The sequence below is a fragment of the Zonotrichia leucophrys genome, chromosome 1 (genome assembly GCF_028769735.1).
Source record: "Zonotrichia leucophrys gambelii isolate GWCS_2022_RI chromosome 1, RI_Zleu_2.0, whole genome shotgun sequence".
NCBI lineage: Eukaryota > Metazoa > Chordata > Aves > Passeriformes > Passerellidae > Zonotrichia > Zonotrichia leucophrys.
The window spans coordinates 45,877,235-45,949,323 of NC_088169.1; the positions used below are offsets into that span (position 1 = coordinate 45,877,235).

Sequence of the window (72,089 nt, forward strand, 5' to 3'; positions counted from 1 at the left end):
ATGAGAGCTAGGAAAGCAGTAAATTTGTTCTTAATCCATTTGTTAACTTGTTCAACTCACCTTTCATATGTGGAGATGGTTTGAATTCTTATCTGGCTGCTTTTGCCTGTGCTGTCTTGAGCATCTTCTCAGACAGCAACTTATTAACAGTTATGATAAACACCCTAGGAAGATTGACAGAAAATGTACACACCACCATTGAGAAAAAAATATTTTCATATGTCTTCTAAAATGTGCTATTCTCTACCTCCATCTACTGGAGAATTCTTAACAACTAAATGACTGAAGATTTTTCTAATTCTTCCTCAATGCATCTGTTATTTTCAAGGAAAGCTAAACACCAGTTCAGTGAAAAAAAAAAGACTTCAGACTATATGCCTCAAAAATAACATTTTAAGCATAATCATTAGCTCAGTCATTTCTGTTTGGATATAACCATTCTTATAAACATCTAAAGCTGTAAAAAATATAGTGACCTAAATTAGCAATATTTTTTTTTCAAAAAAGACAAACAAATGAGAAGCAAAACAAACAATGAAAGAAAACCCCATAGCAGCATCTCTTAGTCAATGGAAAGTCCCTAGATACCTTCAGCAGAACTGGAGAACTTCTCTGCATTCCAAGACTTCCACAAATATGAGTGTCTATCTATATTAATAGCAAATTTAATTCAATAAAAACTACAGCAAAATAAATAGTGCTGAGGACCTTGATATCCACATTGCATGCATTTTCCAGTGCTTTACCCCAACCTAGTCATAGGCTGTGTACTGAGAACCCTTCAGCAGATGAAATGACAGCTTTTTCTGGCAAAGTATAATTGGAAAGATGACCATTGTGTACAGTTTGAGAACCCCATATGGACGGCACTTCAGCACAGAGAGTACAAATGAGCTATTTATTCAAAAATGGACAAACAAGGAGATAAACAACCCTTTTGGTCTGAACCATAACATATAATGCAGCCATGCTGAGAGATGCCACTACACAAGCAAAGCCAAGCCACTCATAACTGATCTTTTGCTTCATGTCATTTTAAATTCAGGTTTTGTTTCCAAAGAGGTCACATGGCAGCATGTTTGCAACCATCTCCCTCAACAAAGCCCAGCCACATCACTTTCAGCATAAAACAGAGCATTCACTGCCACCTTGATTTAGTACTATTGTTGGGAAAATTGAAATTATCTCATAGTATGTATTTTGGGCATAGTGGGTGACCTGTATTACATGTCTTCCTAAATTTCAGACTACAAGCCCACACCCTCTGTTTTCTAAGCAGGGCCTGCTAGATGACCAGGACGCAAGTACTTTGGATGAAGAAGGGGTGATATGCAGATTACCCTAATTGTTCTTATTTCAGTTATGATCATCTCCTGGTGAAATGGAATCCCTTTTGCAGAAAGGAAACCCAGGCTCAGAATTGGAAAGAAATAGGTTGGAAAAAAGAGAAAAGGAAAAAAGAAAGTCTCTATAAAAATGAGTAAAGTTTTTGTTTTTAAGACCCATGAAATAAGTGATTTCTATAATATCAGACATATGAAAGCAAGAAAAAAAAGGAATTTTTCTTTGAAGAAAAAACAATATCAGTAATTTAGCTGAGTTTATTTCATTATATAATATAGAAAACATATTTAATTGCAAAAAACTAAGGAGTAACCACTGAATAATTATTGATACTGCTTATGGTTTTCATTTTTGCTTGCAAAAAATGTTTGAAAGAAATAGAAGTGTATTAAATTATGTAGGAAATACAAGCATATTAGCTACGTCACATTTCAATTACTCAGAGGCTACTTAATTCACAGAACTTTATGGAACTGTCAATGTGTAGAAAAATTATGTGGTAATTAAAGAATTGAGGAAAAATTGTCATGTAGAAGTATCAAAATAATGTGAGCATAACTTTCAAAGTTTGGGGGTTTTTTTCTGTTCAGGTATTTTATTAACTGTAGGTTACTCCATTGCATATCCTAGAGGCCTCAACCTCCAAATTTCCTGACTGAATAGTTAATCTTAACACTGGGAAACACCAACTGACCTAATTTCCAAAATTCAGTTTGCAAAGGAAGGTGAGAAGTTGGTGTGCTCTCAAATTTCTCTTAGACTTTGATTTAGGATATTGCCAGAATGTCCACTTGGGGCTTAGCAGTCACTCAAGCTTGGGAAGTGAAGCTATAAATTATCACTACTTCCATTAGAAAATTTGGTTTTAGTCACTATTGTAATGGTTAGTCACATTATAGAAGCACTTAAGGATGTGGAGCATGTCCTAGTATTTATCACCCTTTTTTCCCGATTCTTTGTAAAAAAGCAAGTTTTCAAAAGACCAGTTTAAGCACAGGAACATCAATCCTCCCAAGGGAGTGTCAGAAATGTCAAATGCACCTGCAACAGGCAGTAACAACCACAATTTACTCCTATCCTTTTGTCTGCAGATGCTGTTTTCTTCTATTAGCAAGTACTGCAAGTCCTTCACAAATCACTGTGGTCATCTATTGACTCATACTGCTCTAAACCTACAGACATTGTCATCAATGTACAAAGGCAGAGCGAAGAAAACATCATCAAACTATAAAAAAGCCAGAACAGAGGCCATCCTGTTCTCCACCTCTCCTTCCAAACCCTCAGCTTTGATTTGAATCTGAAAGCTATTAGAGAGAAAACATTTTTCCTCCTTGACAGGCTAGAAAGTAATTTGCATGATTCCTGACTTTTTGGGTAACAAGACACTTTGAGATGTTTTTGAAGAGCTGATTAATATAATTGGAGATTTCCCTCTTGGTATAAATGGCTGAGAAAGTTCAAACTAGAATTATGTTGCTTCTTGAAGGTAGTGTGTGAGCTTACTTCCCTTCTCTTTCTTCTTTATTGGTTTACTTAAATGGAAATGCTGAGAAGGCAAGACCATAATTCAGCAATTCACAAGTCATAGCATACAAATATAATGTGTTCTGTCTTACCAAGTATATTGAGAAATTAGGAGTTCAATAGGAGGGATCCAATATCATCAACCTATCAAGCATTTACATGAGTCTGAAAATATATTTGCTTTTTATATCAGATGTCGTTTTGTCTTTATTCAAATGTACAAAAATAAACAAACAAAAAAACCCACAACCAACAAATCAACCAACAAAAGCAAAACAAAAAAAAAAAAATCCCCCACACCAACCAACCAACCAACCAACAAAATCAAAGCAAAAGCAGTAATAAAACTTTAATTCATCTGCAGAAAAGGTGAGAGCTAAAAAGCATTTCTTTAATTATGTGATTTAAAGAATTACATGTAAATTAATTAAATTATGTGTAAATATTCCTGCATGATTATTTAGGGATATGAAAGCATTAGAGACCAGAAAGAAATATTTCTCCTTACACAAGAACTGAAAATGTATAATTTAGCTTTCATATAAACGAAAAAGTTCTTCCAGAAGCCTAACTTGTATACTGTAGTAAAGTTATTTAATGATTTGGTTTACCAATTCAGAAGAATAATAATGAGTCTTGTTTTTCTTACTGCCCTTCATTTTGTTTTTATTGTCACCATAATTAACAAGATGTTATTCTGTCAGTATTTAATTAAGCCTCTCAACAGTGCCATTTGGTGAAGCTAATTATTTAGATTTCATACCTTTGCATCTTAGCTCATACCTTACCCTGTACATGAATGCAGATAGTTTGGAGAACAAACAGGACAAACTGCAGATTTGTGTGCAGTCACAGGGCTTTGATCTCATTATGGAGATGTGGTAGGATAGCCCTTCTGACTGGAATGTGCTAGATCTCTGTTGGCAGAAGACATGGTTGCATTGTTGATATGTTATGGGTGGGGGAAAGCCATGAAACACAAAGTACAACAGGTTGATATACATCCAGCTTCAAGTGGGAAACCCAGGTATCTCCCCTGACAGGGAGAGTTTAACAGTGCCTGACATAACACTGTGGATCATATGCATATGAAATGGAGTTTGAGAAATTCACAGAACTGAAGTATTTTAAGAAAACAATATATTAAACCCCCCTTTCTATTATCCTTGTATTGTCTCTTGCATCAAATTCCTGAGAGGGCCTTTTGGTCATCTAGCCAGCTAAAGAACAGGGAAGAAAGGAGTAAGCGATATTTTTTGGAGTGCATACAAAAGTCAATGCTTTACTGCATTCCTGTAATGGTAATAAAAATGTGAAAAATTAAAAATAGCTAAATATTGCATATATAAATCAACAGTAAGTAACTGCAGACAGTTTTCCAGAAGTGTTGCAGTAGTCTTCAGATACACCACTGCTTCACTACTCTGCCTTAATTAGTTGTGTGAGAGAACAGGGTTTCCTAGTGGTATATTTCAAGGAATACTGGACTGGGCTGAGAGGATTTAAACCACCTTCTCTGTCCTAGTGATAGAATAAGGAATGGTGGTTAGATCTTGGAAGGAGAAAACACAGTAGTGACAACATACGCATGTGCTAAACATGTGCCAAGCTGCAAACCTAGGAGCCAAGTGCCAGGATCTGTTAGATCACAGAAATTAAAATACCAAAAAGCAGAGCAGGCCATCAAAACTTCTTACTCTAAAATATTAAGGAGATTCTAAATCTTACATATTAAATGAATAGAGATGCCACATGGGAATGTCTTGATTCCCTCAGGGAAGATCTCATAAAAATGTAGATATGACAGAAGCTGATTTTTGCATTGGAATTAATACAAAATGCTAGGAGAATTATGGTACAAAACCTAATTTGACAACACATTTAAAAGACATCTATCAAAAATATTTTGCCATAATTTTAGTAAGCACCATGAAAAAAAGAAAAAAATACAGTGACTAAAAAATCCATTTTAATATATGGTAGGACATGTAACTTTTAAAAGTAAACTCAGAGGAGACAAAAATAAAGCAAAAATTATTTTTAGCCTTTTATGTCCTTGTTGACTAGTCCTTTGTTCCTAGCTTGATTTCTCCCTGGAAATTTAGTTCCTTTTTCCTCTGTTTGGTTTTAGGTAATTCCGTATTACCTAATTAATGAATACGTTCCTACGTATTCATTTTTTATCCCATTTTGATCATTACTTTCAACAGTATTTTTGTAGACTTCGTAGACTTCGTAGACTTTGCTGCTCACCTGGGAGATTTCTTGTCCGCTGTGTTTTTAGAGTAGTATAATATACATAGTGTCATACAAATAAAACACCACAGGTTGCGAGAAGTGGAGGTGACTGTTGCACAATAGGGTGTCTTTGTCATTTCACCTTCCTCTGCTTCATCATACTGAGAAAGCCAAACAGGCAAAAAGGAGCTGTACATTTTGGACAATGACTATTCAGAAAGTTGGACTTCCCTGATTAAGGAGGACCTACACCTTCAAGTTCTTTCTGCATGGGGAGGGATTACACAACCATGCAGTGTTTATTTAATTTTTGCTAGCAATGACAACAACCATAGGCGGCGAAAAGGGATTTGACAGTCATCTTGTGAGGGCAGCAGTCCTGAAGGCACTGCTTGAGACAGACTAAGACTGCCAAATTTGACACAACCACAACAATAATTCGCCTTAAGACACAGTGCTGGCTAGGATTGACCAGCAGACTTCAAGGGTAGATCAGGAAGGCTTTACCCTACTGAGTCCTGTGACAGGACAGTTTCCCAGTGCTAGGTGCAAGGAACAATGGATGCCTTCCCAGGACTGAGCTGGTTTAGTTGTGCCAATCCTCATGCAGGTGAGCTTCAGTGTGGCACTGAGTCACTTACTGAAAGGGCTGCAGTAAGGGATGGATAATATTAAAAAAATCAGAGCAGAACTCAGCAGCAGGAAGATTGATGAGTTTTTCATAGATGTCCTGGAAATCCAACAGCCTCAACCCTGCTTTGTTAGCAGAGGAGAGCTAAGACTGTGCTTGAATCAGTAAAGCTTAGAGACCACAAGGTTAGGGCAGGCTGAAAGACTGGCTTTTCAGCAACAGGACAAAAGCTTCTCTCCTCTTGCAGATGTGCTCATAAGAAGAAGAACTAAGACCTGGTAATGGATAAGCAGGAACAACTTCCACAAGGAAAGGCATATCAGGAAACCAAGTGTGATATGAGACAAAGACAGGGCAGTCTGCGATGCTGTTTAGGAACTTCTTTCTGCAGGTCAAGTTGACTCACATTTTTATATGTTTTGGTCCATTAGCATATTGGAGCGAATTGTCCTATTATAGCTTTTGGTTATGAATTCCCATCCTTCTTGTTTTCCTCTCTTTGGTCCACCATTGTTTGTACTCTTGGGCCTGAGATTTGGATGGATGGCCCTTGATCCCCAGCTAGAGAAGGAATTTTAATAATTTTGTTTACCTACTCTGTGAAGAGAGCTTACTGTCCCCTCATATGAAGCTCAGAAATACAGACTAAAGCAGTAGAGAATCTGAAAAATATAAAATCTAAAACCTGAGGTATCAATTCCGATGCCTAACAAACCTTTCAGTGATTTTTTTTTTCCTAATCCATAATGTGAAACTCCTTGGGTGCAACTTGAGGCCATTTCCTCGTCTTTTCACTTGAGACATGGCAGAAGAGACTGATCCCACTTCACTACAATCTCCTTTCAGATAATTGTATAGAGCAGTGAGGTTCCACCTGGGCCTTCTCTTCTCCAGACCAAGCAATCCCAGTTACCTCAGTCACTCCCACAAGAGGTTTTCTTTGACCCTTCATCACCATTGTTGCCCATGTCTGGACACAGTCCAGCATCTCAATGTCCTTTTTGAAGTGGGTGGCCCAAAACTGAACACAACACTTGATGTGTCGCCTCACCAGTATATTAACCTTGATACAGTTCAGGATGCCACTGGCCTTCTTCATCACCTGGGAACACACAGGCTCATGCTCAGCTGTGCATCAACCAGCATCCACAAGTCCCTTTCTGCGCTAGGGCGTACGCGGCCCTAAATCCGGCTAGCTCGAGGGGTGAGAAGGCCAACGCCCCTGCGCATAGGAAGCCAGCTCCCTTCGGCGTCTTGGCCTCAGGCTGGGCTGGAGGAAGAGCTCGGAGTTGCGCACACGAGACGAATAAGGAGGTGACCACTTGCTGGGGGTGAACAGTCGGTTTATTGGGTGATCCGGAGGCACCAACAAGGAGGGGCACCAACCAGCAAATGGCCCCGAACAGGGGGAGCGACAAGGTTTTATAGGGAAGGGGAGGAGAGAGGAGGGGAGCCCAGCTATCCAATGGGGAAACTCAAAGGGAGGTACTGAACGTAACTGACATACACTAGAAACCAATGAATACAAAGTAAAGGAGGGGCCCCGGGACCACAGCCAATCACAACCCCCAGAGAGAAGAAGGTTCTCGAAACCTGGGAGGAGTGGGGGATGATTGACTGTGCCCAGGGAGGAGAAAAACATCTACTTATAAGGTGGGATGAGGGAGGAGCGGTCATACAAACTGTAACATTAGCAACTAAAAATAGCACGGTAACTAGGCAACTTAACTGACAAGGAGGCAGTGGCGGGAAAAACTGGGGAGAGAGGAACCATTTACAAAGAACAAAAGAGGGTACATTACATAAAATGGGGGAGTAAACTGAGAAACTTAAAACACACTACAACATCTCCCGTTTCTTAACAAATTAAATAAAGAAAACAGGAATGTCCGTAACTCAAAAAGGAGGTGTCCGCGGCCGGTCCTGCCAATCTTCGCCTTCTTCGAGCTGGAGTTCGCCAGCCCACAGATGTTCTTGGGGCGGCTCGGTTGACCCCTCCTCGTCTGCAGCTCTTTCGGCCTCTGAGGAGAGGTCTTCCAGCTCGAAAGGTTCCTCTTGGGGAATTGTGGCATGATTGGCAGCCATAGTTGTGGCCCTGGCTATTAATTTTTGGACCAAACCGCGGATCAACATGAACAAAACTAAAAGTACAATCAAACTCAAAACAATCTTAGAAACTGATTCTAAAACTGAACTGGCCCACCCGCTGAGGCCCTAACTCTTGAAGATGTCTCCCAGCCAGTCTGATGTTTCTTGCTTGACCTGATGGACGAGGTCTTGTAGTCTTTTTATTGAGTGCCTGGCGTCCTCGGCTCTGGAGGACAGGTTCATGCAGCAGAGGCCCTCAAACTCCTCACAGTGATGGTGATGAAGCAGCAATAGAAAATCTATTGCTGCCCTGTTCTGGAGTGTCGCTTGCCTTGTTATTTCCTCGTCTGTAAGGAGGTCGTATAGTGCGGCTGAAGTAAGATTGGCTTGTTTAGCCACCCAACACTCTAGGCGGCCCAATTCACCTAGAGATTTGGCTACCGATACCCAAGGCAACAAGATGGTAAAGGCAACCGACTTTGAATGGGACCAATGAGTAATTTCATCATCACAGTCCTCAGTGAGATCTTTAAGATCTCTTTTGGATCTAGCCAATTCGGATGTGATGTTGGTCTTTTTCCAATTAATAATTTGGGTGACGTTGGGGGTAAACAGCGTCAGCCGACCAAAGGTGCACGGCCCTCCGACTAGACCAGAGGGGATGCCTGCCCACGCTCGGTCGCCACAAATCAAAAACACCCCTCTTGGAAGGGCATAAGGGGTCCGCTTGGTGGTGGTAGGGCCGACGATCTTCAAAACGGCCCGACACCACCGGTCCGCTTGATATTCTTTCTTTGCTTGCAGGACCACCTCAGTGCCCTTCTCGATGGGGGTAAGTGTATAATCAAACTGAAAACAAATAGTAGAATTGGCAGAACCGAGTAGATGTAATTCTGTGGGCTCGGAGGGCGCAGGATCCAGCCTCGCCACTCCGTCTCTCCAGGCATTACTGGGTTCAAAACCAGGTAGGAAAGTAAGGCTCCGGGCCAAAATAGGGGAAAAGGTAGACTGAAAGGCAGGGGGGAACTCTCCTGGAGAGAAAGGGATCCCCACAAGGCAGGACGACATCGGGTCCTCTGCAGCGCCGGTGTCCAGGCAGATGCTGTCCTGTCCTAGCGATTGAGCCAAGGCACGCCAGACGTTAACTTTTGGCTGGGGAATGACCCACGGCTCCGTAGGTGGCAGAAGGAGTCCGCAGGTCGTCAGCATCAGCAACATCAGACAAGGGTTGGGAGCTAGCGTTGTCAAAGCGGGGGCCATTTGGGGAGATGTAACTGAAATGAAAAGAGAGCGGTAAAAGTATATGGAAATCACAGAAATGGTTCCTCTCCAAACAACCAATTTAAATAAAACATGCGAGGGGTAACGGTTGGAGCTGGGGGGGAATAGGAGGAAAGGTGGTACAAGAGGTCAAGGGGTGGAGGAGAAGCTGGAGGGGAGGGTTCTTCAAAAACAGGGGGAAGCTCAGGAGAATAGGAAGACGGTTGGTGGTGTTGCTTCCTTCGCCGACGCCAACACGCTTGCCGGACCTGCGGTACTGCCTCTGTCTTGGTCCTCTGCTTCGGGACGAAGGGCCTGACCCACTTAGATGGAACCCACTTGGGGCCTGAGGGAGTGGACACGCAAGCGTATCCCCTCCCCCAAGTCACCAAGTCAAAGGGGCCCTCCGTCCGCCAGGTCTCCGGATCCTTTACAAGAACCGGCGGCCTGGCTTTGGGCTGCAGCTGCTGGTGACTGCCGAAATGCCGGACCACTGGAGGATTTTGGCTGTCAAAAGAGCAATTCAGAAAATTGAGGGTGTAAAGAGCTCTTGACAGCCGGACGTGGGGGGTCTCCACCTTCATTGCCGGTTGTTGTCGGGACAGGATCTTTTTGAGGCTCTGGTGGGCCCTTTCCACCATGGCTTGGCCTGTCGGGGAATAGGGGATGCCGGTTTTATGAACTATTCCCCATTGTTGCAGGAAGCTCCGCAGTTCCTTGGAAGTGTACGCAGGGCCGTTGTCTGTTTTTAGGACCCTAGGGATGCCCAAGACAGCGAATGCTTGAAGCAGATGCTTCTGAACATCCGCTGCCTTTTCACCTGTGTGGGCAGAAGCGTAGATAGCTCCGGAGAAGGTATCGACTGAGACATGGACGCAACACAATCGACCGAAAGATGGGATGTGTGTTACGTCCATCTGCCACACCTCACAGCTTGCCAGCCCTCGGGGGTTAACCCCCGAGGCCACGGTAGGCATTTGGTCATGCTGGCATTGGGGACATGTGGCCACAATCGCCTTGGCCTGCTCCTGCGTCAGATTGAATTGACGAACCAGGCCAGGCGCATTTTGATGGAACAGTTGGTGGCTGATCTTAGCCTGACCGAACACATCTGGGAGAGGGGCTTGCGAAACAGCAGCCGCGGCCAAAGAATCGGCACGACGGTTGCCTTCCGCAATGAACCCCGGCAGGTCTGTGTGTGATCTCACATGCATGACATAAAATGGATGCTCGCGGTGGGAGACCAACTCGACGAGCCTGTTCAACAATTCAAATAATCTTTTGTTCGTGACCTCTTGAAGAACTGCTGACTCAGCTCGGGACACTACACCTGCAACATACGCAGAATCTGTGACCAAATTGAAAGGTCCAGGGAATCTCTGGAATGCCCTGACGACTGCGTCCAACTCAGCAACCTGTGGAGAGCCCTCCACAACAGCAACATCGGTCTCCCACTGCTGAGTTTGAGGATCCTTCCAAGTCATCACTGACTTGTGGGATGCTCTAGACGCGTCCGTAAAAACTGTCAAATCATCCAGTGGCTCCCTGCTCTGAACCTTCTTCAATGATAATTTGAACTCCGAATTGAATAATTTGTGGGCCGGCCGATCTACTGCGATGCGCCCAGTGTAGCTGTCAAGTGCAAACTGAAGATATTCATTAGTTTGCAGCAGTTCTTCAAAGGTCTTTAATTTTAATTGGCCCGATTCCAATTCAATTGGAATATGGATGCATGAGAAATCACACCCTGCAAGCTCCCTGATCCTCGATCTTGCCTTGAGGATCAGTTCGGCTACCAACTCCTGTGGCCGTGTCATTCTTTTGGACCGATGGTGGCTCAGGAAGACCCACTCTATGATTAAGAGCTTCTCTCCTGAGCCTTGGTCCTTCGGACTGTCGTCCCACTGATGGATGATGCCATGAAGATGTGGCAATTTTCCCAGCACTATAAATTTGAATGGCAGGCCCGGATGGTAACGATGGGCCTGCCTGGTCGAAATAGCTTTTTGTACCCTCTCCAAGGCCACCTCAGCCTCTGGGGTAAGAGCCCTAGGGGAACTGAGCCCCTCTCCCCCTTTCAACAAATTGAAAAGGGGGGCTAGGTCTTCGGTTGAAATGCCCAGCCAGGGTCTCACCCAATTCAAAGACCCACACAGTTGATGGACATCTGCTAGGGTCTGGACTTTTGTCCTAATAGCCAATTTTTGCGGAACAATGGTCCGCTTTGTAATTTCAAGGCCCAGGTATTTCCAAGGTGGCATCCGCTGAATTTTGTCCTGCTGGAGCTCGAACCCTGCAGCAACCAACGCATTGGTTGTCAGGTCAAGCGCATGGGCAAGCAGACTGTGGTCGGGCGCACACACGAGGATGTCGTCCATATAATGGTGAACAATGACGGCATCCCCGAGGGCTGTACGGATGGGTGACAGCAGCGAAGCGACATACCATTGGCAGATCACAGGGCTGTTCTTCATGCCCTGTGGAAGCACCCGCCAATGATAGCGCTTGGCTGGGGACTCACAGTTCACGGACGGAACTGTGAACGCAAAGCGCGGAGCATCGTCAGGGTGAAGGGGAATTTGGAAGAAGCAATCTTTTATATCGATTACAGCCAAATTCCAATTTTGGGGGAGCATTGCTGGGGAGGGCATCCCTGGTTGAAGAGGACCCATCTCAACTATTAAATCGTTAATTTTGCGGAGGTCGGTCAGGAGTCGCCACTTGTCTTTGTTGGGCTTCTTGATGACAAACACTGGGGAGTTCCAAGGTGACATGGTCTCCTCCAGGTTGCCTTTCAGTAGCTGCTCCTGAACGAGCTCATTGAGCGCCTTTAATTTTTGCTTATTGAGTGGCCACTGCTTGACCTGTACTGGTTCATCAGAAAGCCAATTCAGCTTCCAGGTCCGGCGCTCCTCAGTGGCCACTGCCCGAAAAACCTGGGGAGCCTTCGGAAGGTCAATTTTGGCTCCCCACTGGGCCAGTAGGTCTCTTCCCCAGAGAGGCTCTGTATAATCCAAAACAAACGGGCGTATCGAGGCCAATTGCCCGTCGGGCCCCTTAATTTGTACAATGCTCTTGGATTGGTTTGCCAATTGAAGGCCCCCAACACCAGAGATCGTGCCCGCAGCGCTTTGCAAGCCCCAATGTGACGGCCACTCCCGAGAGGGAATGATCGTCACATCTGCACCTGTGTCCAAAAGACCCCTCACTATCTTCTTGTCCCCGCCCAACGAAAGTTGACAGGTCAGGCGGGGCTTTTCCCTCCCCACTAGTTGTGCCCAGGCCACGGTCGGAGGCGATGTCTTCTCCGACGAAATCGTCCAGGGATCTTCTTCTGGCACTGGGATGGCCTGGGCAATGACCTGTCCCTTGGGGAGGAAAAGTGGGGGTCGGACACAGTACAGCCCTACCGCGAAACGGTCCCGGTCGGTAGTTACTAGACCAGGGACGATGTGGATGTCTCGCGGTGTGTGCTTGGTGTCTCCGACAACGGTCCACCTGCAACGTCCCAGTTTCCTCCAGCGACCCGGATGTTGCAGGTCGACAGACACCAGCTGGATGTTACTGCTAGGGATGTAAAGGTCCCTAGTCAGCTGCAGCCTGTATGGAGAAGCAGAGGACATGGTGTTAATTGCAGGTACAGCACCACAGGTAGATAAGGTCACGTCTGAGAAATACGTCAAATCCGGCAAAGCGTATGTCGGCGGTCCTCTCCTGTCTCCTCCCTCCCCGCAGGTTGTTGAACAGCCCGCCGTACTTTTGTCATCGCGCAGGGAGGGGCTGCGCTCCAAACTTAGTTTTTTGCCTCCTTGTTCTCCTCCCTTTCCCGCTTCCGCCTGTACTCGAGGTAATCAAGGCGCATCGGGCACTGGGGCATCCAATGCCCGAGTTTGCCACAAAGATGGCAGGGGTGGGTGGTTGATGACCTTCTGCCGGACCCAGGTGTTGGGGGTCCGGCAACGGGGGCAGCTTCTGCTTCCATGAAGTCCGGCTCGGGGCATTCAGCAAGAGCCACAGATGTTCTCTTGGGCCGTGATGCCAGGGAGACCTGACGCACCACGACCTCAATCATGGCCTCTATCGTGGGCTGGGGACTTCGAGGGAGAGTTTTTATAGCCTTGCGGCACTCAGCGTTGGCATTGCTGAATGCCATCCGCTGAAGCATCCTCTCCCTGTCATCATCCCCGAGCGCCTGCGCCTCCACATATCGGTAGAGGCGCTCGATAAAGGCCATGTATGGCTCTTGCGCTCCTTGCCGGACCTCATCCTCCTCCCATTGGGAGGTCACCACCTCCAGCTTGAAGAAGGCCCGCTCAGCTGCCCGGGCGGTCTCTACAAGCTGGGAGGGGAATAAGGCCTTCGCCTGAGCTGCCCCCTCTGCCCACTGTCCCTCACCCAAAAGGTGTTCCTGGGTGATTACCAGACCATCCGCATCATGAGACATTGCAGGATTCCCCCAAATATTTGGGAGAACCTCCAATATCTCCCTCCTCCATTCCCCCACCCAGACCTTAAACTCCATGGGCCTAGCAAGGCTGGAGAAGAGGGCCCTCAAGTCAGCCGGCACCAGATCTCCCTGTGCAAGGGCATTGCGGAGCATACCCCGGAAGTACTCTGACCCCCGGGAGTAGTCCTTCTGCGCCTTGCACAGCTCCTTGATCCGGGCCTGTGCTAAAGGCACCCACTGGGCCTGAGGGGTCCCCTCCCCACTCAGGTGGTAGGTAACCGGAGCGGCTTCCAACAAGGGCGCCTGCTCCGGCTTCCGGTCATCCACCCCCCCCCGCCCGGAACACCAAGCGTGGGAACCGGAAGGAGGAGCGTGGGAACCGGAACTGGAGGAGGTTGAGGCGGGGTCTGGCAATGACGCAGGGTGAGGGAGTGGGCGTGACCAACCACCCCTCTCCGCCCCCTGGGTGACGCTCGGAGGCGGAGGGAAGTACAGAGGCGGAGCGGGGGAGGAGCGAATGGGGGCTGAGCCGGGGGAGGAGTTCGGGGAGGAGCTGATTGAGGGGCGGAGGACGGAGGAAGGGGGGGGGGGGAGGGAGGATAGGAGGGAGGGGTAACCGAAAAGGAGGTTGGGTCTGGGGGAAGGAAGGGGTTGGGGCAAGGGAGGAAGGGGTTAACCGAAGAAGAAGGAGCCCTGGCGGGAACGACCACGTGGCCACCGCCATCTTGGGCTCCCAGGGAGCCATTTTGTGGATCATCAAGAAACCGAACAACTTTGGTCTTTTCAACTGGGGATTTGGGAACTGGGGTAGAGGGTGAGGAAAGAAGAGGAACCTGGCCAGGGCTCCTCGAAGGGGGAGGCTGAGCAGGTCGAGGGGGAGCAGGGGAAGGATGGACCCCCTGCCTCTTGTCGGCCTTCAAAATCCCCCTCGAGGGCTCCTGCCTAAGGGAAGAGGGAAAGGATTGAGGGGTAAGGGCAACAGAACGAGGGGAACGGGGGGATAAACCAAAACTTGCGGGCCTTTTCTTAGGTTCCCCTGACGAGCGGAGTGCCGCAAGCACTCTGCCCGCCCAGAATGCCACGGTTGCTAATTTCGTCTCCCGGAATTAACAGCTTCTTCTAATTTGGCCAAAACGGCTGCCCAAAACCGTGGCTGCTTGGCAAGTTCCGGGGAAACTTCGGGGAACTTTGAAAAGACCCACTTAACTAAAAACTTTAACTCTTGCTTGGGGGCCTTCTGACCACCCCCAAGCAGCAAACCTTTAACAACATAATATACCTCCTTTTGGGATTTTCCCAAGCCAGCACCCATGGCTCCTTTCTAGTGCAGGAACTGCTGTCACTAGAAAGGGGGAAAATCCACTGGTGGTACAACCACCCGCCTGAAAAATAACAAAAACTAAAACAACAAGCTACTCGCCACCAGCCCCTGCTCCCCCCACTGTCCCCAAGTCTGGGGTTTCAGCAAAGGGCAAAAGGATTTGGGTGGTGGGTCCGGGCCCCAAGTCTGGGGATACCGACCCCACAGGAAAGATAAAACAAAAAAGGCGCGGGGGTGAGGAAGAGCCTCAGGGGAAGAGGGTGGGGGGTAGGTCCCCAATGCAGGGCATGTACCCCTAGGGGAAGGTTAAAAAGGCAGGGGGGAAGTCGGAAAGGTCCCCAGAGCGGGGCCCGATCTTACCAACTGGTGGCGACAGCAAAGGAAAAATCAGGTGGGGGTCTTCGTCTCCGGGGTCGTCCTCACTGGGTGCGAGGGGTCTCGATCCCGATCCCCAGGGAGCGCTGCCCCTAAAACAGGGCCTGCTACTACCTGGGGTAGTGCGGCGTCCAAAGGAAACGAAATGTCCAATTCCGAAGGGTCCGGTGGTCAGCTGTCCAGGTGGTCAGTTGTCCACTTCAGGCCCCACGTTGGGCGCCACACTGCGCGAGGGCGTACGCGGCCCTAAATCCGGCTAGCTCGAGGGGTGAGAAGGCCAACGCCCCTGCGCATAGGAAGCCAGCTCCCTTCGGCGTCTTGGCCTCAGGCTGGGCTGGAGGAAGAGCTCGGAGTTGCGCACACGAGACGAATAAGGAGGTGACCACTTGCTGGGGGTGAACAGTCGGTTTATTGGGTGATCCGGAGGCACCAACAAGGAGGGGCACCAACCAGCAAATGGCCCCGAACAGGGGGAGCGACAAGGTTTTATAGGGAAGGGGAGGAGAGAGGAGGGGAGCCCAGCTATCCAATGGGGAAACTCAAAGGGAGGTACTGAACGTAACTGACATACACTAGAAACCAATGAATACAAAGTAAAGGAGGGGCCCCGGGACCACAGCCAATCACAACCCCCAGAGAGAAGAAGGTTCTCGAAACCTGGGAGGAGTGGGGGATGATTGACTGTGCCCAGGGAGGAGAAAAACATCTACTTATAAGGTGGGATGAGGGAGGAGCGGTCATACAAACTGTAACATTAGCAACTAAAAATAGCACGGTAACTAGGCAACTTAACTGACAAGGAGGCAGTGGCGGGAAAAACTGGGGAGAGAGGAACCATTTACAAAGAACAAAAGAGGGTACATTACATAAAATGGGGGAGTAAACTGAGAAACTTAAAACACACTACAACACCTTTCTGCTGAGCAACTCTCAAGCCACTCTTTTTCAATGCCACAGCACTGCACGTTGTTGTGACCCAAGTGAAGAACCCATCATTTTGCCTTACTGAACATAATGCAGTAGTCCATCAATCCAGTCTGTCAAGGTCCCTCTGCAAAGCCTTTTGACTCTCAAGCAAATCAACACACCCATCTAACCTGGTGTCATCTGTGAACTGACCAAAGGCACACTGAATCCCCTCATCCAAATCACCATTAAAGATGTTAAATAGGACATGCACCAATACTGAGCCCTGGGAAATACCAATAGTGACAAGCCACTAACTAATTGAGGAGCTAGTATCATGTGCCCGTCTTTTTGGTCTCAGGACTCTTCCAGAGTATGAAATGATAGGACAAGAAGAAACAGCAAAAAATCTTTTCAATGACAGTGATCAAACACTGGAACATACTGCCTAGAGAGGCTGTGAATTCTTCATCCCTGAAGAATTTGAAAAGGTGGAAGGACAAATCCCTTTACAGCAACATTCCGGTTTGAAATATGTCCTCCTTTTACTGATCTAGGACTGATGTCTCTAGGGCTCCCTTTGAACTGGAATTATAATTCTGTGCTCCTCCAAAGAGCAAGGGAAAGTCAGGTGAAACTTGCCAAATGGAGGAGGCTGACACTGTCTACTGAGAGCAACTGGACTTTGAGAGAAGGTTCAAGGAGAGTCAGCAGTCCAGAGCAGACAGAATTAACAGACATGAAGCAGATGAGGCTTCCACCTGCACCTCAGTTGAGATGTTGAGAGAATTAACAAACTGTCAGACAGGTCTCAGTGGTGTGGAGAAAGAAAACTTCCTGGGGCCAAAAGAGGATTTTTAGACTTGGCTGCCAGCCAGGTAGTAACTCTTCCTTGACATCAAGCCTAGAAGCAAATCTCTGCAGGTAGGGAAGGATCTCACTGATGTTAAGCTCATATCTTGGAACTGTTTTCTTATAAAGAAGAAATTATACTGGCTTACCTTTTAAAACACAATTATTATATTTATTAAAATAATTAGTATAGTACAATTTTTGTGTTTGTGCTGATTTTTAAAATTCTTTTTTCTTTTTTTTCCCCCCTTTTCTTATCTTTTACAGTTTGCTGAAAAAAAAAAGAAAAAAAAAATTGGAATTTCAAGCAAATTGCCCTGGATTAGTTTGGGTATGATCTGCCATGCTGCAGTGCTTCAAAAGTGAAAACATCTTAAATGGATTTAGTGAAACTGCAGGGCAACATAATTTAAAAGCTACTTTGTACTGTACTGGTCATGGAAAAATCACCTTATTTGATTGTCTGCAAAATATTTGTTTTTATTTTGAAAGCGTGGAAGCATGAATCTTAAGGAATTGCACAAAAACATGTAAAAATGTTGCCTGAATATAGTAAACTAGGATGAAATAATCGAAAATCAATAATTATTTTATTTCTCAGTTGTGCTGCGGAGTTCTTTTCCTCTGAAGATATGATTGAGAAACGACATAACCACTAGAGGGCAGAGACGGATAACTTTTTAAATACATTAACCATAATTTCTTCTGCGGTTGCTATTTCTGCGACAAGTTAGTAATTTTGGACTGAAAATGAACTCCTGAGCTAGCTACTGACTAGAACGGAATGAAAGACAGATTTAAATTCAAACATTCATTTGAATACCATTAATTAAGGTATGTGAGTCAAAATAATTTAAAGAATTACTAGGGATATAATTTAAGATAATTGCAAAATTACTGATGAGACATGCAATCAGTAATGGAACAAGATGATGGGAAGAAAATATATGAGCATGATAAAGCAATTGTGAAAGGAAAAAGTTATGCTAACTGGGAAATAGAGAAAGCAGTATTTCCATATGTCCTGGGGGTGGGGAAAAAAATTTGATACAGATTTCTATGTTTACTGAAATAAAATAGAATATTGAAAATTTATATATGGCTAATTTATAGCTTGTTAGAAGAGCATATTTATACTAACTAGTTTTATATAGCATATACTTCCAAATAACTTCAATACATACAAATATATAAATAAATTTGTATATGCTTAACATTGTGTTTTGTTGACTTAATCAAATTTTATCACATGCTACAATGGAAAGAACATAACCTTTTAATCACATTTAAATAGGCACCTAATTATCTCATATTATCTTATAGATGTCTTCATATAATATCTATAAAACTAAGGTGACGATGCTAAAATGCATTTTGTAATTGTAAAAGTAAATAGTAACAGCAAAATGTGAATTTTCTGTATTGCCATAATAGCTAAGCAGGTTTTTTCTGGCTGAAATTCAGTTCAATGATGTTTAAAACATTAAAATGTATTTTCTTGACCCATTTCAATATTCAGTGGAGGGTTGTGATTTAATTTAGCTACCTGAACACAAACTGTTAATGTTTTATGAGACAACTTAGCCTGTTGGAATAATTTAGAAGGGTTTTACAGTTGTGATGTTCAAACTATAGAAGAATTGAGGCTTTTGGAAAGCACCTGGAGCCCACAAAGGATATACTGGGTAGACGTGAATTAATGCAATCAACAGGACCAGCTCTGGTGTTACACTCAAAGTCTGGTTTATAGAGGAGGAGGAAGCACGCCTTTCAGATAAGTACAATCAAGAATTTATTGTTAATATAAAAAAGATTTTAAGAGTCTAATCAGTTTTAGTCTGCATCTAATTGTTGTGGAAGAATAAGAAATAATGATGCAGTTAAACTGTTGCAGACACACTTCTTTTATACTCCTCTTCCTGCTCTTATGCTCACCCTTCCCGGGCTCCTTAGAGTCCTAAGGCTGGCTTCATTTAGGTTACATTTGGCAGGGTATTGACATTTTCATCTCTGGAGTTCTTTGTCAAGAAAGGTATGACCTTCATGTTGATGGCTCCTTATTCCTTTCTCTAGGATTCAGTTAGAATTATTCTTGCATGCTTGCAAATGCACATGTAAATCTTTGCTCTTTTCTCACTGGTTTGCACATCTGAATTTCAAGCAATGGTACTATGGACAGTGCCTTTACTTATCTTTGATATTATTGCTTTGTTGTCTTTGTTAGTTTCAAATCAATCTTTTGCCAGCTGGCTGAATGACCTGATGATATCTGCCAGGGAGCATGAATCTGATTCCCAGGAGAAGGAGCATGGAGCCAAGATAACCCTAGTGCAGAGCCTGCCCTTACTGAGGGGGTGCAGCCCCACAGGAGCAAAGCAGAGCGACAAATGCAGGTCTGGTGTCAGCAACAGGTCTCCCTAACAGTTCAAAAATCCTTAGAAAAACAAACAGTGAAAATTCACAGCTGAAGTCCACCCAAGACCCCCATCAGCAAGTCAGAAGTGTCAGGGGACAGAGCTGGTTAGAGGCAATGGATGCCCAGGTCTGTGCTGAAAAAGTGCTTCTGGGTCCATTGTCAGGGTCTTCCAGGTAACACTGGCCCAACCCACTGAAGCTTAGTGGTGGCCTCAAAGCCCTGACACTATAATGAAAACTGCAAATCAATGTAAGAGGATAAATTATGATATCTGCAAGATTTCTAGGGTAAAAATATCCCTTAGAAAAACATACATGTGATTCTAGAATATTTAAAATCAGATAAGATAAATTGATGTATGCTGACTAATTTGAAGGCTTCTATTTATCATTTCCCTGCAAAGCATTTTTTTTCACATACTGAGAGAATAGTTTTCAAGATTGCAAAAAGTAACAAGGTAAGAATGAAAGATGTCATGCAGTCCTTGAGATCATCAGCTTGTAGCCATATTATAGGATGAGTAAATTGTTGTGTTTATTATGATTCTGAATGCTTTTTCCAGAAGTAGAAGCACAGAAATAGAAAATATGTGGTTTGAATTAAGATATTCAGCTACTACATCATGGGCAGAATCATGTTATAGTCAAGATAAAAAAGACAGTTCTTGGGGACTCAACATTCTGAATCCCTAAGGAGAAAAAAGGAGCCATGAGGAAAACGAATGTCTTAGGATAGACATCATCTTATGTATGTTTTAGTCTGAGAATACCCAGCTCATCTAAATACTCAAAAAAAGAACAAGAATTATTTTCTGTTCACCCACATAATAAATTGGATAAGTACAAGTTCATTAATGGAAATAAAATAATCCTGTCTCATATATGATGGCATCTCTTTATGTAAGGTTTTCGCTTTCAAGAACTTTAATTTGTGCACAGATTATTACAACAAATTAAAATATGCAATGTCCTTGATTAGTTTCTAGAAAATATAAGAAAATATATACAACAGTCAGCTAAAAATAGGAAAAGGGATGGAAAATTATTGTTGAATTAACCTGTATTCATATTATTCAGTATGCTAGTATAGCATACGAGTAAAATAGGATACTTAAAATGAAGAAATAACATTTAAACTATAATTAACATACTGTAGTCTACAGATGTATTTACTTGGTATTGTTATTTATGACAGTAAAAGGGAAGTTATCAAAGGCTAATAACTCAATAAAGTTTGAAACCATTTAAAATGGAATGAAATAAAAACAGTTTGAAAAACATTAAATAATGAAAAACATAAGCTTATATTTCACAATGTCTTTCTTACTGGACAGTAGAAATAATGCAATTGAAAAGTTATAACTCTGAACTTTATATTTAAACAGCCAAGTTGTATTTTATAATTTATTCTGTTGCTACATTATAGCATGTCCTTTGCCAGCTTTTCACAACATTTGAATGATTTAAGAGTTCATAGCTATTTAAAAGTAGATAATGATCGTTTATTTTCCAAGGCCAGGTTGGATGGGACATTAAACAACCTGTTCTACTGGAAGGTGTCCCTGCTTACAGCAGGGACATGAAATAGATGATTTTTAATGTCCCTTCCAACCCAAACCATTCTATGAAACTTTCCTATAAACAGTGGTTTATCTTGTTTCATAGATTATAGGTATATTGAAAGAATGAAATACATCAATTGTGGGATATCATGGTTTAGGATGAAACAGTGTTTACAGATATAAATTTCCTACTCTTAAAGAAGGTTGAGCTTTGACATCAAACATCTATGGAAAAGATGGTGACCCCTGAAAACTAATTCATGCCAGGGGTCATCAATTTTCAATTTCCACATTGACATACCTATTACTTTTGGGATCACTAATAATTAAGATATGAACAGGATTGATTCCAGACAACCTTTATGACTTTTTTTCTCTTGGGCTTTGTATGACAGGGTAGACTACTGCTTTTACAGTAGCAATGCACTTCTTCAGATAGCTGTTGGGATTTTGCCAATAGACTCCGTCAGATTTGACACTGATTGTGATGGGAAACATATAGATGCAAAAGAAGCTGTTCCAAAGAACTTGCAGGTATATAGAGGGAAGAAAAAGCTGCTATTCCTCAGCAAGGTATAAACCAAATAGGTTATCTAAATACATTAATTCATTACTTATTGCTATTCCCAGTATTTCAAGTGCTATTTTCATCAATTTTTCATATTATTTTTAAACTTTAATAAATTTATGATTTTTTCTTAGATGATACTTTTCCCTTAACCATTTGAAGTTTAGATTAATCAGTAGAGGGAATAAATAATAGTTTTCTAAGTGATTAAATTATAACAGTGTTAACTACATATGAGCTGTGAACAGTCTGAAGTATGGATAAGTATGTACATACTTTTAAATGTACCTAAAATAAAATACCTTAGATTCATGTGGCTAAAACTAGAAAACTAGTAAAACCGGAAGATGTTTTTTTAGTGGATTACAATTCTCAACAGGAGGAAATAATTTGCTTCCCCAGTAAGTTAAAATACTATTTAATTAGTAAAAATGATCTCAATATGTTGAAATAAATACAAAAAGACTCCTACATGTTTCAGATGGTCCACTTATAGCATTTCCTTTGAGATGTACTACCAGGAGAGGGTGGTGTTGGGCTATAAATCTGAGGCAATCCTGCCTGCCTTCACTGAAAGTTCAGTTCTCATTTGAGTTTAGATACATTATTTTTCACAAGAAACTTTCAATTTTGACAAATAGTTTGAAGAAGACCAGGACATTTTAATGCTTTCAAATGTAATCTATATACTCTCTAATACTTTCAGAATGAACAGAGAATGAAAATATTTCTTGGGTGAATTTCCACCCTTCCAACCCCAAAGACAAACATTTGAAATGAGTCATAATAATATGATTGTATATTATCAGTGTGTATGTATATAAGAAAAGGAAATGTAATGAGCACCAGGATTTAAAAGTTGTCTGAGTTCTCCTTAAATTTTTTTCTTTTCCTGTTGAATAAATTTCTTTTCACTTAAATTCTTACTCGGTTACAAAGGAATTATGGATTACAAATGACAAGTGTGATTTTCTGTCACAGCGTGAAAAGCATGATGCAAAATTAATCATAACAAATTTCTCATATAAACTGTAAAGTATGAAAGCAGTATTATTGCTGTAGTTCCTATCAGCTGCCCATTCTTAGCTTGACAAAACAGTCTGTTTCATGGAATTGTGTTAACAACCAGGAGAGACCCTTGCTCTGTGCCACCACTTGACTCTCAAGTCAATCATACTGCAACTCAGCTCCAGCAGCTCCGTGCTGAGGATCTGCCATCGTGCCATCAGACTTCTGCAGCTTGATCAGTGTCCTTTCTGCTGATGAACAGATTGTTGCATAATTTACATTTGTATCTTACTGATCTGTTCTTTGAAACTGCTCCTCCATATCTTATCTCTATGATGCAGGGTAATAAAGACAAAAGGATGAAGAAAGCCAGTTTTACATACTAAGAAAATCTCTTAATATTCAGAACACTGGGTAGCAATGTTTTGCTGGGTTTTTTTCTTCCTTTGTAGGTCAAGTGTCAGAGAATAAAAAATGAAAAAGACATTCAAATTGCAGGCTAGTACTGGGAAAGGAGTGAGCATGTTCAATGGTAACATATTACTTGACACTCCTTGGTCAATTCTTGTTTATAAATAATTTTCTGTTTATAAAAAAATCCCAATATATAGGTTTATTTCCAATGACTCTATAGGGTCAACAAAAGCTTTGGTAGAAATCAACGAGTGTTTTTCCTGTTTACCTCAGCATTAGTCTTAATCTCAGTCAATATCACCTAGATAGAAGTGACACAACTGGACAGCAACAAGACAACACATAGTTAACACACTCTTTATCTTTGCAATCATATGAGCACATCTATGCAGACAATACTCTCTCTATATATAATTTTAATTACTCACATTTCATTATTTTGATCTGCAGTCAAAAGTTCAAATACAGATATTAATTTTTATTTATTATAATTTATTTGCTATCTGCATAAATAATAAATGAGTACAGTAATTTTCAAACTCTCTACAGTTGATACTTCAACAATTAAAAAGAGATGCAGTTAAAACCTTGCAGCTCAGAAATGCAATTCCTATTTATAGGAAATGAAAGAATTAGCATAATGCTGACAGTGTCAAAAGAATTAAAAAAAGTTAACTGAAATATAAAAATAGTTAATGTAAAAGTTTGAAAACAAAATGTGGCAGCATTGATAGTATAGAAAAATACACTGTATTTTTGCAATAAAGAGCCAATAGAGATTCACTGATTCTGTGTTGTTTGAATAGAATAGCATTTTAATTAATTAAATACATAAAATTAAATTAAATAATAAAATTAAATAAATCAAATTAATTAATTGAATATATTTGTTTGAGCTTCAATGATTTGTTTGAGCTTTAGTGATTATTCAAAGGATAATCTGTGTTTATGCTGCCTGGTTGCAAAAGATGATTGATACTCTAATAACCAATGTACTGGCATCAGTACCTTGAATTTCAATGCTTGCTTGTTTTGTGGTTTAGAAAATACAATTACTTGAGTATTTTAGAATTAGAATTTAGGCAGAAGACCTGTGACCTTTAGAATTCAGGCAGAAGACCTGTGGTCTTCACATTAGGTTTTATAAATGTTTCTTATTTGGTCCATGTTTTATCTGGAAGTTCACTCAAAGTGTCCAGTGCTTTGAAAGTTACATCCTTTGATGTAACATACATTTCCAAAATTATATACTAAATGTCACAGAAGTGCAGGCAGTTTTTTAAAAGAGCATAAACTGGTGTCTCAGTGGATTTGATTATCTGTTTTGCACACTTTTTTACTGGAATGAATATAATTTTTTTCACAGTAGCTGGTACAGGCCTGTGTTTTGGATTTGTGCTGGAAACTGTGCTGATAACACAGGGATGTTTCCATTATTGCTGAGCAGTCCTTACACAGAGCCAGGGCCTTTTCTGCTTCTCACATCACTGCAACAGCGCGAAGTCTGGGCGTGCACGAGAAGCTGGGAGGGAGCACAGCCAGGAAAGCTGACCCAAACCCTCCAAAGGCATATTCCATACCATACAGTGCCAAGCTGGGAGATAAAACCAAAGGCAAGGTTGGCCAGGGGTGCCCTCTGCTCAGGGACCAGCTGTGCATCAGTTGGTAGGTGGTTACCAGTGGTTTTCATTGCATCACTTGTCTTCCTTCAGGTTTATTTGGTTGTCTTCTTTATTATTTTCCCTTTTTTTCATTAAAATGTACTATTGTTATCATTATTATAATCATTGTTATTATTATTACTATTATTAATAACTGTATATTTCAATTCAATAATTAAACTGTTCTCTCAGCCCACAATTTTTCTCACTTTTATCTTTCCAGTTTTCTTCCCCCCATCCTGTTGGAACAAGGAATGAGCAAGTGGCTGGGGTGGTGCTTGATTTCTGGATGGGGTCAAACTGTACCAGATTGGAACAAGAAATATCAAGTAAAAGAGAATTAATGGCCCACATTTTCATCCTAAAAAGGTACCTTTCAAAACTGGATTAGTTCACTATTTCAAATTGCAACAGAATCACTGTCTGCTTTACTCCAGACAATACATAAATATTACAAATTAATCAAAGATTGGTCTAGATTCCTGCAAGATTGAATAATAATACATTTAAAAAGGAACATGTACTTATAATTGTTGTCATTAAATGAGCTTCTTAATATACTGGGATTCCTCTAAGCTAATATCACCATAACTTGATTCATATGAATTGTGTTGCTTTAACATGGTGTTAAAGAGATTTTACACTTTGTTTTAAGATAATTAAAGTATTATTTACATTTCTCTCCACAGTAAAGAGAATACCATGGTAGATGACTTTGAATAAAACAAATTAAATGCTAATTATAATGTTTTGAGATATAGTAATCCAGTTCTGAGAATTGTTTGAAAGTATTGTGCCTTAAAATTCTGAACCCAACAGAATTTGAATTCCCAAAGCATTTCACAAAATCACTGAACCACCAAAGCTGACAGGGATCTGCTTAGATAATCGAGTCCACCCTCTGTGGCTCAGGCAGGGTCAGCTACAGCAGCGTGACCAGGAGCAGGTCCAGTCAGGAGTTGTGTGTCTCTAGAGATGGAGACCCTACAACCTGTCTCTGCAACCTGCTTCATGATTTGCAGTCATCGCAACATCAAGTGTCAATTTTGTGCCTAGTAGGCCTCTGAAAAATGTAAAATGTCAATGAAAAACACCAAGTTCAGCTTTGGCAAAAATATGGCCATTGTTTACACTGAAAAAAACTCCAAAAAGGAAAAAAAATTCAGTAATTAAGTTAGATATTTATTTTTCTAACTAAGACAGATTATATGCAACAAAGAGCAGTGCTCTCTAAATTGAAAAATATGGTTCATTCTGAAACCCTTTTTCTTATTTTTTCAAAACAAAATTGACTACAATCTGAAAACAGAGGGGGATAAATTATTCATACTTATTCAGTCAGGTTACACTGCACATTGTATTAATTCACTATTCACATTCTTAGTTATTAATTGGACTGAGATAGTGACTATCATGCTGTAAGTGGTGGTTATGAAAAAAATCTATCCCTGATGTCATACAGAATACCAGTCCCAGCTACTGACTCAGTAGCTGTCCTACAGAGAAGCTCACTCCTGCTGATGGTCTGTGACTCAGTGAAATCCATATGGCTTTTCACAGGTGCCAGTACATGGTCAGTTGTTGCATCTTTCAATCACATAAAGATTTATGGAAAACTCAGAAAATTTATTCAGAAATTGTCCTTACTATGGGCTCTAGACAAAGCTGCTTTGTCTATAAAATTCCACATAAAAATGAGGTCAATTTGTTGCAAAGATTGAGTGTTCAGAAAATACTTTATTCATAGGAAAGCTACGTAGCCGGTAGAGTGTAGGGCAACAGATTTTTGAAAGCAGAAATAATGTATTCAATCCTGCCTTTTGTATCTGTTATTGCCATTGAGAAAAAGTAAAGGTGTGCAACAACCTGATCACAGCTGGTGAGATGAACTTTCTCAATACAGTCACTACTTTACCCTATTCTTGTCTTCTTTAATAGAAGAAAGAACAGAAGTTCACTCTTCCTGACCTACTTTCTGCGTCTTTTTCCAGCAGACATATTCCTGCTCCTGTCCTTATTCCTCACCCCTGAGGACACTAAACTGAGTTTTTCTTTCCTCAGCCTAAAGAGGATTTTCTTCCCTTTTACAGAAGAGAAAATGTTTGATTCTGCTGTACCAATGCTCTTCTTGGTCCATGTAAGAAATACCAATATCTGAACCACAAACAACAGCTCAAGGTAAGATGCAGTTTACATGAATAAAAATTCCTTTTCTTACCTCAAAAGTGAAAACAAAAGTTCATTTGGTCTGCATTAGCCGACTGCACAAAAGCAAAGCAGGAGTCCACATCTGCCCAATAAAAAGCAATGCTAAATAAAGTTGTATAAGCCCATTCCTCTTTTAGAAAGAGAACCATATGAGTCTGAAGTCATGCCATCAAAATTACAATGCAAGTTATTGATAGAACATGCTGAAGTGATTAAAATACACCTTTCTATGCATTTCAGCATTTTATATACATCAGGTGTAAATTTTTGAAAAGAAATCTGACATATCTTCTGAACAAATGAGCTTAGATATAATTATACACTTTCTTAAATAAATGGAACTTTGCTGTAAAATCCTTATTTTTTTTTTTTAATCTAGGAAATGGTACACTCCTTACTCTGTTGATTGGAATTTTTTTCTACCTAACGTTTTTATTTTTGTAGTGACTAACATGAACCTTATATTTATTAAAGTTGCTTACTAAAAATAAATGTCTGTTTGAAAATAGAAGCCAAAAATGAGATCATTGGCAGATGTAGGTTTGTGTCTTCTTCCCACTTTGACAGAAAGGCTGAAAGTGGGTTCTATAACTAACAAATGGAATTTCTCTGATGTGCTCTATTTGCTCTGTGATAGTAGTGTGAGTGGGGACAAGGACTATGGCTAGGTGGCAGATTAGTAAGCTAAGAAAACACACTTAAGGAGGTAACTGCATATAACTGCACAGATCTGTCACACCTTTCCTGAGTTGTATCTGTGGTCAGGTGTATTCAGATTTTTACAGCTTGGGTGCTTCCAATTAGAGCCCAATACTCTTGCAGTCTTTACTCATCCATGCATCAACTGCACCAGCAAACATTGAATTTACCTACAGACTTTTGGGAAGTAAAGCCAAAATAAGGTATTTGGAGTTCTTTTTCCAGTTCTACTACTTCTTGAGAAGTCTGGCTTCCTGGATATAGTGCAAAAGGAGAAATGGCCACTAGGGATTTAGAGATGGGGAGCTTTTTGTACCTCTGTGTTGTGGGTTAGCCACCTAGACAGTAAAGCACCACACAGCCTGCTCAGCTCCAAGCCACAGAGGGATGGGGAAAAGAATACAAAGACCAAAAGAGAAAAAAGAGAAACACTCACAGTTCAATAAAGGAAGGAAAGAAAGGGGGGAAAGTATGTAAAACTGGTCACTCATCACCTCACATGAGTAGGGCAGTGCCCATTTTCTCCCTGAGCAACAGGTAATTTTCCAAAAATGGCCCTCCCCTTACTTTTTCTTGCTGAGCATCACACTTTATGGTAAGGTGCATCCTTTTGGTCCACTTGGGGCAGCTGTCTTGGTTGTGTGCCTTCTTAATTTCTCGCCTACTCCTGACTTACCCATGGTAGGGCAGAGTTGGAAGAACAGGAAGTCTTCATATGTCTCAGAAGTAGTAAAAACCACTGTCATGCAACTGGTTTAGTCACAAATCTACAATATAACACTGTACACACAGCTGTGAACATCAACTGCATCCCAAACAGATCCAGCATACACTGGTACCTGCCAGCTTAAGATAGTTAATTTCTAGAATCACAGTGAATTACAGTGACTCCCAGAGTAGTATGTCCCAAAGATTGGCATCTTAAGCCAGACGAGACAAATTAACCCAAATATGCCCATACAAAAAAAAAAAAAAAGGACAATAGATCAACAAACTTGGACCTAATGAACTTTCAGACTCCCATCAATTCTGTATTTGGAAGTCAGAGTGGTGAGAAGCATGTTGCCAGCCATCAAGATCCACTCTCTGCAGAACACTACCTATACTTTACAGATCCAGAGTGTTCTCTGACAGGTGTGCTCACTTGCTTCAGTTCCTGTGTGATGCATTCAAAGCTGCAGCTCAGGACGCAGTGCCTTTGTAAAGGATATACATTTTCAGAAAAAAGATAAAATCTTTTTCAAAGCAGAGCTTAAATGCTAATTCACTACTTCATTAAACTGGTGCTGGGTCTGTGAATCTTACTGTGTATATAGAACCTTCAAGAGAAAGAAATTAAATGCTATGGCTATTTGCAATCTAGCCAAATACCAGACTTGATTGGCTACTGCAGACTTTAATCTTAAGGTGTTTTTCCAAGTTGTCTGATATAATCTATTTTAGCTGGATTTGGTGAAATAACAATAGCATGTAATGTGCAATTAGGTTAGGCACAAGCACACATTATCATGAATAGACTTAGGCATAGTCAGCATGTAGAAACTCATTTGTGTTTAATAGGATACTAATGTTAAATATCAATGCATTATTCATAGGCAAAAGGAAAGAAAATTGTTTTACACAGCAGTTTCAATATCTCATGTTTTCTTACTCATGTTTATTGAAGAAGAATAGAAAAGGAGTTTTGTAACACATACAAAAAAAAGAGTAAACATATGCAAATCGTATAATATCCTCTGTTCTGATTATTGATTACTGCACACCCAGTGGTTATTTCTACTTCTCTTGTACAGAAGAGAAAGTACAGAAGAAAAAAAAAATTCCATTACCAATTTCAAAATATTTACACAATTCTTTTAGCTTTGGGCTTCATCAGCTATTGATACTGAAGTAACATTTTTAAGTTTTATGAGGGCTAGGCAGTCAGCTGCTCTCAGGCCTGAAAGTCAGGAAATCTGACTATACTCCAATTGGAATATTCACAACTATAATTTGAAGCTGACTAATCAGAGGTGCAGATGGTAATTAATTGGCTGACTGTAACACATTGTTTAAAAAAAAAATTAAGTAAAAGATCAGTAACATATATAAGCTTACAATTATTTTTAAATGGATACTGACTGGAAGCCCAATGTAATCAGAAAAGAAGTCAAGGTCAATAGAAGTCTAGGCAAATTCAATTGGTTTCACACTGGCTTTTCTCTTGTACATGGATAAAAGGTACTTTATCCCATTCAGCTTCAAATAAAGTTTTGAATGGCTATGTGGTAGTGGAGAAGATCACTTCAGTCTAAACCTACAGTAATTAAGGTGAATGGACAACAAGGCTTCTGGGGTTTCAGATATTACTAAGAAAAAATTGATTTGTAGGGATCTTTTTGAGCTATTAACACACCACCCAATGCCAAACCATGACTCAACCTTTTGTGTGTATGTTCTTGGGTCATTGGCAAGCAAAATACACTTTGAAAAATATCCAACTGATTAATCATAACTGAAGATTGCAAGTACTCAGGTGACTTGTTTTCTACAGACCAGTCGCCTCTAGGCATTTTTTTTTAATTGACATTCAAATATAGCCAAATTCAGGAGGAAAGGCAAGGAGAATCTGTCTGTTCCAAGGAGTTGATTCAGATCAAGAAATATTTCTCACTCCAACACCAAAATTTATGAACAAGATGAACAATCTCAGAATTGGAGAGCAGATTTTAACTTTGATAATAAACCATTACATTGTGAAGAACTAGAAGTACTCTGTCGAAGGGTTAAACAAATAAACAACAAAAATAACCACAAACAAACAAACAAAAAAGAAATAAAGAAGATTCAAGACCTATTGCACAGATACTGAAGAAGGAAACCACAAATTTCAGAAATGTTTACACATTTTCAGAGATCTGACTTACACAAATAAACAGGATTACTAAAGAAGTATGCAAGGGAAAATACCTTGGTTTCATCTGTTTCCATTGCTTCATACTTTATTAAATGAATAAGAATCCAGTATTTTGTAAGGAATCATGCTCTTAAGTATAGCAGTATAAAATGCATTTTCACTCAAGTACAACATTTAAAGTACCATATGACTTTTTAAATTGAAAAATGAAATAGAAAGAGTGCTAACTTCAATGTACCTTTCTTTGAATTTTTTTTTTTCAAGAAATGTGATTTTTTTGCCTGATGGTAAATACAATGCATGCAATGTTACATATATGCAGGTGCAGCCTAGAAAGACAACCATATCCTCAGCTGCATAAGATGTGTGGCCAGCAGGATGAGGGAGGTGATTCTCTAGATGATCTTTAAGGTTCCTTCCAACAGAAACCATTCTGTACACATGATTTGTGTACTTATATATTAAGTATAAAAATATGGGTGTAAATTAATTTAATTAGAAAATGCATAGGGATAATATAAATTTGTTTCTTTAACCCGTTTCCTTACAATTTGAAGATCTTTTTCAGCAGACTTTTCAAAGATTTGCTTCTCAATAAGGGTCATATAAAGGTGAAACTAAATGCTTAAAGAGTAGCCACTAGGCCAGTGTAGCACTTGTACAGGGGAATCCTTACCTTTCTTTACACAATGGCAATGTGTTCATGACTGCAAAAAGCCACACAAACAGAGTGTTCAGAGCAGAAGGACAATATGTAAAAAGAAACATTAGTTCTGTGAGGGAAATAGGTGATCTGTGTCTGAAGTAAATAATATACTAGGCACTGTTAGCTTCCATCATTATAGTACATTACATTATGGGGGTTTTTTGGTGTTCTGTGTGTATGTGCATATGCCATGTTCTTAGTTAAGTCTTAGCCTTGGTGACAGTTCTTCCATATACAATTTTAATTTATAATATATGCATGAGTTTTGAGTTCCTCAGCAGGCTCTCTCACATGTGAATAGTCAGATGCCACTTAGTGGTTCCAGGAAAATGTTTCCTTTCAATATCATATATTAAGCTGTCAAACCTGTACTCTTACAGAGTTCAAAGAGTTCAAATGTTGCAAGAAATATAGGTGAAGAGTTGTTGATACAGACTTGGAACTTCTTGCAAGCAGGGATATATTATTTACCTCCTACGTCTTGTGTGCTATCAATGGCTCCTTGTGTGCATCCTGAGAAGTGATGATGAGTTCTGAATGATGGGGAAAAAATATTTTCTCTCCACTGAAATAGCAAATGCAAATGCTTATTCCTCCTGTTACCTTTAAACAATGAAGTTACAAATTAACAAGTCACCATGAAGATTTACATTTTGAAGACTAATCCGCAAATAATATGTCTGCAGTAAATGTAAGTCTGACAGTTTTAGATTTTATATATCCAAAGTTCACAAAATTTAAAATTGTTGGAACAATTGATTAAGACCTGAAGTACAGGGTAAAAACTCTGTGTCAGTTCAACTGATATGCAGATGCACTTGCAGAATCACATTCTTCATAATAATCTGCTTAATGATTCATAAAATTATGGTAGAAAAAACAAACATTAGTCATTTTTATAAATTTGATAAATATGCAGTTTTTGAATCACAAATACTATTGATGAACATTCTCAGTATTTTTTAATTCTGTATGCTTAGATTAGGAAACTGTCCTATTTTTAGCAATTGATTTCTGGAAATATTTTTGTTATCATGTTTTACTCTTGTGGCTGTCAACTCAAAAGCAAATAATGATGTTGTTTTCACTTTTAATGTGAACATCTATATTTGGAGATATTCTCTGTCTCAAACAGCCAACCACAAGTGTTAACACTTGAAAAATGTTCAGTAAAAATAGAAATAATTTAACTTGAAATACATAAATTCAAAACTAATAAAGAAAATAATGATTTATTTAGCTGGTCACAAACAGCTGAGAACCTTTGAGCCTTAACAGTAAAATGCCTGCAAATTGAGATTGAGTGACAAGGTTCATTAAAAGTAGCAAACTGCAAAAAAAAAGTGATGTGTTGAAACCAAATTGTTACAATTCCTCAGGAATATTTCCTCTTATTTTTTATTTTTTTTCCAAAATTTATATTAAAAAATATTTAAATATAGAGAGATATAAATCTTATAAATTTATATATAAAAGTTTACATATATGTGTGTGAGCAAAAATATAGGAAAAGATCTTGATAGCCTTCAGCACATGGAACAGTAAATTGCAATAGCCTTTTTGAGGTCAATGAGGCCACCTAGAGATCCATCAGTGCAAAAGAAATTACTGGAATCTGACTGGTTGGAGGCTGCAGTAAACAGTCTGTATAATAATCCGAGGCACAGAAAAACAAACCAGAAATGTTATGCTGCAGAGGGCAAATATGCTGGAGCACCACATCTATTGTTGCTCTCAAAAGGCTTTGTGACTCTGTGGCAGTGGGATGAACAAGGAAGTAGCATGTGCTGCTTATAAAACCATCCCATGCAGTGCAGGAGGGATAAGGAACCCCCTTCTTGCATGGAATAAGCATTTTCCAGTGGCTGTACTGTATCTGCTAATTATTTGTTTATGAGCATAAAGAAAATAATACCTTAAGCACGATACATGCCTTTAAAAATGCCCTCCCCCAAACCAGAGGGTTTTTTATCTAAACAGTGTTTCATGGAAATAAAATGCAGTCTCACACGGACAGATACCAATGCTGTGCTAACATCTGTGAAACAGACAATTACAATCAACCCAGTCTTCTTCCTACAGAGCAGGATGGGCAGTTTAAAAAAGGGCTGACGGCAGTCATTGTGCAAGCAGAAGCACTAATATTCCATAATTTTATTTTTCCATAATAAAGCATGTACAACTGTGCATACTCACCCCTACCCCATTCACACTGAGTGGACTGGATTGACAGCTTTACAGTCTCATTTATATATTTGAATGATTCTGCTCTTCAACGTGATAGACATATTCTCCAGAGGACAAAGTTTCCCTTGTGGTGCGATTTGTGGAGTGTATTTGGGCTGGAATGCTTTCAGGTTTCTAAAGCAAGCATTTGCAGATACAAACTAAATGCAGGGACTGCCCAAGAGAACAAACTGCAGGAGCTGCAGTGGATGTTTACTGTTTTTTTGCAAAATCGGGTATTAACAGCCCTTAAGCAACCTAGAAGATATTTAGCTGAATTTTACTTTCTGAGGCTCACTTAGATAAGGGGAAAAAGAGGTGAGAGAAATTGCAGGAGGAGGAGCTGATCTGTCTCAAGGTGGAGCTGTATCTTGTATTAAATGACATTGGCAGATTAAAGCTCTCTGGTGGGGAAGGGCTTAAAGGCTGAGTCAAAAGCCAAGAAGTCTCTTTATTTACGCCTACCTCCCAGCCCCTGGCAATCTGACTAATAACAAACTGAGCTAACAAGAAAGACTAGAAAGAACAGAGAGAACACAGGAGCAGCTTGCATCTAAAAATCTGACAAACCAAGTGATCAAGTCAAGCTCTGCTGAGCATCTTGTTTGTTTACTGCATCCAAATGCTTGCAAACAGTTAACTATATGCAGAAAAGTCAGCCTAGCTGTGAAGTATGCTGTGAATTTTAATTGAGGAAAAAGGACAACTGTTTACAGGATGGTCTGACGTGCACGGCTGCCTGGAAGATTTTTTCAATCGAATGCTTTGTACTTTGTCTTCTGAACAAGGATTTTAACTTTATGGAGCTGTAGCATTACCGGAGCTTGCAGCAAAGGGAAACTCAGAAAAAAGTGTGCGTTTTTCAGAGGGAAAAATTACATTGCATGGAAACAGCTGCTCCAACTGTGCATTACTGAGTGTACCAGGGAGTGTTGCTGCTGTACAGGTAAGAAAGATTCCGGTTAGCTAATTAGCTAAGCACATGAGAATTTCACTTCTCAGTAAAAGTTGCATTTATTTATCTGCATAACTTTTATGTTAAATGATGGCAGTTTATACTGTATTTTAAACAGTTTGCAGGGACATTTATTCAAACTGATTACTGTGTAGAATATGTGCATTAAGGGAATGTTGTTCTTGAACCTCTTAAGGGAGAGGAATGGGTGTTTGGTTTTATTTCAAGCGCAAAAATGGTCTTAAATGCATCATCTGAGTGTAATTCCCTTAAGAATTTAATAAAAAATCCCAAAGGCTTTTAGAAATTACTAATTCTTAGCTTGGGGGTTTGAAAATCATCATCATAGTTGTTTTTTTTATATATATAGCTAAAATAAGAAAATCAAACAAATAAACCCTCAAGCATAATGAAACAAGCTATTTCAATGTTTTAAAACCAAATCAATTATTACTTAGCAAGCATGAGATGCCTTTGCTGTAAGGTGACTACTTCTGGAAGTATTCAACTTTGCCTCATAGAAAAAACTGTGACATTTTTTAGTCTTTTAGAATTCCTACAGAGTTTAGTTACAGTATGCAGTCAGCAGTGACTTACATGAAAGCAGATAAAAAAAACTTAAGTTACTACGTGGAATTTGCTGAAAAAACTCACCACATGAAAAGTCTTTCAAATTACACTTTGTTGTATTGTGAATACTTTCAGTTAAATGTTAGTCATCTGTTACAAGAGGGCAGTTTTTATTTTACAATAGTAGCCCACTGAGAACTTCATTACATGTTTCTGAGTGTTTAGAAAAATTAAATGGAGAAAGGAAAAAGAATAAAACTCTCCTATTAATTTTTATTGTGTGGGTATATATATGTGTGTGAGAGAGTTCTGGCAGTGCTGCTTACAGAAGTATGACGATGATTAAAATGTGAATGTTTTCCAATTGGTTACAAATGTTACTTTCATCTCTGAGAGGAAGGCTTTAATTTTAGTAACCTAATTTCTCAATATGCAATAGAATGCAACATGCCTTAAAGATTTCTTTTTTCGTTTAATTTTGCTCAAGGACTTTATAAGTGTTGTTTGAATTTGATGCGGATTGACACTGGAATTTCTAATGAGAAAAAGTGTACAGAAATAAAGTTGAATTAGTCATAGCATAGGTTTGAAGCCGGCATCTGTGTCAAGAGCTTGTATTTTTTACCTTGGGTCACTGGAAAGGATAGTGATGCATGTAAAGCAAGGATAAGTCTCTAGCATAATGTGATCCTGGAATTATTCTGCATATTTTAAAATAACATCTTGACATGGTGTGTCTTATCAAATACTTCTTGGGAAAACAGACTTAAAGACATATATATTAAACATGGGCAGCTGAAGTTCAAAGAGGGTTATATGAGGCAACAAAATTATGTTGCAACTACTAAAACAAAGATAAAAGCTCATACTTTTAAGGACAATTTTTCTCACACTGTGAATTGTACTTACTACTTATAAACTCGTATTTCTACTCTCACTTATCAGAAGCTACTCATGGAGAAAAACAAAATTCACTGTGGACACACTGTTGTTCTTTGTGTGTGTGTGTGTAATACTCATGCCACAGCATTTAAGTGCATGCATGTGTAAAGCTTTGCAATCTGTTCTAAGGGAAGCCTTGAGAAATAGTGTTTCTAGTAACCAAGGTGCATGATATTCAAAATATGCATTGATGAGATGCCAAATCATATGACCACACTATAAAAATGTTCATGCATGTATTGAATTGATCCTTGTAAAATGTTCTAATCTTTCAGAAACTGACACTGTTAGTTGTGTAGTGACATTCTATACTTCATCTTTCAATAGCCTAGTTTGAAAGATTCTGACCTTTATTAGATGGATTACTTAAGGGTCTTGCTTAGTTCAGTACTCAAATAAATAGCACACCCCATAAACATTACTGGTTTTAAATAATCCATTGCATTTTAGGGGATTTTTTGGTTATTATTTACTTTTTTTGAAATTTGGAAATACTTAACTAAAGATTATAAGCAACGATTTCCCTCTATCTTATGTATCAAGAGTTACCATTGGTCTTGCTAATTAGGCAGCCTTGACAGAAAGAAACAGAGAATCTTCTAATAGCCTATAGGACAACTTAATTCAAGCCAATAATAAATGACTGATTTAAACATCTAAATTTTACTTGCAACTCCATAGCTGTATTGTAATGATGCATTTATCAAGTGTTTCAAAGTCTAAGATCAGATGGAAAGGTGATAATTATATTACATAACAAATAGTTGATAGTGGTGATAATTTTTAATTTGTAAAGCACAGTCAGGTCCATATACATTTCACTGTGGAAATTGATGATTATTATCATTGGGAGGAGTCTAATACTAATCTCAAAAAGTTTGCCCTTGCTTGCTTGTTTTTTCTGGCACACACTGCATTCTCAGTTCTCTTTTTTAACATTGTGTACGCAAATTTTTTTGTATGTACATTACATGTGAACATTACAGTACTTTGTGCTGTGGCCCCACTTTCACCCACAGTCTACAACATATGCATTAAAATTTAAGCAAAGAGAGATGATTATTTTGTCCATGTCCTTTTCAGTTTGTGGGTACAAGGATTTCAGAGGAAATACCCTTTGATTTCCATACATAATGCAGAACTGAAGAGAGATTCCCTGTACCCTGCAAGAATGGGCTTTTGCTCACAACACATTACTGATCCAAACCAAATCTTATTTCTCTTCAGCAGCTGGGTAGCATTAAGTTAATCTTAGCAAGGTACTCTTAACATTTGCAGTGCTATATAGTGACAGAAAGCAATGGTTCAAAATATTATATTAGCTTTGATATAAGTTTCTTGGAACAGTAAATTATTACTGTTTTCCACTGGCAGTCTATACAGTATATGAGTAAAACCAACACACTCCTGATTACATCCTACTTTGGATATCAGCATGAAAGTACTGAAGATTTCCCCTTAAGACTCTGTTTATTCATTCAGTACATCAAACTAAATTTATATTCTCTAATTAGAAAATAATTCCATTGTTTTGCATGATATGATAGCCCTTGGAAGGAGAAGTAGCACAGTGATGAAGATTAGGAATGTTTTTTTCTTTCTGTTATGCCAGGGAAAAGAAAAACAAAAAGAAAAAAACCCAAAAAACAAAAACCAAAAAAACTCCAGCAAACAAAGCCACAAAATCCCCCCAAACAAACAACCCAAACCTTGTGAAATCATGACTCTATTACTTATTTCCTTTTTTTTTTTTAATAGAATCTGCTGGACATGATGAAGCTTTGGATTTTTGTTCTATGCTCAATTGTGGTTGCATCCGATCCTTTCCAGTCACAGCCTTCTTTTTCTTCAGTCAGAGGATCTTGTCAGAGTCTGTGTTCCTGTGAAGAAAAGGATGACACCATGATTATCAACTGTGACAAAAGAGACATCAAGATGATATCAGAAATAAATGTCCCACCATCACGGCCTTTCCATCTTAATCTGTTAAACAATGGTCTGAGTATGTTACATGTGAATGATTTTGCTGGCCTTGTTAATGCTATTTCTCTGCATCTTGGTTTTAACAATATAGCAGATATTGAGCCTGGGGCTTTCAATGGTCTCAGCCTACTTAAGCAACTTCATATCAATCACAATTCTTTGGAAACACTTAAAGAAGATACGTTTAATGGATTGGAAAATTTGGAGTTTCTTCAAGCAGACAACAATTTCATCACAGTGATTGAAGCAAGTGCCTTTAGCAAGCTCAACAGGCTTAAAGTGCTTATTTTGAATGATAATGCCATTGAGTATCTTCCTCCAAACATATTTCGTTTTGTGCCATTGACCCATTTAGATCTGCGCGGAAACCAGTTACAGACACTGCCCTATGTTGGCTTTTTGGAACACATTGGAAGAATACTAGACCTTCAGTTGGAAGACAATAAATGGGCCTGTAACTGTGATTTGTTGCAGCTGAAGATATGGCTAGAAAACATGCCTCCTCAGTCCATAATAGGTGATGTTGTATGCAATAGCCCTTCAGTTATCAAAGGCAGCATATTAAGCCGGCTGAAAAAAGAATCTCTTTGTCCCACCCATCCTGTTAATGAACTAGAAGATCCTTCAGGATCACTGCCCTTGGTTGTAACCACCGCTATCAATGATAATCATCTATCAACTAAGGTGATTCCTCTCCTGAAAGCTCCTACTAAAGAACCAAGTTTAGTGCTTCATACTTCCAAGCCTACTACATTTCCAGGAATCTCTTGTCCTGTCCCTTGTCACTGCACCAGCCATATGCTCTCAGGAGTTCTTATGCACTGCCAGGAGCGAAATATTGAAAGCTTGTCTGATTTAGGACCTCCTCCTCCAAATCCTAAAAAGCTTATCCTAGCTGGAAACATTATTCAGACGTTATTGAAATCAGATCTTGTGGACTATGCCAGCCTGGAAATGCTTCACCTGGGGAACAATCGCATTGAGATCCTTGAGGAAGGTTCCTTTATGAATCTGACCAGACTACAGAAACTATATCTCAATGGCAATCATCTTACAAAGCTAAGTCAAAATCTCTTCCTTGGCCTTCAGCACCTTGAGTACTTGTACCTTGAATATAATGCCATCAAAGAAGTTTTGCCAGGGACATTTAATGTAATGCCAAAACTGAAAGTTCTCTACCTAAATAACAACCTTCTGCAGGCTTTGCCACCCCATATCTTTTCAGGTGTTCCCCTCACCAGACTAAATCTGAAAACAAACCAATTTGCTCATTTGCCTGTGAGCAATGTTTTGGATGAACTGGATATGCTGGTACAAATTGAACTTGAAGACAACCCTTGGGACTGTACTTGTGATTCAGTTGGACTGCAAAAATGGATACAGAAATTGAGTAAGAATACCATGATGGGTGATATTTTTTGTAAATCTCCCGGGCACTTAGCAAAAAAAGAATTGAAATCCCTAAAGAGTGAAGTCTTGTGTCCAGGTTTAATAAACAGCCCTGCCCTACCAACCCATGCCAGCTTTGTAGTCGTGACAACTTCTTCTCCTACTGCCAACACCGCAGACACCATCCTGCGGTCTCTTACAGATGCTGTCCCACTTTCAGTTCTAATATTAGGACTTCTCATTGTGTTTATAACTATTGTGTTTTGTGCAGCAGGAATAGTTGTTCTTGTTCTGCACCGGCGCAGGAGATGCAAAAAGAAGCAAGTGGATGAACAAGTGAGGGACAGCAGCCCTGTTCACCTTCAGTACAGCATGTATGGGCATAAGACAACACACCACACCACGGAGCGCCCAGCTGCCACTCTCTATGAGCAAAGAATAGTTACCCCCATGGTTCAGGTGTACCACAGCCCATCCTTCAGCCCCAAGCACACCGAGCAGCAGCAGGAGGAGGGAAGTGAGAAGGAAGCTAATGATTCCAAATATCTTCGCAGAAGTCTCCTGGAAAGAGAGAACAGTTCACCACTTACAGGTCCAAATGTCAAATACAAGGCTACAGACCAATCTGCTGAATTTCTGTCTTTTCAGGATGCTAGCTGCTTGTATAGAAACATTCTTGAAAAAGAAAGAGAGCTGCAGCAACTTGGGATCACAGAATATCTAAGAAAAAATATTGTCCAGCTCCAGCCTGACATGGAAGTTCGTTATCCTGGAACACATGAAGAGTTGAAGCTAATGGAGACACTCATGTACTCCAGGCCAAGAAAGGTTTTTCTAGAACAAACTAAAAATGAGTATTTTGAGCTCAAGGCTAATTTACATGCTGAGCCTGACTATCTGGAAGTCCTGGAGCAGCAGACGTGAAGCGATAATACATGGGGCTGGGGCCGAGTTTCTGTGATTTTACTTTAAGGTGGAATCATTGTAAATAAAAGTGCCTTATAAAAACATGTCAACAGTCAGAACTTAAGCACAGCAGTAATCCTAGCAAAGAAAAACTCAGGGATCACTGTGGGAAGCCATGGGGTTGTGAGCAGGCAATATGTCAAACCCCAAGTTAAGCAAGAATTTAGTCTGATTGAACTGTGTGAGGAAGATTGCTTATTGCACCATTCCTCATCATTTTGAAAAGGTGTATATGCCACTCTCCATTCACTTCTGTTTCCCAACCTATGGAAAAAAAAGTTCATTCCCTTTACCCCTTCTTTTTTCCCTCCATTTAATTAGATTCCTTTTAAATAACAAAAAGACCAAAAAAAAAAGAAAATTCCAACACCTGTGTTTGTATTTATAACCTTAGAGTGTATATGTTAGGTTAGAACATGCACTGCATCCATGACCACTGTCTACAACTACACCTTACATACCTTTATAATAAATATGAAAGGAGTTGAAAAGTTGTCATACTAAATGTCAGTTAAAAAGGAAAACAGATAAAATATTTTTGTTTATTCACCCAAAGCCTGCAAATATTTAAGTATTCTACACAGAACTTTATTTGAATTCTGTATCTGTATGTGGAAGGAAAAATATGCATCTATGTTTACCCAACATCTTCAACAAAGAAAACTGCAAGCCTTTTGCTACTTTCCCTATCTGATAGCTTTACCTAAGTTTGGACAATCTTTTCTTGAGCTGCTGCTATAAGATATTGTGCATCACTGGTGTTTCAACTCATAATCCTGGGTAATTTGAAAAGCTACTGAGAATCAGCTGTAAATATGTTACTGTGTTTAATAAGTTTGGTTTTTTTATAAATATATATATATACATATGTATATAAATAACTTCTGTGCTGGCTTTAAATATTCTTGAAGGAAATGAGTTTGCTGTGGCTAGGAATTTCCAAGTGCATATACAGGTCCTTTTCCACCCTAACCAAAAGCAACACTCAGACAGAATAACTGCAACAATACACACATGAGGAAGAATAATAGTATTTAGCTATTTGTACAAAAATATATTTTCTGAAATTAGAAGAAAATAAAGTGTTGTGGGAAAAATAGGTTACAAACACATAGAACACTCCAGGTTTATTTTTGCAATGAATTCTCGCTAGATTTATATTTACTATTTATTCTGTATAATTTTGTATTTTTTTCTTTCCAACTCACAAGAAAAGAAAAAGCTTATTCCTGGCTAATTTTCAAGCTAATCAAGGAACTGCTCTCTATTAATGAAAAAGAAATAAAGAGTTTTTTAAATGTCTTTTTCTTAAAGGTCACTTTTTAAAGAAGGCAGCAACTTCTGCATGCACAAGTTTTAAACTACTTGGGAATTAAACACAATGATTCTTCTCACTCTTGCCATGTGGACAGAAGCGTCTTATCCTGAGTTCAGTAAGGTCATTCAATTTCTGTGCATGACTGATGTGGTGCCAAAACACAATTTCTGACCTGCATCTATCTTCCTCCAAGCAAATCTTTTGTAAACTGACTATGCATGAGGTTTTTTTTTTCCTAATTCCTATTTGTAAAGTGAAAAATCAGCTTAATTACTACATGTATAGATATGTATGCTAAATTTAGCATTGAAATATTGATAAACTCAAAGTGAAAAGATATATATTCTTTAGTTCAAAATACTGTCCATGTCTTACCTTTTTGTATATACAAATTAGAGTTCTTCATGTTCTTCTACATAAGTTTCTGACAGAAAAAAAATCCTATATTATATATGAAAGTCAGATTCTCAGTTCTTTCAAATTTGCACAGACATAACAACTTTTATGGTGCTATACTAATTTCTGTAGTTTGAGGATCTGACCATCTTTTGTCTCTGTTAACAAATCAACTTCCTTATTAATATTTTTGAGGTGTTACCAGTTTGTTATGGAAGTAAAACCTGGCTTTAAAAAATTAAAATTCCAGTTATTAGAGAAGTATTATTTCTTCTTTCTATATCTAAGAATAATTTAATCAGAAAACCTGTCTATTTTGGAAGATTATGAAGAGTAAATGTGGCAACAACATATTTTGTTTCATTTCTATCTTCATTCCAGACTGTGAAAGACAATATCAAATATTGCATGTGCAGGTAGGGGCGAGAAAAAAGGGAAAATGTGCGTGCAATAACTTTGCATTAAATGAGTTATGGGATGTTATTTTAGATATACTTGCATATTCAAGCACATGTTAATGTGTTTCATGAGCATAGAACCTATGGAAACCCATGCCTGGATCTGGAGGAGCATCTGGGGGACAGATGGGATGGCTTAGAGCACTAAAATGACACTAAGTGTCTCCATTTAAAGAATTTAGTTTCACACAGGGAAAAAAAATCAAATAAATTTACTATATAGAATAATTAAATGCAGTTAAAAATTGGATTTATTTAATGGAAATAGAAAGCTTTGAATGCTGAATCAGACACATTAAATTTTTCTTTTTCAAATTCTCAGAGATCTCAAGTTATTGTAATGGAAAAAGTCAGAATGCAAATGTAAATGGTACTTGATAACAGAATTTATTATTTCAGTGTCGTTGATTTCAGTAGTTATTTCCAAAAAAAAAAAAAAAAGTGTGTAAAAATAACACCCTGCAATTGGCAAGATGAGGGGAAATGGTGATTCAAGCCCTCCGGCTTAGATTTAAGAGAAATAGCTTCAGACTAAAGACAATTGCCACATGCACAGATGTCACTTTGCTTAGCTGCTAACAGTTACTTGGCAGAATGTTGAGGACAACAGTGTGGCAAACATTCTTTTCCCTTGCAGTCTCAAAGCATCAGAAGGAAGAGTGAGCTAAATTAATGTCAAAGCAAGTCAGTTACACAGCTGTACGGGAGCCTCGCTCAGCAGGATTAAAGAGACCTTTACCATTTAGCTTTCCTTCAGAAGGGAGAGTCATGCCTTTCACTTTGTAAGGACAACTGTGCTCTGTGGCAGTCTGTATAACACTGCAAGGGCTTTGGCAATATCCAGGATTCTCCAGGATGTGGCTGGCTGTCCACTTTCCTATCATCACGTTGCCTACTGGGCTGCCATGCAGTGAGCCTTTATAATGAGAAGGGAGGGGTCTGCCTTACATTCAGATAGTGATTTTTCCAGCTATGAGGAAAATGTACACTGCCAAAACAAAAACGGACAAAGGTTTGACATCATATGACCATTTTTCAGCTAAAGAAAATCATTGTCTGCTTATAAAAATAAAATAATGACATAAGAACGACATCACATAAGAAAGAAGGATGTGATATCCATTTCTAGAAGTTTTTTGGAATATTCTAACAACTGGAAATGTGTTGCTATTGATGCTTGCAGAAAGCTGGGAAGGATATTCATAAATTTTCTTGTTAAAACCCTATTGTCATATTTTTATTTTTTTTTTCAGTGACAGGCATAGTCAAGTGGTTTGATACATTTTTACTTAGCTAGAATAATGGAGGGTGGAAGGCAAAGCATGTTTGACAGTGTGCAACAAAGTGGATCCATTTTTTTCCTGTCAAGATGAGAGCTTAATTGAGTGCGAGAACAGTGCTTCGTCAAGCACACTGGTGTAAGTGGCAGCTATGATGTTGTTGCTAGGGTACCTCAAGGTAACCAACACTATCATTTTTCACCTCACATTTGAACAGACCTGTTCCCTAAATAAACATATTAAAATCATTAATTACACTTTTTTGTTTTAAATTGAGCTTATATTTTCAGCTTCATAGAAGACAATTGTCTTTCTCTTTTTTTCTTTTTCTTCCTGCTACAAGTAAATTTCCCACAAACTTGTATCACTGGTACTTGATTTTATTGCCTGCAGTGATGCCTCTCCAAACTTTTTAAAATAAATAAAACCCAACCCTGCACTTAAAAAACCTTATCCAACAAAGACTATAAATGTACACATCAATTAGGACATTTGCCTATTCAGAAATGGCCTAATATTTTTGCACGTTCTTTTCCATTTGAATGACAGATCAACCTTTCTGTCATTTATTCCAGACTGAAAATTAGTTTGTACTTATTTTCAGTGGTGTGTCGAACATATCAGATTTGGATATAATCCTTTTCAACTTGCAATCAATGTTTCTCTGATTGGAATCTGAGGATCAATTTTCAGCCCCTCTTTGCATGACAAAACTGTTCCCTGTATGACTCCAGATTGGAGATGTTTGCCATGTACCAGTTAACTTACCTACAAATAGATTACTAATTGTATAGTGTGTTAAACCGAATAAATAAGTTTGGCCAGGATGGGAAACCACAACACCTTAGAAGGATTCATTTCTGGTATGTTAATAAAAAATAATAGCTATCACAAATAAGACATTATTTCACAGGATAAAGTGATAGCGGCAAGAAGAAAAAATGGGGACTGAATCTCAAAGTCATCACCAGAAGGAATTCTGGATTAACATTCTGAGGATGTCAACGTCTACAGCAACACACTTTATTAGTCACACCAAAACAATCTGCAAGTTTTGTGTAGATGTACTGAAATCATCCTGAGATTGAAAGTCAATCAAACACTTAATTCAAAAGATCAGAAACTTTCTTAAGACTGGCACATTTGTTTCTGTTGTACTCCCTAACAGAGAATATCTGCATTTCCATTAACGAATTTCACGCTCAGCGGTAGACTGCCCTCTGGCATTACAATCTGTTGCAATTGAAATCTACTCCTTGGAGAGTTTTTTCATTGTATGCATTGTCTTCAGTGGTGAGTTCCTCTGGGACCTGATGATTGGTGCACCATTGGGATCTGAGACAGGGAAGATAATCTTGTGTTATAAGTCAAAAACTGTCTTTCAATTTTCTGAGTTTGTGATATTCTTTATGTTGTTTGAGGAGCCAAATCCTTCTGTTCCTTAAAACAGAAATGAACTGTATCTGGACTCAATATATTTTCCATAATGAAAAGATAAAGCATGGTGTTTTTTTTTCCTGCACATCTCCTAACAGTCAGCCTTGGCTGTTTGACACAACAGAACAAATTCTAAAGAGCCACAGTCTAATGGAAAGCAGCTAACCTTGAGGAAGAACATAAAAGGCCAGATGCTGTTCATCTCTATGAAAGCAAAAATGCGATGAAGAATTTTTATTTTATTTATTCAGCTTCACCAAGATGCAAGAGTGCAAGTACATGCACACAGTACATTTCATAAAACATTTACCAAAGTTTCATGTTCTAAGACATTAACTTCAAAACATTCACAGTATGTGAATATTGCTACTGGAAGGACTACTTCTACTTGATTTTTACTTACAGTTTATGAAATGGAATGCTGGAATACAGAAAAGAAGAAACAATACGGTTTCATGCTTCAAGGAGAAATGTTATTTATTATAATTTCAGCTGTTTGTTTTTGTTAAAAAATTCATCCAGACTATTTCATTTTCAGATAATATTTTTTACAAGTTTAGAAGTTTTAAAATTCTTCTAGTTTTAATTATTTACCAAATAAACCAGAGAAGAGTAATTACTTTTTCAAATAGAAAGAAATATGAAACCTTTTATATATGAAGAAATACTATAGCATGCCAGGATAAACTTGCTTTTTAAAAGAAACTATGAAGTTTATTTTGTCAGCTCATAAAAGTTGGCATTATTTTTAGTTTTAAATTAAGACAGCTCAGCATCTTTCCATTTTTCAAAATTCAAAGCCAACATAACACTTCCATAATGACGCGTATTTGGGTTGAATGCATATTAAATGTTTCATTCTAAGACATATTAACAAAAAAATAACAAACTTTCAAATATAATCTACTACTTTCCCTAATATTTCCAAATGAAATGGTGTAGTGTACTGTTTAATAATAATAACTTTAAAAGTACATTTCCTTGGAAAGGAGACCAAACCAGACAAATTCTTTTGTATCTTTGTTTTATATACTTTTTGGAGAGTAGAATACAATGGATTTCCATTCCTGCAGCACATCATGTTTACACAGTTCATATGGCATGCAAAAAAGAAGGATTTGAGCTAACTAATAGTCTATGCAAGCATGTTCTTTTGTAAGTGGAAAGATGTTGCCATTGCGATTTTAAGATCTTGTGTGGTAAATATCCTTTAGATATACCTGTTAGATCAAATCCCATAGATGTTGTTTGAGAAGACCCCATAGATATCAGATATCTATGAAACTTGATACAAGAAGTTTCAAGCTTGATACAAACAAGATTTCAGGCTGAGAATTCTGGGAAAGTTTATTGGAATCCAGACACCCTGGAATTTTGGGTACTTGGAGGGCAGTGAAAAACATCCATCATTTTTTTACAGAGGAAAGGTTCTTGAGCAACAATTCAAGACTTGGATTGCTTTTCTCATCTTTCTCATCTTGAGGTGCTCAATGTTCCACAATGTTGTATCACATTACTTAAGTATGAACACAAAACATCACTAAATCTTGTGTTAATGAAGCATTTAGATGCTATTTTAAACAAAAGGTAAATATTTCCATCAAATAATAATAAAATGAAGATTAATATTTGGAGATTTTAATTGCCTCATGTTACACAAGTGTCTTTAAGTAATATATCACTTCAGGAGAGATGGGGGGCAGGTGGCATTCCTGATCACTCACATATTCGGATTTCCTGAAGGGAAATGTTGTGCAGAGGATAGGTATTTTCATGGTACCATACATGATAGTATGAAGGCTGAATCATATTTTGTAAATTCTAAAGTAATTGTTTATTATAGATTCTAAGGACTAAAATGTCATCTGAAGTTGGACTTCTTGCAGTGTCAGCTTCCATGATTATTTTTATTCATAAAAATGACTGCAGAATATACAGAAGCTTTATTATTCCCCATATAAAAGCATTTATGTAAAGAAAAAGATTCCCCTCTGAATTTTTGATTAATGCCCTGATCCAAGGGCCATTAAAGCTAAGGAATTATGTTTTTCAGATACAGAGTAATGCAGAAGCATCTTAGAAGTCTATGGATTTGTCTGCACAGATACATACAGAAAAAAGCACTTACAAAAGTATTGGGGTGTTGCTGCATTCTATTGTTTTCCAAACAGCATAAGCTGGAACCAGACAAGACCAGAGCCTGTTCTTAACTATAAGGCCTGACCATATGTAAAAAAAAATACTTCACAAAATTTATTCTGAATACTCCCATGACACGGTCTCCTGAAAAATGAAAAGGTATGTGTCTGTTTCTTCCCCTCATTTTTTGTAACACCTAGGTATGCTAAGAAGATCACGGTGTGAGTTATAAAGTAAATGTGAATAATAAAAGCCTAAAATACATGAGAATACTAAGAAAACCGCCTTCGCTGCTGCAGCATTGAGACACCGTGCCTAAAGTACCCATGGAACCTCACACCCCTGAAGCAGGAGGTTGGACTAGACAGCTTCCAGAGGTCTCTTCCAGGGACAATATCTGTGGTTCTAATATGATTCTGCATAAGATTTTTTAGGGCAAAATAGTCTACAGTCTTACTTTTCTATACACAGGCTTCCTGAATAAAAAGGAAAAAGGCATTAGTCACCAAACACTGACATGAAATAACAGCTTTTCATGTAACACTTTCTGTAACATGCAGATACAGTCATTTGGATTTTGCATTAAATAAACAGTGCTTCTTAGCGATATATTGGTGATGGTGAACTCTGGCTATATAAGTTTATTATTAAAAGCACTTTCTTCCAGAATAGATGACTTCAGATTTCTAAATAAAATATGGAAACTATCTGAAAGATTTGAAGAGTGTCCGTTTCTGTACTGCTAGAACTAATGATTCTTGTTTTCATGACATACTGCTGGTGTAATTCTATACTCATTTCAAAGGTAAGAATCATAGTTTTTCAAAACTTCTTCCAGGTTTTAATTCAATATATTATGTTTGTCAAAAGGACAAATTATTAAGCACTATATAAGTAATGTATGTTTTAAATTAAAAGTTATTTCACAAAAAAGTTCTACTTTAAGTCTTTCAAATTATGAAGCAGCAATTGGAACAACACTCTTTGGTCTAAGTGCAGTCCTTCATGCTACTTAGTAATCAGCTTTTTTAAAATCCTCCTATGATATGTTATCTGTTACCCGAAACCCAGTACTTCCATGCAGATTTAGGGCAAATATTTATGCAATTATATTTCCATGTTTCTTATAATCTTTAGCTATTTAAGTTAGCTATTTTTGAAGACTGGATACTAAATGGGTCTTTGATTTGTCCTATGATGTCTGTTAGTAAGTTCGTTATATGTACTTGTACAAATATTACATACTTTTATATCTTTGTGGAAACCAAATTTCTCAGACCTAACTAGACCTATATCTGGAAGTGGTTTCCTAACTTTGGTAATAGAATATTTTTTAATAAAAATGCCTATAATTTGTATGCTTTTGATAGGTCTTATATATATTAATCTTGTAAATTAAACCTCTGAAAGACAGTACGTACACAGACATGTTCTTACCAGACCAATTGTTTAGCCACATGTGGACGAAGCAAAGGACTGAATTAATCACAGATAGTCATCAAAAATATTCAATAGAATAAATTCTAGCTTGAGATTAAACATGAACATAAGAGTTCAAAAGCTTTTAGAAATAAACAAAAATACTTGTTATTTCTAGAGTTTAAAAGCAGAAGATTAGACGCCAATCATGTAAATCTTTGACAAAGAACATCAATAAAAAAATGCATTTTTTTCTATCTAAATATGTAAATACACTGCCACATAATTTTGAAATTTTTATTCCTACATAAGATGCTTTCTTCAGACATCAAATGCCCAACACAGTTATGGAATTTGGCTGACTTAATACACAGTTGTATTCTCCTGATTCTGCAGTGAATCCTTGGTCTCACACATAAAAGGTAGATCCAAGAGAGGACTGAAAAACATTGTGTTTTAATTAAAATAAAAAGTCATTAAAATATTTCAAGTATGTATCTATTGTTCTCTGCATAACCTATCACTTATTTTTATTTATCATCCATCTCATTTTGTTCTTTATTTTCTTTCTTCTCTTTTTAAAATGTCTTTTTTCATGTATGTAAAATTTTGTAGCCTGGATAAATTTAAGTTGATGGGTTTTTGGTAACAATTAACTGTTTGTTGTTCACCACTGGCCAATGATCTCTATAGTGAGCTTTTAAAACAACACAGATTCTTAAGGTCCTAATAAATGTACTAGCGCATAACTCATTATTTTTGTTCCTTTCTCTTTTGGTGTAAAAAAATCACTATGCAAACAAGCAAATAAATATTTATATGAGGAGAGGAAGAAAAAGAATTACATCTCAAGCTGACTTGGAATGTTCCATCAAAATACAACTTGATGGAGAAATATGTTTTGCTTTAGGAGTTATATGTTTTCTATTCCTTAAAATGAATGCATTTATGAACAACTTTTAATAAATATTTTGATATTTTACTTTCTATTTCCTTACAATCCTTAGTGAATTTGAAGTTCCAACTTTTTAATTTGATCTAATGTGTGTAGAACACAACAGCTCATTTCTGTAGCATGCTAAGATTATCAGTTCTCATTACCCTAGTATAAGAATACAAATTATTAGGTTTGTGTGCCAGACTCTTAAAAGGCATTCCTGAATAGGATCTCTCATACCAACTGACTGCCAGCCCTGCAAGCCTCTGTGGGAGCTGCTGTTGGATTAGTTGCTGATGTTTATTCCAACCTTCTAAAGGAGATTGTGGAGGAGATAAATTGTACCCTATATTTAATGTTCACATGGTAGACAAAAGAGCTATGGAATTTATTTTCACAACTGGGAAAAGCTTTTAGTGGTGAATCAAATTTTTTTACTGCAATTCTGTTCTAACTAGTTTAGAGACATGAAAAAGTAACTACTGAGAAACACTCTTTTTAAAAAAAAAAATATTTAGGAAAATATGAAGTCATCCTGTCTGTAAGATCTTGTCCTATTTCCTCAGGTTTTGATGGGTTTGATTTTTTTTTTTTTATTTCTTATCTTTTTTTTCTTCCTTCTTAAGTACCTAAGTTATAAAAAACTATGTAATTTTCCTTGATATGCAGGAATAGGCATAATTTTTTTAAGACTAATTGCTGTGGAGCAAAAGGAAGCTATATAATATATTAATGTTACATAATTATTTCCTCTTTTCTATTTAAACATCATCTTCTGCCTAAGTCTTTACCTTTACCTGTGACACTTTCCTAAAAAAAATATTTTCCTGCTTCCACCATCAAAACAGGAATGCAAATTTGAGAGGAAAAGATTCACTGCTAACATATTTGTGGCATAGGTTTGGTATTTTTCTACCCATTCACCTACTAATGGTTAAACTGTTGCTGTATTCATGGATCAATTTTTCCACTCCAGCTGCCATTACATATGTTTGTCAATCATTCCTATTAAACATGCATTGAAATACAAAATTCAGCTGGTCTATCAACAGATTCAGCTACAAATTCAGGAAGTTCAATCTTTGATAAAAGGTTTGAATTGTTTCTATGAAATAAATGTGGCATATCAAGTATTTCCTTTATGGTTTGTAGTGAATATTAGATGTATTATCAAAGCCAAAATCCTGGCACATGAAAAAACTGCAAGGTCCAAAATCCTCACTAGATCCAGAGAGCTATGGCCCCTCCAACTACTGATGCTGGGACCTCTGCCTGCTTTGAAAATAAACCCATGCTATTAGCAAGGATTTTCTGTAGTAGTTGATTTGGACAGCTAAAACATTAATTGAAATAACAATAAATTTTAGGCTTTGTCCTTATTATATGCTCCCTTTTGCCTGTAACAAAGTTTGAGTAGACACTATCACAAAAAATTCTGGTGAAGGAGACAGCTAGGTCTAGATATGGCACTAGTAGGATTCAGTAATACTTATAAAGAAAAAACAAAAAAGCTAAGGCTTAAGCACCTACACAATATTTAGGCACACTGACTTTTATATTATACCTTTAACAACCTCTCACAGCAGAAGTGACTGAGGGTTGAACACTTCATATTCTGCACCATTTTAATTCAAAGACCACAATTTACAATAATCTTTCTGAAAGAACATTAGTTCATGGGGCATACAGCTTTTTTCCTTTTGCATTTTCATTATTTTTTTCATTTAGTTTAGAATGTGAATCTTTGATGGTGGTATTTCTTTGTGAATCAGAATTTAATGGTTTCCAATTTTTTTCCAGAGCAAGAATATTTTCCCTATTATACATCCTACTTTTTTAAATTATCAAAATGATTTTTTAAAGAAATAAAAGATCTGTATTTCCCTATAGTTTATACTGTTTATCAAGATTTGCTCCTAGAACTCTATTTTCCAAATAAGACTGTGCCATGCATGATTCAAATGAAGAGCTACTTCTTTCCATATATATGGGATGGAGTATAGTGGAAAGAAGTATAATCCTTCTTGGGCTGTGCAAGTGTTAAAACACAAGAAATACGAAAAAATAAATTACCTAAAGGATCTCTGGTCTGAAAATTCGAACTTCTAAACCGTTTTAACAGAAATTAAATAGGACAAAGAACTTGAGAAGGTTCAAGACCAGGGCATATAATTTTTTGTATTTAAGGAAGGATAAAAGATTTGCAATTTCTGAAGTAGTCATTGAGAGTATAGATTGTAAATTTAATAATTTTACATAATTAATAATATTTTGCTCTAACACTAGTCATACTCATACTGGCAAAAAATAAATTGAAATGATCTGTTATGGAATATCAAGAGTAATTATAAAAATATTTAAATCCATTCAAAAAAGTAACTGAAATGTCCTTCTTTGAGGACTTCTTGAGTACTGGGCCTTATGCTTTCGGTATGTAAGTTCTTTTTTTCCTTCAGTCATAGTCATTCCCTGACTGTTTTGAAAATATTTTAGAAACCACAACTGTCAAGTTTAAATTGTGCCATACATATTTTTGTGACACGGAGTTTATAAAGTTTGTGATACTTGATTATAATTATTAGATACTAGTGCCATCATATTAAGAGTTTTCCTGGAAATTTACATTTGTGTAAATGGTTTGGTTTCTGCTGCATATAAATATGAAGGAGTGGTTCATCATCATTAAGAATGCTTGGACTTTCTCTCATTAGCATAGTCTCCTTTTAATGGAATTTTATAAAAAGTGACGGATGCTACAGGTTATGTATTCAGCTTAGAATAAATTTTGTGATAAATCAGCATTATTTTGTCCCGAACAGAAAACCCTTAAACAAAGCATATTTATTGAAATGGAAATACAAATCTTTGATGTAAGTTTCTTTAGGAAGTGAAAAAAGAATCTGAACCAGACACGGTGGTTTGTACAGACTGTGTGTTTCCAAATCATTTTGACATGCTGTCCAGAAGAATAAGCCAGAATACCAAGGGGTTTGAAAGGAGACTTCCTAAGTGATTTTAAAAAGTAATACAGTTTCTTAATTCATCAACTGCTATTAAATTAGTGTGTTCCCTTAACTGTCACCTCAGGTTTCATCCAAACATAATTCTACAGTTATGTCTAACCACAGGGCATGTATTCACAAAACCATTTAAAATGCATCTTTTTTTTTTTTTACTGATATTCTCTGTGTATTGTTCCATACTACAATTTCTTTGTAATGATTGTAGAACAGCAATATTGTTAAGAAGATGAAGTTTAATAACATGCCACATCTTCATCTTAGAAATCATTTAGCGTAACAAACGGATGTCTTTCTCCTTCAAAACAAGTACTGTTGTAAACTTTCCCTCTGAATGAAAATGAGTGAACAGCACATTTTAAAAAAAATGTTCATGTGTAAAATGTGTAAAATATGCATAAGTATTCATGTGTACATCTATACTCTTCCACCCACAGGTTTATCCCTCATGCCTTTCTTAAAAAAAAAACCCAAAAAACATAATGCGGTCCCCATCTCTGTTTTTGAAGTCACATCTGAAAATTGATTTTCCATTATGCTTCAAAAAGATTTTAAAGGTCTTATTTCTGGTCTTGGTGAATAAGCAACCCATTTTTTTTGGATTTGAACATTTTGAAAGAAGTTGATCCACATCCAGGCCAGTACAAACAAGATTCTTTCTCTCCCTGTTTGTTTTTCACACTTAATAAGCTACTTCACCTGCTCACCATCTAGGGCAGATTGATCTTCACTAGTGCTCACACATTCATTCATACACATGCACTCACAGTTCCTGAGACCACAGACACCAATCTTTATAGATCAGACATCATCTTAAAAAGAAAAAGCCAGTCAGTAAAATATAAAATAGGCATACAGAGGATAGAGAAGCTCAGATTTGTGACCACCTGTGGAAACTGACCATACATAAGTCTATGGGACTTTATGAGATATATCCCAGAGTCCTGAGGGGATCAGCTGATGTAGCTACCAAGCCACTCTCCATCATTCTTTAAAAGGCATGTCAGTCAGGTAAGGTCCCTGGTGACTGGAAGAAGGGAAAAAATGCATCTACACTTAAAAATGCCAGAAAACAGAAGACCCTGGGAAGATCATGGAACAGATCCTCTTAGAAGCTGTGCTAAGATAATAAAGGATGGGGAAGTTGTTTGAAAAGGGCAACATTGCTCCACCAAATGCTCTAAACTGGGGAGAGATGGATTTTATTGGGGGATTTTATGGGGTGGATGAGGAATTGGTTGGATAGTCACATCCAGAAGGTAATGCTCAATGGCTCAGCTTTCAGACGGAAATCAGCGGCAAGTGGTGCCCCTCAGGGGTCCATATTTGCACCAGTATTTTTTCATGTCTTCATCAGTGGCATGGCTGGATTGAGTGCACCCTCAATCAGTTTGCAAATGACATCAAGTTTAGTGGTTCAGGTGACACACCTGAAGGACAGGATGCCTTTCAAGAGGGGAGAAGTGGGCTCAGGAGAAGCCATAAGATGCAAGGTGCTGCATCTGGGTCAGGACAACCCTCAGTGTCAAACAGGCTTGGAGTTTAAGGGGCTGGGAGCAGGTCTTCTGAGAAGTACTTGGCGATACAGGCGAATGGAAACTGGACAGAAATACGAGAGAACCTTCACCAGCAAGGTGATGAAGGTGATTTTCTTCCTCTACTCTGCTCTTTTGAGACACCACCTGTACAGCATATGGCTCTGGGTTCTTCAGCTCAGGAAAGAAGAGGTAGACCTGTTGAAGTGGGACCAGAGGAGAGCAACAGAAATGATCATAGGCCTGAAGCATCACTCTTATGAGAAAAGTCTGAGATGATTTGGGTTGATCAGCCTGGAGAAGACTTCAAAAAGACCTAATCGTGGTCTTGCAGTACATGGGAGTACAAAGGGAGCTTGTAAGAAACACGGTGATAAACCTCTTGCATGGACCTGTTGAGATAGGACAAGGGGTAATGAGTTTTAATTAAAAGAGAGTAGACTTAGACTGGCTATAGAGTAGAATTTTTTACAATGAGGATGGTGAAACACCAAAAGAGTGTCCCATCCCAGGAAAGATTCCAAGCATGGTTGGATGGGGCTCTGAGCAATCTAATCTAGTTGAAGATGTCCCTGCTTATTACAAGAAGGTCAGACTAGATGTTCTTTGAGGCCCCTTCTACCCTAAACTATTCAATGAGTCTGTGATCTTGAGAACTTCACTTAATCTTGTATATTTACTTTAAATTTATTTGTAAAAGAACTAGAACAGATCCAATCTCAGGACACATTTATTTTTGGGACTGAGTTTCAGGTTCTTTTGATTTATTGTCCTGTAAATATGACATTTTTCTCTTTCCTTTAAGCTATATAAGTCATTCTGTCATGGCTCATTCATTAGTGGATTGATATATCAACATTATTTGTTGATCATTAGATCTATCAATTCTATTTCTACATCCAGATATTGGTATTTATCTTTTTTAAAACCAGAGCAATTCACAATGCTTCCAATTCAAAACTCATTATTCTTTCGAGGAGAAAGGCAGGACTGCATTCTTCATTTTACAATTCTCGAAAGAAGGACATGTAAAATGGGATTCATCCCAGGGTCTTTTTTTTTCGTGTCTGATTGAAAGACACATTGTCTCTTCACAATGTAGATATTTAAAGTAAATCAGATGAATCTGCTGTAAAAATTTTTTTTTCTCTTGTGAGTATAATAGGAGATCAGGTGATGTCGACACCTTTATCACAGCTCCCCAAAGCTGTATGAGGCAGAATCCTCACAGAGAGCTGTCAGGACTTTTCCAAGTTCACAGGAAATATCTTGCAAAGGCAATTCAGTGCAGGTCCCTTGGGTCTCATTTGTAGAAATTCTTTCCTGCCTAAAAGAATTGTACTGACAGTCTATAAATATAGCATTTACGGGGTTTGGAGGGGAATTACTGTAGGTGTATTGCTGGGAGGTAAAAATGCTTTCCATGATTTTATGGTCACTTCAATTTAATTCTTTCCCTCCTGTAATTATTTTCATACTTCTGATTAGTCATTAAGTCATTGGTTTCCTGATTATTTGATCAAATTAATTTCCATACTGATTAACTATAATTTTACCATTTGCTCAAACAATTTCCATTTACTATGTTTCTAAACTATACTCATAAAACACTGAATGTGAATATCTACATTAAGTCTGCATTTGCCTCTCATCCTTTCAGTACAAATAGAGGAAAATAAGGTGTTTATTAAATACAAGTGTTACTTTGGCACTTCATTCTGTAGAGATTTTTCATCAAGAGTAATTATTTTAAAGTATGTACACAGAGTAGAAAATAATTTAAACAAATATTTAACATGTAATTTGCACGACTGCCCAATGGCCTGGCAAACAAAGAGTTAGGATTATGATTTTATGAGAGGCCTCTTCAAGTACAAGGTGGTTTGGAAGACTGATTTTTCATATTACTGGATGGGTTTTTTTTTTTTCTTTGTAGTACTTCATGTGCTGAACCAAAACTTTAAGTATTGAGTATAATATATTGCAACTTTTGAAAAATAAATTTGGGCAAAATACTATAGAAGCATATATAACATATGTTGAAGCACTATAGCATATATTGCTTCAGCGTTATAATCTGACTTGAACAGTTAAAGCTGGCTTGATATATAAAGCTCAATTATATTACTGAGCTTAAGTCATGGGACTTTTAAAAGTAATGACACCCAATACTTTATATTAAAACTTTAAGTGTCTTAATATATTCACCCAAAGCTGACTACACCTTTGAAGGGAAGGTGTATACATACATTTCTATACACACAGGCACACACACACATATGTATATAAAAATATACATATCTCCAAGCTTTTATAGATATAAATTATAGCTATCTCCAAATTTATCTTCTGTCTCTTCACATGCTATAGCACTGCATTTCATGTAGCTGTAACATTAGGTTTGCTAACTGGTAACATTTGATTTAAGTTTAAACTTTAAGAAAAATAGAAAATAGAAAACAGATATTTCTATTGGGAAAAAACAATCAATGACAAGGAAAAAAACCTGTGGCATAGGAACAGGCTAAATAATAGCAATGCAATTAAAAAGCTGTGGAGCCTAGGACTGTATATTTAAGTGGATTTGCCATAACAGGAGAGCATAAATAGCAAATTATTAAAGCATATATATTTATTAGAAATGGTGTACTGCTTTCTCCTTTTCACATATTGTTATCCAAACTGCAGTGAATATGTTATCTATCACATTTGCCTAACAGGAAAACCATGCATTTATACTTACAATTTTGCCATTGTTTTGAATAATTCAGTCAAGATTAAGAAGCAAAAGCGCACAAAAAAATGAGGTGAGGCAATACAGAGAAAAAAAAGTGCGTAATGGGTCTGTTTTCCTTTCCTTGTGAAGGAGTACATTTCTCACTTTTTGGAACAAGGTAAAGGACAGGTGAGGGAAAGTGAGTCAGCCCGAGCTGAAAGGAGCAAACTACACCAAATGAATTTGCATTCTCCCAAAGCTATGACTGATCCATGGGCAAATTGTCACAAAATATTTGATACATGAAACTTTATAAATTTCTATTAAATTATCTGAAATTCTCCTCTGAGTGAAAACACAGATCCAGAACTAGGGTTTGTGAGTCAATAACTGCAAAGTTACTAATGCTTTGGGTTCTGAAGGTGAAAGGCAGTGCACAATACAGGGACGTTCACAAGGCACGTCAGAGCATTTTCTGTGCTTCAGTAGGGAGGGCATGCTTAACTTTGAAAAGAAGTTTGGGATATTTTACAATATTATACAATACTATTTAATCTATATGCATTTAGCCTTAAAGTCTTTCATTGTTTTTGCTTTTCTCATACCTATCAAAATTCCCAGCTCTTTTCTCTAGACTTCACCAGATGTAAGACTTACAAAATCAAAACCATTTTTTTAATACAAAAGAAAAAATTGCAATAAGGTGGGGGGTTTTTTGTGTTTTTATTCAGATCAGATGGCTTGAAAGTCATAATAACGGACAATAGACATCAACAATAATAGGCGTATAAAATATTTGTGAAAAAACTCTTTACGCAAGCACTAGATATATTTATTACTGACAGTATAAACTTTGACTAAAATAACTCCAGTCTTTAAAATTTTTGGATCCTGTACAAATTTGTCAGTTGACAAGGACTTTTTTTTTTTTTAATCTGGAGGAATTACCAAAAACATTCAATTCTGGATATGCTGCAACACAGTGACAGTGGAGATGACTTTAGACTTTTAAAGAAAACATGTATCATACTCCATTCAATGGACACATACTCCCACTATATACACAAAAGGGTCACACAAGCACAGTGACCACAGTCTGGTAAATTCCCTCGGGGCTGATGCTACTAACAAGGGAAATATGGCAGCTATTCTCCGCAATAGTATGTATGTTGAATATTCAGAAATAACATGTATGTTTTCTTCTTCAATTTTCTGTAATTCAAAGATTGTAAAAATATGGAAAACTCTTAATGGTTTTATGGTCACCGAGTATTCTAAAAAAATAATTATAGGGGGATGTTTCTCCTTCATCTGCCTATCTTCTATTAGTTCACCATGGCTTAAATTTTTAAATTTTTTTTAGATTTTTTTTTTTATAATCAATGAAAATTGATGCAGCATTAGACTAGAGACACTGATTTAAGTGTCCAAATGTAGTTGTTTAGCCATCTGTCAAGGTTAGTGGAGACCTAGGTAAGAAAGCCCTTGGAGCCAAGAGACAAGTCTGCTGATCAAATGTAGGTGCTTCTCTTAACGTGCTACGTCCCTCTAGCCTCCCTTGCCTGAATTGTCTGATTATCCCCTGACCGTAAAGGAGCCTTTGACAGCTCTCAAGGCTGCACTTCTTCACTGCTACAGACTTCCTCTTTCTCTGGTTCAAAGAATTTCAGCTTCTCTTCTGCCCATAGAACAAGCTCAATAGCAAGTGTGGAGATGCTCACTATGTTATGAATTTCTCATAATAAAGCTCACAAAATTTACAACATTCTTTAGGAAAGATGAGGAATACCTGATGCAGAAAACCTAAAGAGCTGGTCCACAAAAAAAAATATCGTGGCTTGGCTTTTTTTACATTGAAGATCAGTATGTTCTCCAGGCTGATGTGGAGAAAGCAGGAAAGAATTGAGTTGTACCAAGAATGACCAGTTCAGCTTTAAATTATTACTCTGGCCAGTGGCTTGAATATCTTGAACTTAAGCTTTGTAGTGCATGTCTTGTGAATCATCTGAATTTTTTTGGATGGGCTGAGTTTTAGTGTCTTCAGTGATTATAATATTGACCTGTATTAATGACAATTTGCTCTACAAACAACATTTTTTTGCGTAACCTTTAGCAAGAGACTAAAATGAGTATAAATGACAAACTATATCTGCTGCTTTCTCTCTGTCTGTATTTTTCATCCTTCCTATATTCATAACCTCTGTAACAGGACATTCCAGTCAATATTGTTCCCAATGCAGCCAGAACAAATAGCTTTCCACAGAATATGGGAATAAATGCTAGAATCTCACCTGCCTGTATTGATGTATTCTGTTTCACCATATGCTTTACATGTTGCCGTTGTTTTGCCTGTACAGACACAATCTGTCTCTTAAATTATACAATTTAGAAACAATTATTTCAGAGACATTAGTACTGCTAAATAGGTTTTGTCATCTTATTTAAATCCTTTTATATAAGCATTTTCTGTCAAATGCATGCTTGAGACTTTGTGAAAGATTCTAGCCTACAGAACAACTGTCAGCATCAACAAAGTTATCTGTGCTAAAACACAGTTGCCCATATTAAAAGTAAATGCCTTTTTTATTCTGTGGAATATGCAAAAAAAATTAACCACATCCCATCTTATTAACTGATGAAAAGTAATGCATTTTTCTTCCCAAGATTCACTGGAATACTGGTTCTGGTTTAGAAATAAAAACTGTATTTTAGTTATGGAAAGAATCTATTCATTACAGTTTTACTTATGCAGGCACAATAAAGACATTTGCAATAGATTTGCTATAGACATTAAGAATTACTACGAACATTACACCACAATACAGTTAACTTACCAGTCTGAGTTTTACATACATATGTTTACTATAACATTGAATTAGCATGCATTCCATGACGTATATAAATTAATCTTATAATGCCATGAGTTTTGTAAGCAGCTGTATTTAACATTCTGGAATCTTCAGCAAAGTCATTAGCAAAAGCTTCCTTTTTTGATTAGTATTAGTGTTAAAATTTAAAACAAAATAGAGCAAAAGGTGGCTAAATGAGAAAGTTTTCTGATTTTCTTCATGTTGGCTAAAATTACATTGCACGTATTTCAGAAAAAGCCATCTAAATTTCTGAATCTGCACAATAACCCAAATTTACATTCAAATGACCAAAAAGAGATAAAATATATATGGATTGTGATAGCTAATGATAGTCATTATGAGCATTTAATATTCACTTCAATATTGCATCTCTTTGGTGTATGCAACATGTAACAAAATTCCCTCACAGGAATCTCACTCTAATAATTTCCAGGCTTTCATGTTGTATCTTTCACTGGTGAGCTTGAAGAAAATGCATAACACATTATATCAAATATCTCTTTAGCAGTAGGCATGACTACACTATTTTTATTTTATAGCTACATTATGATTTGCCTAAGGGGCCTCAAAAAGCCAGAGGCCATTATGCTTTAATAATCCCTGGATGATGGAATAAAATAGAAAAAAAAAGACTAATTATGGATTGAAGTTGTGTATTTGAAATTGAATAATGTATTCAGAAAATTTCTGCTCTGGACTCAGCTTTAAAGGATTAAAAGGCCAAATCATGACAAGGTTGAGTACTTTGAAGGCTGATTTAAATGGTAAGGCTTAATCATCTCATGGGTATGGAGGCATAAATCAAAATGGATTAACAGTTTACAACTTAGCGTTTTAGTCTACATAAACTTTGCTGGATATTTTTCAAAGTCAATGAAGAGTGATAAGCCCCCTAGCACGTTCTCTAACAGTGAAATGAGTTGTGCCTAAATATTATGCCTGCTTTTGAAGGCTTGTATATGGTGAAATTAAATTTACCTTTTTTGACCCACCACTCAGCTGTATCCAACTCCTGAGCTTACACTGTGGCAACTATGTGTGTTTGTACAGCACATGTAAACTAATAGATGCGAAAAGGAGCATGAGTGCCTCTGTGCCCAGAGTTATCCCTGCAAGGAAATTGAGGACCCTGTGTTAGAAACGAAGGGCTCCTACACAGTGCACAAGAAGAGGTACTTTTTTCAAGGTCTTGTAGTGACTGGACAAGGGCAAATGAATTTCAATTATATGAAAATATATTTAGGTTAGGTATTAGGGAAGAATTTTTACTATGAGGGTGGTGAGACCCTGGAACAGGTTGTCCAGAGAAGTGATGTCCCATCCCTGGAGGTGTTCAAGGCCACATTGGGTGGAGATCTGAGCAGCCTGGTCTTATGAAAGGTATCCCTGCCCACAACAAGGGGTTGGAACTGAATGATGTCTAAGGCCCTTTCACTACAAACCTTTCCATATTCTTATTAAAGTATTACTACTGTTTCTTTTACCTAACTGACAGCCTACTTTAGTGCTTAAGTGACTGTCATGAGCATGAGAAATGTACATTTGCAATCCTTCATGCATGTAGGGGAAAGTGAAGCACAGATTTTCGTTGCACTAAAAGATACTTCAGCCTGTCAGGTTTGTTTAAAGGCATTTCACAATCTTTCATCAAAAGCATTATAGAAGTATACAGGAGGCTCAACTACACTTTCTGTGTCATATTAATTCTTAAACTAGGATTTTCAGTAATAATTGGGCAGATGCTATGATGTTCAGGATTTCTAACTTGAAAATGTTTAGTAATACTATCTGTAAAATCTGCATTAGTATAAACTCCTTTCACTTCAGTGGCAGATGAACAGGCATTAAAATTTTAGATTTAGGTACCTACTTCCTGTTTAATTTAAGTGATTTGGTATTTTCTCTTCTTTCTGTTATTTCAAAATACATGTATAAAACACAGAAATTGCCCAAAAACAGTAGTAGAGTTCTGTTCAAAGCTTTACTGACCTTTGGTTGAACCTGATCTGAGCTGTTAAAAAGACTCTTGAACACCAAGTCCTTCATGATATTTTTGGCATTTTAGTAGTGCATTTAGTAACTATACCACAAAAAAAAAAAAATTTGCTGTCAGATTGCTGTTATATTCATACCTTTGCTACTGATAAACTCCTTAATAATGGTACAAATTTCTAATGTTTGGCAATGTTAGAGAAATCCGCATTAAGAAAAAAAAGAAAAACAAAACTAAAAAACTACATTTCGGATAAAACTGCAAAATGCACAAACAGAATTTTGACAGAAGTACATTAAAATACCATTCAGCAGAGCCTTTCTCCTGCACGTACTCTGAATGAACATCTCTTTTTCTGATCCATGAGGAATAAGGAAGATTCAGCTGTACTTCTTTCCAACCACTGCTCAGCGGCTGCCCAGAGCTGCTTTGACTTGTCCGCATGAGAGGCTGGGAGAGCTCTGCTGAGCCGGGCTGTGCTGCCCCGCGGCTTCCTGGGGATCAGAAGACATTTCTGCACCAGCCTGGGCTCCTCGCATTCTGACCTCCTGCAGCCACCTCCTACACAACAGAACCAGATGGGCTTCCTGCCAGTAAGGACGTGCTTGCCTGAGGAAAATGAAGATGGAAAAGCATGGGCATTTGAGCCTGCTGAACTCTGCGTTTTTGACGTTGGCTGAGCTGTTAAGATTCAGTCTTGATCTGTCCAGTGTCAGTGAAAGCTGTGTCTGGTTAGAAGGACAGATAGTGCTTTGTACTGCCAACACTACATGTCCACCAACTTACTTCTGATAGTCACAACAGAGACAAAAAAATCAAGAAAAATATTTAAATGATGTAAAATATAAATGATGATTGCCAACTTGGACATAAAAATCCTGCTCTGTTTAATAATAGATGTTTTCTGTAGCAATAATTAAAATATTGACTACAAGAGGTGAAAATTAGCAATACTGTTATATGTAAATGCAGAAGAAAATCTGAAGCATTTAGCAAAAAGTGTATTTTATATACAACTATGAAAATTGTTCCTGCTTAAAGTTAGGTATAAATCCTTCTTGGTTTCTTCTACACCAACAGCTTCTTGAATAGTCTGTGATACAGTCAACAAAATAAATCAGATTGTGAACACATTAAAGTTAACCAGATCTATTCCTTACTCCAGAAATGTTTAATTTATGTTGACAGTCTTGCCCTGAGTGGTTATAGCTTGAAAAGTAAAGCAAATTACAACCCCATCTTGGAGCATATCTGCTTCCAGTTTTCAAAATGAGTGCATTTACCTCAAAAATCTCTGATTTGTTACTGAATTTAAAAGTTGAAATTTGTTGTTAGAGAAGATTTGATAAGAAGTCATTAATGGATGGGATTAAATTAAACTCCTATAAACCTGTCCAAACCTTACGGAGACTTTACCTAGTTTTTTTTACTACAGAAAATTTCATTTTATTTTTTTAATGAAAAATATGAAGACATGATGGAAAAGTAACAGTTTTTGTGTAATTACAAAGACTCAGAAAATTCACCTAAAATTATGTACATTTAATATAAATAATAACTATAACTATATAACTAATAACTATAGTCTAATAACTATCTGGAGGCAGGAAAAAAAAAGCATTTTGGGCCAAGGCCATGATAGTGACATTATTTAATGAAAAATAATTAATTATACCTTTGTTGCAATTACATTTCCCAATTTCAGGATGAGCAGAGAGCATCAAAGAGGAACTGCTATGGACTGACTGCAACGTCCATTCCCCAACCCCCTGCAACACACAAGCTGTGTCTTTATCTTGACCCATGAGCTTTTTCATCTGTTTTCCCTTTGAGGAGGGGGAGTAAGAAAACAGCTGAGTGGGTGTGAGGGGCTGGGTGAAGATCTGGCATCCCTCCAAGGTCAGCCCATCACACACACCACAGCTTAAAACTAAAGAAACCCTAAGACATAACTACCAGTTACACAAGTGCTAGATTCAAGCTTGTACTTCAATGTATGTCTGCATAAATTCTGCATGTACAACAGCTGAGTGAAGAATCTTATTTTCCATGGGTATCTGTACAGCACTTTCAATTTCAAAATAGGCAAAAATAAAATCACCCAGTGGTGTTATAGGGATAGATGTCAGATTAAAATCTGCCCTTCTGAAGTGTCTGCTCTGAATGAGGATGTTTAAAACACAGGAACTACTGGCTTTAGCAGATTCAGAAGCTGAATTCAATTTTATTCCATTCCATGATGATTCACCACTCCAGATTATACTACTACAGGAGAAAAAAAAACCAAAACACAACAAAAGACCACACACCAACCAACATATAAACAACTATACCAATACCAAAAAATCCCTCATTAGATCACTAGTGTTTTTTAACTATTACAACTTTGAAACAATACTAGATTTATGAGTTCCTATTTCTCATAAAAAAGGAAAAAAAGCAACTTTCATTAATTATCTATATATATGTTTAAAATAGCAGAAAGCAGAACATCCAGGCAGAGTGGTATTTTCTTTCATTTGATAACAAGTAGTTACACAGAACTGATAAGAAACTCTTGGTCATAGGACAATAAAGCGTTTGGGTTTGGAGGTAGGTCTAAAAATGCCTGTGGTGGAAATTTGTTGTTCTTCCATATATTTTGCCATGGAGTAAAATACATACTCTGTTTTCAGTGCCCAAACCCCTTTGAAGTGCTTGAGGACTGTTACAGACCTAAAGCAATCCATGAAGCCAGGCTGCTGAACCAAGCAGAAATGATTTGCTAGAAGAAAATGTTGAGCAGAGCTGCTGGCCTTATGCTTAATTTCTTAAAGAGAGGTACTTTATTCTGGTTTAGAAAAAAGCTTCTCTCTCCATTTGGGATTCATGATCTGTCTCCTGACATTAAGGGCCTTTATCACATACAGAGTAATTTCTCAGAAGTTGTGATAGATGTGGTCTTCTTGTCCTTTCTAGTTTAATGGTTGAAGTGCATATTTTTATGCATATTTTGCTGAAATCCATCTTTTGCCTGAGGGTATTTAACTTGCATAATCTATGAAGTTGTAGATATTTTCTCCCTTTGTTGTTACTACAGTATAGATTGGATAACATTCTTATTATTACTGACAATAGTTTGAATGCAAAGTATTGGGATGAGTGTCTCTTATCTCAGAAAGAGTCTCCTGTTTCTCTTTGTTGTCTGGTATTCTCACCTTAAAGTATTATCCAGTTTATTTCCTCCAGGAATGCATAGAAAGAGGAGTGGCTTGTTAATGGGATTGAGTTAAACAGTAAGTAATGGTAAACTGGCTATGGCACATATTCTTGAGCATTGTATTTTGAAATGTTAAATATTTTTAAGTTTGACATGTGATTTATGTCAAGTCAAATGGATCTGGCAATGACTAAATGACGATAGTGAGATTAGGAAATAAATGCATAAATGCTTTATAGAATGCTTTTCAATTTGCAGAATGAGGGCCCTGCAGTACATAAAGACAACTGGCATGACGCCCATGCACTGGAGTGATAAGGGTAAAAGTGCTAATAATTACCACGGTTAGATGCCTATTCACCAAGATACCTTGTAATGGATACAACTTGCTTACACTCTTCTTGTATACCATGCTGATTTGATGTTGCTACCAAAGCTAAAAAGTTTCTTTTTTAAAAAACATCTGTTTTATGAGATACTTGACTAGAAATATTGTTAAAAGAAACATGTCTCGTATACCAAAAGATTCTTAATTAAAGAAGACTTGTATTTAAACAAAATACCTTTCTAATTAAAAATAGTCAAGAACAATATCATATTATCAAAACAGTTTCTTTTGATTTAGTGATTTTTGTTTCTTTGTTTTCTTTGGTTGTTATTTACTTGTTGATTATTTTTTATGTTTTTTTTAAACAGAAAATATAATTACTTACTGGCTAAATATTTTTTTCTAGTTAAGCACACAAAGTAAAAACTTAAATGAAAAATAAGAGTGTACCTGAAACAAATACAGGCATTTAATGAGTATCTGATATAACATTTGATGTACTGTGTAAGAATATAAACCAAAGGTTTGATGTTATTTGACTTCTCAGCCAGGCAAGACTAAGTCTATTCAACATCAGGTAGAGTGACCTCATAATGGAGCTTAGGGAAGGTTTCACCTACCTGAAGTGTAGAAAACTGAAAGCTGAATGTCTCTTCCAAGATGATTTCCAAAGGCTTCTTCGCTGTCAGTGAAAAGAGAAAGACATATTTGGATGATGAATTTTCTAATCATGAAAAAAAAGGTGTCTAATATTAGCAGAATGATTGAACTCTGTCTTCTGACATTAATGTAATGATAGCCAGAGATGACTTGACTAAATTTAGTACCAGATCTTGAGGTGTCAAACATGGCCAAAGAAATTCAATAATGTAATTACTTGGAGGGAGGGAGAGAGGATGGTTCCTATAAAAATAAATGTTAATAAATGCATACAAAGTCAAGATTTTATTTGCATGACAAAATCAGTGTGTAAATGCTCCGAGATTTAATATTTCTTCAAATGCTACTTTTCTTGTAAAAATAATGAAAATTAATTATAAATACATTTAAATGCCAGAAAAAATTATTTTAACTAAGACAAAGGTTTCTTACTTTAATTTTCAAATTTAACTATGAAGCAGCAATGAATTTGTCATCTCAACTCTCTTCTCCTCTCATATATAGTTATGGCCTAGGTCTATGAAATATTTTAGTAATTCTTTAGGAGATTCATGTTTGCCACATCAAAATCCTACACCTATAGAGAGAAGTACCTGTCTAGAGAATCTATCCTAAGTAAACTTAAGAAACACAAGTTGATATGGCCTAATGAGAGAAGCTGATAACTAATTTTCATATTTTAATATTGTAATTAAAAAGATAAGCATTCCTATATAAAGTTGTTTTTTTTTCTCAAGAGTGTTTTTCATTTAAAGAAAAAAAACCAATTATTTCCACAATTTTGTTTGGCTAATAATTTTTTCAAGGTTTCTTAGAAATTTGGATGTGTTGGATATGTTATAACATCCTGTCAAGAGAGTTGTCTTTTATCTTTAATATGTTTGGAGTGATCATACACTCAGAGAGCATGCTGAGTTGGGACAGGCCCATCAGGATCATTGAATCCAATTCATGGCCCTGCACAGGACACCCCGAAAATTCCACCTTGTGCCTGACAGTATTGTCCCAATGCTTCTTGAACTCTGTCAGACTTTCTGCTAGGACATCTTCCCTTGGGAGGCTGTCCCACTGTTCAATCACACTGTGGGTGAAAAACTTTCTCAGGATTCATTCTCATACTCTTAAAAATTACCTTCTGGATAAAAGATGGGAAAATATAGGAAAAATCATTGCAGAAATGTACTTTCCACTAAAGAAAATATCAATACAATTATGATTAGCACAGATTTGAAACTTGATATATTCTATATTCTCTTATATTAGATGTGAATATTTGTATTTAGTTGACATTTGATTAAATAATCCTTATTGCAAACTTACGGTTCAAACCGGCAAAATAGGGCTCATCTAAAATGCTATTTTCTAATTTCTCACAGTCAAAAAAGCCGTTGTCTTTTAAATGTCTGTAATGTGTGGCTACTGAAAAATAGCTTTTTTTAAAAAAAAATTGCAACTTCACCTGCTGCAGTTCACACAGTGCCTCACATAGCTCCATTCTGAAAAATAGCATATGATCCAATCAGGGTTACTCCTATGGAGTAATGCACTTGTCAGCATGTCTTTAAAGTGCAAGTATAAAGTTTTCTATTGTCGTGGGGTGACAGCCTTTATCCCAATATCGTGTGTTATGTCTGGCGGCTGTGCCTTTTCCCCCACCCCCCCCCCCCCCCCCGGCAGTCTGGCTGTGGCGGGATGGGGAAGAGAGGAGGGGGGGAGGGGTGTGACCAGGCACTTTTGGCTTTTGGCTTTTGGCTTTTGCTGCTTGGCTTTGCTAGCTGCTTGCTTGCTTGCTTGCTTGCTTGCTTTTTGCTTTTGCGCTGTTTTTTTTTTTTTTTTTCCTTTTTCTTTTGTTCTCTCTCTCTCTTTCTTACCCTCCCCTGAAGATACTGGACCGGCTCCGGATTCTGACCTGCGAGCTCCAGGACACCCGAAGCCTGCTAGAGAAGATTCGGCGCCCTCCACAACACAGTCTGGTCCCTTTTCTTTTCTTGTGTTGGGGAGTGTTCTTTTGTTACTTGTAAATAAATAGGTTTTGTTTTCCACTTTGCTCCTCCGAGAAATTCCTTCCCGAACCCGGTGTTGGGGGAGGGGTGGTTGGAGGTTTGTTTTGTTCTGGGGGGCTCCCTCTTGGAGATTTCCCCTAATTTGTCCTAAACCAGGACATCTATTCAGATGACAAAGTTAAGACCAGCTTCTATTTATAGGCAGCATTTATGCTTGCAGCACTTAGATAAAAGAACTTAGCACAAAGGTATTTAATCTCTGACAAAAATGTCTACTTAAAGGTAAGCAATATATGTATAAAAACACCGGTATGATTTGGAGTTTACTATCAAACATTGAACCTTAGAGGGTGTGTATAGACTTCTAGCTTTTGTCTTCAATATTTCCCCAAATAAGAACTTATTTATTAATTTACAGGACATTGATTCTTTTTTTCTGCAGTTCTTTCATCTTTCATTTAGAAAGGAAGGCTAGATTTGTAAGCCTTTAGACTACTTTCAGAATTCCAAGAAAAAAACCTGTCCTTCTGTTCTTTAAAGACAGCCATAGAAACTTTGCCCTTGTTCTTCACATTGACACAGATGTCAGCTTGTAGCCACCTCTATTCAATTATAACAAGTTGTGTTTCTTATTTGGGGGAGGGGAGTATTGGAAGAAACCAGAAAGCTGAATCACATCCATTAAAAAAATATCTAGCACACAATGGAAATCAGTTATAAAAGATCTCACTAAGTGAAAAAAGAGGTTTTTTTTCAAGGAGGAAAGATAGTGCAAAGCTTTAATCTTTGTAAAGGCTTTCTATGGATATGAAAGTGTATTACATTTTTGTGTTAGTTTTTGTACTGAGACTGGCAGGTGGCTGGAAAAAGACTCAGGAGAGGTTAACACCTGTCTTTTCATAGATTGAAAAATTCAGGTTTTATCTTTAACTCATTTGAAATCTCAGAATGCTGAAAGCATTAGAATTTTACCAGTCATTTTCCTTGTAACAACACTATGATGGATTTATATGAACTGTGATCCCTATCTGAGACTAATTTCTAATGAGAATTATATATACACATATGCATGGTTTCTTCCATTGGATGTTCTCAATTCAAGTTAATTATTGATGTAAATTAAATAAAGGTAGAACATAATTATCAGTTCATGTGGTAAAATTTCCCTCATATTTGTCATGGCTTCTAAATAGATATGTTTTGGATTTTATGGGGTTTTTTTTGGGTTTTTTTGTTTTTATTTTTTCTGTGAATTATAAATGAAATAAAGGTGAAAGCTCCAGAGAAGTGTCAAGCTACTTTTTCATATCACTGTTAAAGACATCCCAGAGCCTTAAATGGTTTGGGTAGGAAGGGACAATTAAAGATTATCTAGTTCAACTGCATTGCCCCGGTGGCTTTCACTGGGTCAGGTTGCTCAATCCAATATACTGTGGACACTTCCAGTGCTGAAGGATGCACAATTTCTTTGGACAACTTGTTATGACATCTCACCATCTTCCTTGTAAAAAATTTTTTCCTTACATGCAATCAAAATCTACCTTCTTAAAGCTTAAAAGCATTGGCCCTCCCACTGACACGACAGGCCTTTCTAGAAAGTCTCTCAGTCTTTTTTTTTTTCTTAAGCCCCCTTTGACTATTGAGAGGCAGCAATCAGATATTTCAAGCACTTTCTCTTCTTTGTGCTGAACAGCCTCAAGCCTCTCAGCTTTTCTTCATTAGAGAGGTGTTCAAGACCTTTGTGGTGGCCTTTCCCTGTGCCCACTGAAGTAGGCTGGCTGGTTACACTGTGTTTGCTGCACCTCAGAACAGCTGCCATGGCACACATCTGTCCCACACTCAACCTGCCACATTCCTTTCTGCAGTGCTGCTCTCCACATGTTCCTCTCCTGATTTGTACCTGTGCCTGGCATGAGTTCACCCCTGGTGAAGTCAGATGCCGTTCCAATTTTTTAAATTACTGTTAATTGTCCAATGCTCCAATATATCTAAACCCCGCTGCAAGGCACTTTGTCCCACCTCTTGTAGGACCATAGAAAGGTTTGGGTTGGAAGGGACCTCAAATACCATCCCATCCTATGCCCCCCACCATGTGCAGGGACAATACTCAATAACAGCAGCAAACTTTTTAATGGTGCGTCCAACTTCTGCACCCAGATCATTGATAAAAATCCTGAAGAGAAATAGCGCTAGAATGAACCCTGAGGAATGCTGCAGCTGTGAAGTTGGCAGTCAGATGTAGTCCCACTCCCTACATTTTGAGCCCTGACCACAAACCAGTTCTTCATCCAGTGAGGCTCGTAGAAATCCCACTAGTTACAAATTCTCACATAATTTAGATACAGAGGATGTTCTCTTCACCAGCACAGAAAGGAAAGAAATATTCAATGTGAGTGCTTCCCTTCCAGAAGCTACAGTTTACACACAAAGACAGCATTGGGCTTTCACAGCTGTCCAGTAAATCCAACATGGCATCTCTTAGCACTTCTTCACATTTCACTTCAACTGGATGACAAGTATGAAAAGTCTTAGTCTAAATTTGTAAAACATAAAGCAGTTCTCTTTCCACAAGTGGAAGTGCTAAGGAAAACATATAAACTGGGGATGTGGGATTGCCTGGAACTGTTTACACAGAAAAAGAGACATGGCTATTATGGCTATCGTATCTGTTTTATATCTCCTTTCACTACATAAACACTCACAATCTGCGTATACACAGACATAAATAAAGAAGAAGAAAAAAAGTTGACCTGCATTTTCAAGTGCTACCAATAAGTGAATTTAATTTGAGCACACTGAACAAAGCTTTTAGCAGCTGCTGGCAACATTATTAGACTACAACTAGATTTATGACTAGGTATGTGGTAAAATCCCAGTTGAGTTACAAGGGCAGAGAGAAATAAGATGATTTAAGGCTGAATTAGTTCAGAAGAATAAATTAGAATGGACCCATCCAAAGCAAATAGGATTTCAGTGGAAAATCATCACAAGATATACCATTCCTTTTGTATTTTACAGTTATTAGCAACTAGCCAACATAAGAAATCTTATGTATCAAAAATGTACTCATAATCATCTATTTTACTTTCCTGAACTGCCATGTCCATTTTTTTTTTTTCACTTTTCTTCCACTATTTTTTTCTTCTAATAGCAATAACTGAATTTCTTATGCATGCAATGCCGTGTTTAAAGGACTTGCAGAACATAGCACATATTCATTTCAGGCCAGCCCTTTGTAGTTAATATACAGATTGCAGAAGCATACTGCCTTGTTACCTAGGAAAACCACAATAAAGAAAATACTTCAGCTAGCAAAGCAATATAAAAAAGTATAAGATTTATCAGTACAATGAGGGGAAAATGTGTGAAAACTCATGGGCTGACATAAAGACAATTTATCAGGTACAGCAACTACTGGCACATGCTGGAGAAACAAAACATAGGATTAACCCACTGCTGTGTGGGCAGGAAGGTGTTCAGCCACCTGCAGGACAGCCGGGCTGCATCAGGCATAACAGTGACTTGGAGAAACAAATACCATGACTCTGAATAATCTCCCCTTCTCCTTATTTCCCCCAGCTTTTATTGCTGAGTATTTTGGAGTCAGCTGTCCCAGCTGTGTCCCCTCCCAAATTCTGCACCCTCAGTCTACTCACTGGCAGGATGGGAAGCAGAAAAATGTCCACTAAGAAGAAAATTAAATCTATTCCAGCCCAAACCAATATAAATTGTTTTTAAGTTGAACTTAGTGCCACCTTGAAACAGAGACTTTTATTGTTGTCTTAGAAACAAAAGAGGCATCTTAAATGTTTCCAAGCAGGTTGCACACTGCTGTACCTCATCAATATTGGTTTAAAGAGTATCAGACAGATTTCAGTCCAAACATTAGTCCTAAGGAGGAAGAGAAGGAAATAAGAAATTTTGGAAATCCATGTATTGCTGCCATTTAGGTCAATAACAAATTAACTGTGAACTATGAAATCATGTCTCTGAGTTATGATAACAACTTAATTTTACAATTCCATACATTAGCCATTTAACAGTAATGATTCCCAAAAGGTTGTCCATTCTATAAAATATCTTTAGGTCTGCAAAAATATTTTTTTAGGTCTAAACCTGTTAAAAAAGCAAAGCATGGACATGTGACTGCTGTTCGTTCTCTCTACCTAGCCTAATGTTTCCATACAAACTTCAGTGGAATATAAAACATTGATCATAACTGGCATA

At 37.8% G+C, this 72,089-nt stretch overlaps 1 protein-coding gene across 1 annotated transcript; it reads left to right on the top strand.

Annotated features, from left to right (window-relative positions):
• The first annotated feature begins 33,799 nt into the window (after positions 1–33,799).
• SLITRK6 (SLIT and NTRK like family member 6) lies at positions 33,800–40,501 on the top strand. The gene is made up of 2 exons (XM_064712874.1): positions 33,800–34,295; positions 37,575–40,501. Exon 2 carries the CDS (start codon positions 37,587–37,589, stop codon positions 40,110–40,112), a length of 2,526 nt encoding a protein of 841 aa, XP_064568944.1. The 5' UTR covers positions 33,800–34,295; positions 37,575–37,586; the 3' UTR covers positions 40,113–40,501.
• The last annotated feature ends 31,588 nt before the right edge of the window (positions 40,502–72,089 follow it).

Coding starts and splice junctions, on each gene's coding strand:
- SLITRK6 (XM_064712874.1), top strand. CDS start 37,587: ATGATGAAGCTTTGGATTTTTGTTCTATGCTCAATTGTGGTTGCATCC.